General features: G+C 42.9%; 1 protein-coding gene across 1 annotated transcript; it reads right to left on the bottom strand.

The window, feature by feature from the left end:
* Positions 1-16,140: 16,140 nt before the first annotated feature.
* LOC138300148 (solute carrier family 12 member 3-like) lies at positions 16,141-65,133 on the bottom strand. The gene is made up of 27 exons (XM_069239099.1): positions 64,816-65,133; positions 60,275-61,518; positions 58,908-59,054; positions 57,182-57,257; positions 56,315-56,410; positions 52,777-52,916; positions 52,576-52,686; positions 52,238-52,349; positions 49,922-50,052; positions 49,279-49,363; positions 48,291-48,448; positions 45,229-45,336; positions 43,238-43,361; positions 39,647-39,748; positions 39,224-39,379; positions 36,969-37,068; positions 32,031-32,142; positions 30,249-30,371; positions 27,497-27,603; positions 26,717-26,799; positions 25,778-25,852; positions 25,044-25,157; positions 20,190-20,301; positions 19,756-19,842; positions 18,151-18,286; positions 17,540-17,607; positions 16,141-17,273 (listed from the first exon to the last, which is right to left on the bottom strand). Exons 2-27 carry the CDS (start codon positions 61,463-61,465, stop codon positions 17,132-17,134), a joined length of 3,996 nt encoding a protein of 1,331 aa, XP_069095200.1. The 5' UTR covers positions 61,466-61,518; positions 64,816-65,133; the 3' UTR covers positions 16,141-17,131.
* Positions 65,134-72,089: the final 6,956 nt, after the last annotated feature.

Below are 72,089 nucleotides of genomic sequence, written 5' to 3'. Positions count from 1 at the left end.
TGCGTCAGTTTTAGCAAGCTGTGCATCAAATGTTCGCCGCACAAGGAGTCCAGTAGCAAGAGTGAAGTCCTTTTGGTCCTGAGACTTCAGGGAACAGGTGGCAAGCTCTGTCCAAGCCCTTGGAGAGAAGTTCTTCACCACAGCCAGAGAGCAGCAAGGCAGCAGGTCAACAGCAAGGCAGCAGTCCTTCACAGAAAGCAGTCAGGTGAGTCCTTTGGGCAGCCAGGCAGTTTTTATTGACAGGATGCAGGTACTGGTTCCAGTTTTCTTCTCTAGGAAGTGTCTGAGTTGGAAGGGGCAGAGGCTCTGTTTATATACCCAAATGTGCTTTTAAAGTGGGGGAGACTTCAAAGAGTGGCTTAGAAGTGCACCAGGTCCCCTTTCATTTGAATCCTGTCTGCCAGGGTCCCAGTAGGGGGTGTGGCAGTCCTTTGTGTGAGAGCAGGCCCGCCACCCTCCTAGTCCAGGAAGACCCATTCAAAATGCAGATGTATGCAAGTGAGGCTGAGTATCCTGTGTCTGGGGTTTGTCTGAGTGAATGCACAAGGAGCTACCAGCTAAACCCAGCCAGACGTGGATTATAAGGCACAGAAGGCCTATATTTATACTTTTTGACGCAAAACTGCGCTAACGCAATTTTGCGCCAAAAAAATTAGCGCCGGCTTACGCCATTCTGAAGCGCCATGCGGGCGCAGTATTTATTCAATGACGTTAGCCGGCGTTAGCCGCCGGCGCTGTCTGGTGTGCCTAAAAAAAAAACGACGTACACCAGGCAGCGCCGGCGTAGGGGGAAAATGGCATATGGGCGTCCACAAATGGTGCAAGTCAGGCTGAGGCAAAAAAATTGCCACAACCCGATTTGCGCCATTTTTTTACGACGCCCATCCCCCATTGAAATGACTCCTGTCTTAGCAAAGACAGGAGTCATGCCCCTTTGCCCAATGGCCATGCCCAGGGGACTTATGTCCCCTGGGCATGGTCATTGGGCATAGTGGCATGTAGGGGGGCACAAATCAGGCCCCCCTATGCCATAAAAAAAAATAAACAAAAATACTTACCTGGACTTACCTTAATGTCCCTGGGGTGGGTCCCTCCATCCTTGGGTGTCCTCCTGGGGTGGGCAAGGGTGGCAGGGGGTGTCCCTGGGGGCAGGGGAGGGCACCTCTGGGCTCATTCTGAGCCCACATGTCCCTTAACGCCTGCCCTGACCCAGGCGCTAAAATCCGGCGCAAATGCAGGTTTTTTAGACCCGCCCACTCCCGGGCGTCATTTTTGCCAGGGAGTATAAATACGACGCGTATGCATTGCAGTCATTTTTTAAGACGGGAACGCCTACCTTGCATCTCATTAACGCAAGGAAGGTTTTCACGCAAAAAAATGACGCTAACTCCATGAACTTTGGTGCTAGACGCGTCTAACGCCAAAGTATAAATATAGAGTTAGTTTTGCGTCGAATTTGCGTCTAAAAAAATGACGCAAATTCGGCGCAAACGGAGTATAAATATGCCCCAGAAAGATTTAAGTGCAGAGAAATGCTCACTTTCTAAAAGTGGCATTTCTAAAATAGTGATATTAAGTCCAACTTCACCAGTCAGCATGATTTTATATCAGCATTCTGGCCATACTAAATATGACCATCCTACTCCTTTCAGATCAGCAGCTACCATTCAAACAATGTATGAGGGCCACCCCAAAGTTTGCCTATGAAGGGAGCAGGTCTCACAGCAGTGTAAAAACGAATTTGGGAGTCCTACACTACCAGGACATGTAAACTACATAGGTACATGTCCGGCATTTTGCCTACACAGCACCCTGCCCTCTTGGTTACCTAGGGCATACCTTAGGGGTGTCTATAATGTAGAAAAAGGGGACTTTTAGGCTTGGCAAGTACTTTTAAATGCCAAGTCAATTTTGCAGTGAAACTGCACACACAGGCCTTGCAATGGCAGGCCTGAGACAAGGTTAAGGGGCTACTTAAGTGGGTGGCACAATGAGTGCTGCAGGCCCACTAGTAGCATTTAATATATAGGCCCTGGCACATATAGGGGGTCATTCTGACCCTGGCGGTCATCGACCGCCAGGGTCGACGACCACGGAAGCACCGCCAACAGGCTGGCGGTGCTTCCAGGGCCATTCTGACCGCGGCAGTAAAGCCGCGGTCAGAAAAGGGGATCCGGCGGTTTCCCGCCAGATTTCCCCTGGCCCGGAGAATCCTCCATGGCGGCGCTGCTTGCAGCGCCGCCATGGGGATTCCGTCCCCCTTCCCGCCAGCCTGTTTCTGGCGGTTTACACCGCCAGAACCAGGATGGCGGGAACGGGTGTCGTGGGGCCCCTGGGGGCCCCTGCACTGCCCATGCCACTGGCATGGGCAGTGCATGGGCCCCCTAACAGGGCCCCATTAAGATTTTCACTGTCTGCTTTGCAGACAGTGAAAATCGCGACGGGTGCAACTGCACCCGTCGCACCACTGCAACTCCGCCAGCTCCATTCGGAGCCGGCTTCATTGTTGCAGGGCCTTTCCCGCTGGGCCAGCAGGCGATCTTTTGGCGGTCAAAGTAGAAATGACCCCCGCGGTCTTTTGACCGCGGAGCGGTCTTTCGCCGGGGTTACTTTGGCGGGCGGCCTCCGCCGCCCGCCAAAGTTAGAATGACCCCCATAATGTACTCTACTAGCGACTTATAAGTAGATTAAATAGTCCAATTGGGTATGATCCGATGTTACCATGTTTAAAGGGAGAGAGCATACGCACTTTAGCACTGGTTAGCAGTGGTAAAGTGTGCAGAGTCTAAAAACCAGCAAAAACAGTGTCCAAAAAGTGGAGGGAGGTAGGCAAAAAGTTAGGGGTGACCACCCTAAGGCTCTCAGGTCTAACAAGCATGATAGCACACACTTAGTAAGCATGGAGTCTGAGTCAGTTGAGAGTACTGTGAGCAATGTGTATGGTGCCAAATCTCCCTTTGCTAAACCGTTGTTTGGAAGGTATATTATGATTCACTGTGCACTTGAGATTGCCACACACACCACATGCTACATTGCTATTGGCTACATGATGTACTGCCATGAATGGAATTGATGGGAATGAAGTGTAATGTAGGACCTGTATGGTCAGCCTGTAGAGACCAGGGCCTGTCAAATGTATCTCCCAGTATGGGTCCTAGTCTAGGCTGGGGTGGAGTCACTGTGGCTATGCAACTGTGGCACTATGCCCACTCCCTGTACCCCAGCAGATCCTGTCATGTGGGTAATATGAAGCTCTGGTGTAAATTCCTGCCCTAAATTCCTTATTCCTTTCCTTAGATTAGGAATGTGCACATAGGTAAATTATTAATCTAGTCCATATTTGTACATTGTCAACATGTGTCTTTGACTCGTGACAGGGCCCTTACTCTCACAGCTCTGTTGTCACCTTCACAGAAGTCATATTTGTCCTGTTAGGCTTATTGCATAAATGACAGTCCCACAGTGCAGACTGTGTGTTGATCCGTGTGAGGCCATGATATGTGACTCAGTAGCTTGGTCACGTAGCAGAAACTATACAACGCATGCCTTTGTTTGTTGGATGCCATCTCTGTAGGATGGACACATATGACCAAAGTACTGTTCTGTGTTATAGGTACATACCGCGGAACTCCACTCCCTGAAATGGCTTGAGTCTGCATTTGTTAGTCCATACGTCCACACATGGACAGGGAAGACACTTTCTGCACTCACCATCCCAGTCCCTTCATTGTTACCCATGTGTAATCTTGGCGTTGTACTCTGGCTGTTGCCTGTAGGGACTGTATGCAGTGAGTCATTCTCACAGAGTGTGAATGTATTGATCCATTCATGCCTAACGGGTTTACTCTTGAGAAGCCACAGAGGTGTGATGTGTCTCATAATGGCTCAAATCTCCATCAGGTTGGTAAAGTATGACCTACACGATGTTATTAAGTTTGCTTAGTCATTGTTGGGCCTGTGCAGTGGTGTGGGTTAGTCTGCAGATGGAGAAATGTATGTCTGTAGTCATTTCCCTATACTTATTGGCTTGTAGGTGTCACACTTGGGGAGTATTGACAAATAGGAAAGTTCTAACTTGATGTCACTGATGTATTCATTTTAACCATTTGTGATGAGACTTGTGATCATGATCTCTTGATTTGGTTTTTGCATCCATGCAGGTCAACGGCCATCAAAAAAAGGGATTGTGGAGAGCCATCGCTAAGAAGGCGTGGGCCCTGGGGGTCCACAGCCAGCGGAGCACCCACTTCAGAAAGGGGTGGGAGGACCTGAGACGTTTGGCCCATAAGATTACAGCTGTTCAGCTAGAGATGTCCTCCCAATGAGGGCGTGATGCCTGTTGGACCATAACCCCCCTAATGACCCACATTCTGGCATTGGCCTACCCGGAGCTTGGTGGGTGTTTGAGGGCAGCACAGCAGCCACAGTGGGGTGAGTATAGGACATATTCCTGCCTGACCCATTGCAAAGTGAATGAGTTAGGCTCTGACAACTCCCCATGAAAATTAGGGATGACCCATGTGTCACACAGTAGACGAGGGATTGTTTGTGTAGACACGTCATGTGGTGCATACTGATGTGCCTTGCATATTGGACCATAGACCTAGGACACAACTGGGTGTAATACAAAATCCACTTGATCTGCAGGGTGAAATATGGCTGGGTACATTGATCAATCAAGTACTGTTTGTTGCTGTAGTATGTGTAACTTCTATGCAACAGAGCACTACTCCTAAATGTTCCAGGCCTCCAGACCAAAGGTAAGGAGGTGATAGATCACTGCCCTCTGCCATGTGTCTGGGTAAATGTGTATATAGGCATCTGCCACCCAGAAGCTAGTTGTCTTCAGCATATGATAAGTGTTTGTGCCTCACTGGAGTCTGTAATGTGAAGATGTCCAGCATAGATGTGACAAGGCTTACATCGTTCTCTGGATGTAGCTATAGGTCAATACTTTCCCTTGGCCAGTTGGGAATGTCCATTGACATGATATATGTGCCATCACTGTTGCCAACATTCCTTGTGCCTACATGTCAGCATGTGTCCCTTTCTCTTTTGAAAAACATTTGTGAGCTGCAGTTTCATTCATGGTCTACCTATGTTGATGGGATGATATCTGTATTCCCTCACCTATATGTGCAATGCAAACTGTTTGTGGAATAGTACATTTTCAATGGGCACACATTCCATGATGAGCCACAGACAGGAGTGTGTCACCATTTTTTATTGGCTCACACCTATTGGGTAAGTACTGCACTTTACAAATGCTTTGATTGATTGATTGATTGATTGACACATGTCCTTACCCGTCATAGCATGTCATTTGGCATGCACAACTGCATTAGCAATGAGGGACATGACAGGTAGGCCTAGAGTTTAGAGTCACATTGTGAATATGTATTCCCTTAATGTGGCTTCATGTGGAAAAGTGCACTACACGTGTAATGGGTAAGGTTTGTGCACTGACTGTTGGGCAGCATCATGGAGTGACTTGCAGTTATGTTGAAATCACATGTGTTTGGATACATCCATTAATCCACAGACATCTGTGTTTTTAGTACCAAAATGGAGACAGTTATATAGCTTCCCATTGGGCAACATGTTGAGAGCCTTTAACAAGTACTCGCAAATCTCAGGGTCTCTTCACCTACAAAGGATTAATGGCTTCTACTGATGCACTTGGAGTATGTCATTGTAAGGGGTGCCAGACATTAGTGGTGATTACCCTGGGCTTGCTGATACATTGTGTTGAGTATTTTGGGGACATCTCTCCCTGACATATTGCATATTTTGTCTACAGTGTCCATTTCCATGACACATATGTGACCTATTTCAGCTTCATTACTCAACTGGGACAAATATTACTTGATGGAGTGTGCATTGGTGATATGTTTCCAATGTGACATGGGTATTTCCATGCCAGCTACTGTAGGATATTGCAATTGTGTCATCAACATGGCATGATTTGGTAGTATTGTTTCTTAATGTTGGGTAATCGTGTATGTGACAAATAGATGTGTGCATGACCTTATGTGGGATCTGTAAAAATGCATTTGGTAGTGGCCTACTGTTGTATCCCAACAGGTGACTCAGGTATTTTCCATGGGGCGACTGTTTGAAGTTGATGGTGTCTCCTACTTGTTGAATGGGTAATTTGGTTGCACAACTTTAGCCATGTAATTGTAGTTGTCTGAGATCCACATTTTCCTTTGGGCAACTGTTGACAGCTCATATGGCATGCTTGCAAACAGTATGGCACATGTATCAGCCACTTAGGTGGAGTTTTTTGCTTGGGCCTACTTGACATACTGTATTGGTAATGTGTGCTAATCAGAGCTGTTGTTCAAGTGTGATAATAAACATGTTATGACCCATTTTCCCTCTATTTTCTTTCCTTTATGTGGGGCAATAAAGGTGCTTCATGCACTACAGTCAAGGCGGCATGCACTGAAGAAAGCAACAATATAATATGCAAGTATGTGCCCTGTGCAAGCTACCAAATTCAGTGGCACAGCAAAGGTATCATCGGCTTTAATTTAAACCAGAAATAATTTACCTCCCCTCACCTTTGGCTTGGCATTAAAAGAAATCCATTACAGGGTCGCAGTGAGCTCCTTGCACATCTGAGCAATGGTGATACTGAATCTTGCGACCTTAATCATTCTACCTACCATTCCTTTCACTTTGCTATTGTCATGAATCTCTTATCTCCTCCCCGCACCTTTTCATATCTCTATCCACTTCCAGTCTATCTCTCTCGCTTTTCCTTACCTCGTTCCTCTCTTTTTCTAACGTTTTTGTCTTGCCTCCTTGCACCTTACCTTCCCCACTTTTCTTTCTCCTATTCCATTCTCCTCTACTACTCCCTCATCGTGCCTCATATCTCTTCAATCTACATCCTACCATTCTCCCTTGCCCAAACTCTCTCTAATCTCCATGTCCTCCCTCTCCTTCTACCATTTCTCTATCAAATCAATATTTTGACTATGCTTCTCTTCTAATCATCTTGTTGCTTATCTCTGACCTCTTTGGTTGTCATCGTTGTCTGCCAATCTCCTTTTTTTGAAAATCTGTTTTACTCAAGTTTTCAATTTGTTACATTTGAAGAACAAAACACCCTCCCCCAGCCCGCCCAACGGATGACAGCTCAAATTAAGCAATCATGTGCTAAATCACTGAATTACTGTACTAATGATTTTTGTTACCTAGGAGATCAACCTATTGAACTAGTGTGCTGATGTCACCCTAATAGTCTTCTAACTGTCCCTTTCAATCCTTTTGCCTCCCCTCTGGTTACCGATCACCTTTTGTTTGTTCTTATTGTCCTTCCTCTTTTTTCTTTTTTTCTCTCTTTTTTATGTTTCACACCCCTCACTTTCTTTTCCTCAGCATTTCTTGCTTATTCACATCTTCCTTTTTACTATATTACTTCCATAGGTCATCCTCTCCATACATGCCCCCTTTTCTCTTTTCATTCAAATCCTTCTTTCCCTCATCCTCTCCTCCAAATCTCCATCTTTCTATTAATTCTGTCTTTCCTATTATTCTGCTTTTCTATCCTGCACATTTTTTTCCTTTCCAGTCCCTGTTCTTATTGTTTCTCCTTTTCTCTACTTTCCCATCTTTATCATGATTCTGGCTTCCCTACATGCTTTGTCTATTTCAAATGCTAGGGCTCTCCTGATTTTATTTTTTGTACTACATATCCCATTCTCACTGTACACTTCTGTGTCCCTTCTTATTTCCTTCCTCAATATCACTACTTCATAGTTGCCCACTCCTCCTCCAATCTTTTGCTTTTCTTCATTTCCATTGCCTTTTCATCTTATCTATCATCTTCCACCCTGTCCTCTTAACCTATTTGTTTTCTACCTCATGACAAGTTCCTCCACAAACTCGGTGAATGAATGTTTGGCCTGTGCACTCAGATGAGATCCCTCATCGCTGATGACCTCCTCCATTTTGAGTAGCCTTTGGCTCTTATGCAACATGACCCAAACTCTTGTACCTCCTGACCTCAGGTTGCAGGCTTCCAACCATTGTAGATATATGGGGCCAGGGTTGCAAGCCGTCTCCCGTTGGCCACAATGCATCTGGGGGTTCCCTCAGCCTGTGCCAGGCCTCAGAAGGCCCTTCTATCTAAGTAAAACTAACTGTGCACACATGCATGCCCTGCATTTCACCAGATGGAACATGCGAAGAGCAGTGTGTAGGAGTGCAATCTACCTTCAGGACCCATGTGCTGAGTCCCCCCTCTTCACAGAGCTCTAAATCTATCCATTTGCACTAAGGTTTCTACACTGAGCCCTCCAGAGCCCAGTGCTGATGTCCCCATTCACTCTGAGTTCTCCACACTACTGACATGCTTCCTCTCTGCGATCCTTGCAAGCCAGTCTACAAGTCCTTCAAACCTCTGCCCCTGTGCTGACATGCCCCTCTCTGATTCTCAGCCTTCCAAACTCTACCTGCAGTGCTAACTCCTGCCCTCTAGTGAAAGCAGACTGATTCTTGGAACTCTATTTCATATGGGTAAGGATTATTGTATGCCTGGCTACTCATTCTCATTTACACAGGAGCGTACAGCCAAATTTTATACCTTGAGGAACTGTTCTCCAAATCATTGGTGCTCCTTCTGTCGACCTCTTATGAAAGGATTGCCTTACATCCCAAGCCCAAAATTCTCCTTCATCCGGCTCACTATAGCAAGAACTGAGCCCTCCCCAACCTGCTCTCTGTGGGTCTGGTGCTGCCACAAGACACTGAAACTCTTCCCAAGGCAACACACATGTGCCGTCCTCTCCCTGCCCCCTCTATGATGCCCTTACGTATGATGGACTCTGAGGAGTGGAGGGAAGATAGTTCATGAGTGAGATGCTGCTGGCAGTGGGAGAAAAGAGGTAACAGGGTGAGGTGGGATGGCTGAGTTAAGGGCACCCTCAGGAGAGAGGCTGGGACCAAAGTCTCTGCAGTGGATTAGACATAACTGAAATGCTCTAAGCAGGGCCCAGCTTATCAAACCTACTCAGATACTACCTTGTGCCCTTAAATACTGCACAGCTGTCTTTATTTGAACTTCAGTTATATCAGCGCTAAAAGTAGGACTAGGGCAGGAGTCTGGAGTTTTAGGCTGACTTGGACTAGATTCCTGTTCTTCTGGGAGACTTGTTTCGGAAACATGATTCATTTTTCAGGCAAAACCCTAATTTTTTAGCATTGACTGATCACACCTCCCAGCCCCTTCACAAGAGGCACGCAGCACAAACAGATCTTGGAATTGTGCTCTTCCAGCTCTAGCTGTGGCTGTTGGCAAATGTGCAGAGCCTGGTCCAGATCAATGCCAAGAACAATGATAATTCTACATTAAGATAAAAGCCGTTTTTCAATTTTTAAATTAAAAACTTTATAGATTTTTTTTCAAAAATCATATATTCAAACTATGAATTCACACATCAATTGATGGGGCACTATTAATCCCTTTGTAAATTGTTTACATTTTGTTTACAAAAAAAAAGAATAAGTGCCAACTGACTTAATGCGAATGAGTTAAGTACAAATCTCTAAAATGCATCACTATCAAACAATGAGCTCATGGTATATATGGTAATTTCCACGATGATCAACACGTTATTTCTATAGCGCCTGTGACGCAACCCCCCCCAAAGACCTCCTTCTTCATGGAGTCACTCACTACCATTCTCCAACAGTATCCTTCATCTCTTGAATGCCCCTCTCTCACACACCTTCATTTGCTGTATAGCACTACTCACACCAGTGTAGAGTGTTAGAACACTTTACGTCACACAAACATTATACAGAGACAATGAATCATACATGTGTAAATCAGTCTCTAGAAAATATTACATAAGACAATGAGGATTAAAAGGTGTGGGAATCACATGTCATCCATACTAGTAGGCAGGCTATTTTAACTGTGTTTGGTCTGGAGAAGCACAGGCTCAGGATTTAAAACGTACCACAGTGGTGGGGATTGGCCCCAGTAGTTGGGGTTAGCTCTTTTAATAGGAGTCTATTTCCATTTAAACCCTTCTTAACAACATTAGGATAATGAAAAACTGGGAAAAAACTAAGTTTTAGCCTAGACCATGCAGTTTGCAAGTAACTTTGATAATTCATAGGTCACTGTGCTATATTTAGATTGTAACTTATGAATTGCAAGTAAAAAGAATCTCTGTAACAAAAGCAGTAACTCACTGAGCTATCCATATAAATACAGTTCTGTTTGCATGGTGCAGTTCTTTGCAACAGGCACATTAACCCACGGCGCTACATTAGAGGAGTCAAAATTAACAACAGACAAAACTCCATCTCTCTCCAACAGGTACATTAATCACCAGAGTTGACATTTTTACTGTTCCTGAAAATTGTTGAACACACAACTAACCCTAAAACTAGCCCTGCTTCATAGGCATCTTGACCTTACGTATTTGAAGGACCTCTGATATGATAATGAATTAAAAGGAGGCTCGGTAAAAAAAGTATTTGCCAAGGCTTTAAACAAAATAATCAAGTTCAAGGTGTTTGATAAACACTTCCCCGGATCGGCCTCCTGAATTGCTCCATTCTTGAATTAAAGGAAGGAGCAGCCTCTTTGTCTTTTGTTTGTGTCCTTGAACTCCTGCAGCGCAGCCTGCCACACACAAAAGAGGATGTTTCACACCAGCTGCACGTTGTCGAAATTTCTTTTCATTATTATACCGTTTGGTCCTGGAAGTGGCCAGGGCGCTCCCAGAGACAGTCTGGGTGCAGGGAAAGGCAAGGTTGAGCGCTCATGCACGCACTCAGCCTCAAGGGATCATAGGTTATGACCCTATTTCTCTTGATATTTGCAGCATCTGCACCAGCAGGCAAAGGAGACGGGGCACAGCCAAGTGAGGAAGCATCTGGCCATGTGACTTCAGGTCAAGACACCAGCGACACAGAGCGACCCATTGGCCTGGAAGGCAAGCGATGTGCCACAGGGGAGAAAGGGACATCATCATCATCAGATTCTCCCTCCAGTGGACACTCCCTAGTGGTATCGGACCCATCGGGGCATACCCCTGTATCATCCTTGTCTGCATCCTCTTTTCTATTGACGCCCTCCCTCTAGCTCCCCATCCAGTTGGCAATGCCTGCTCACCCAAGAGGGTGGGCATCTCCTTTGCTGCAGGCACCTCTGCCCTAGCCCCTGTTACTCCTGCTGCCCTCAGTGTAATTCAGTGTTCTTCATTTTTACAGTGAAAATATTGGTTGAACTTACTAGGCAAGTTCATATAGTGTTTGCAGGTATGCCACACAGTTTTTCAAACTGTCTTTAGATTAAGAATTATTTTGTTGTATATTGTGATTCATTTGAATGCAGTACTTTCTGCCTGATTATCCATTTTTTTGAGAAGTGAGTTTCATGTTAATTCTTGTTTCATGGATGAGTATGTATTGCCACGTTCGTGTAAACATTTGGGTCACTCTTGTGTTCTATGAAAGAAAGAAAGAGAAATATGGCATAATGGAAAGCTAGCAACGGTATTAGAGAGAAAAAGTAGAAGATATGAATGACAGAGAGGATGGGAGAAGAATGGAGAAAACATAAGATGATCAGAAATAATTGAACAAAGGAAATGGGAAACATTATGTAGGAAAGAGATGGGAAGGAAGGAGAAAGAGTAGTTGAGAGTGGAAATTTTAGTGTGCTGAGAGAAATGGAGTACATAAATAGGGAGGCCAAAGAGAAAATGGGATGGGAGAGGACAGAAAAGGAACACGAAAATATATTAGAATGATAAATTTGAAAAACATAAATTAAGAAAGGAAGAGGATGGGAAGCAAGTGGTAGAAATATGGTACGAAGAAATGGGGAGGGAAGATTTGAGTATAGAGTAAGTGTAGGCAGAAATGGAAAGGGCAAACAGAAAGAAGTGGAGCTAAAAGGGCAAACGTAAATACATGGACATAAGCTTTGGAGGTAAGGTAGAAAGGGGGATGAAAAAAAGCAGATAGAATATAATAATGAATGAGAGCGATGGTGGGGAGGAGAGAGAGTGGAGGCATTTAAGAAGGAGAGAAAGTAAAAGGAAGGAATTAAGATGTGGATTGCAGATAGAAACTGAGAAGCCGATAACCACAGAATTGCATTGGTTGCACGGGTGCTCAAAAAAATGAGAGGCTCACTTCCCAGATTATGGCTCTCGATAGTACAGACCTTGGCAAGACCTTTATGGAAATCCATAAGTTTTATTCAAAACATGTCGGTATCACTGAAATGTTTGTAGGGCTGGAGTTGAGTCAGTCAAGTCTAGTAGACCCTTCCTCACATAATATTCTGTCCCAGTCCTACAAGCATTTTAGAGATACCAAATCTGGTAGTGTCCATGAAGCCTACTGTAAAGTCACCTGTAGCACTACAAGACAGTGCAGAATACAAATGCAAACAACATCCATACTGCCAAACTTCAAGATACTCCAGACGTCTCAATCAGCTGACTTGTTATGATTCACACTCGATCTTCAATAACTTTAGGAGAGTGACCACAAGACTTCCTAACACTTTCTCCATCGTTACCCCAGGTCTACAGACAGCTGGTAATGCTAGACCCTGAAGACATTTTTAATCAGTGAAATGGTAACTTAACTGTCATTTGATAATTGAGATTAGGCAGGATAAATGAATAAATTGCTGTAAAGGCTACTATGTTGAATAGGTTTGAATACTATTACAAATATCACTATTAAATGTCCAAATGATAGCTTGAAATTCCATCGCAACCCGTATAATTGCATTTCATGAGCCTGTCCTCTAACCCTCTATTTATATATTCCTATTGAAGTTAGATAATAGCTGTGTGCTGCCAAAGGTGATATTTACTTAGAACACAATTGTTTACTTTCCTTTCACAATTTTAAATAATAAAATAAATAGCGTAGAAAAAACAAACAATAAAAAATGTAATAGATTAAATGATTCATTTTTCAAGGCATTAAAATTAGTGGTAGCAGGAAATACCTTCCTGAATCTTGTTACTGCCTGACATCACTGTGGAAAGAATTACAATTAGAGATAGTGATTGACAGCACTGGGTGATGAATAAATCTATTCAAAGTTATTCACAAAATTAATGACAAACCTGAGCAATATGAACTTTCCAAGTTCATATTAATCATATAATCCTAAAATGCATGATGGTACTTGGTAATGTAAAACCAATGCTAGTGGCACAACATTTTAATACTGGTGTAATTATTGCTCTCTACATCACAATCACAAGCTGACTGGTTTGTTCCTCTTGTTTCCTTGCCAAGCAGAAGGAGCTTGCCAGCTTTAGATCAGTCATAATTCATAATTAGGTCTCTTTAAGTCCTCCCTTTCCACTCAGTAATGAATGGGTATGTCCTCACGGTTGGCTGAACCTACCCCAGACAGGGGCTAGAATAGAAATCTACTTGTTTCTGAAAACCAAAATAAACACACAAAGGAAGTTATTTTCCTTGTAAGTAGCAGCCAATGTGGATTTTCCCTGTCTGGCATTGTAGATGCTGACGTGGATCAAGTTTAAGTAACCATCAACTGTGCTATCCAGTGTTACTGGTAAAGCTCGTAGTAGTAACTCCAAGATGTGGAAGTTCCAGAATTACCAGGTGCTACACCCTCAAACAAGGCCTTAAATTGAAAGGGGAACTGCCAGCATCATTGAATGGGAGCTCCACAAATGTATGGTAGACTAACCCGCTTAGCCAAAAATAATTGACATGCTTAATCTTCACCTTTTGGTGGCTAGATTTAATTTGCATCTGCACATCCCTTACAGACCTACTCCTCTTTTTAAGCAACAGTGAGGGGAACATACCCTCTGCCCCTGAAGTTCAAGGGGCTGAGGGTATGTTTCTTTGAATTTCAAGGGCACTTCTCTTATAGCCAATAGCTGTGTTCGGATATGTATGGCAAAAGTTCACTTTGAACTTCATGGATCTGTTTCAGGAGTGAGGGGCACATATTCTGTAGAGATTGGAGTTTATTGTAGATTGCGGGTGGCATTTGATTTTGTTCCTGAGATTGTTAGAAAGAGTTCTTATTAGGGAAAGTACTTAAGTCTGTTAATGGGCTAATTGAATGAACGTAACCCGTTAGTTAAGGAGAGTATGTACTTACCAATTCTAAGTGAGTTGTCCAAAGTAAATGATTACTTTGGAAATATTGAACGGTAGAGCATTTGGTGAGCACATAATTACCTGTTACGCCAATGAGGTGAATATATATTTACCTTTTGTGCTAATGAGGGAAAAGGCATAATGACCTAAGCTTATGTCTGTCTAGACTGACACGCCAAGACGGATTTAAATGGCGTTTTCAATGCGTGCTTGAAATTTAAAGGTGATACCAAGAGTAGCATGACAAGAAACTTGAGATAAAGGAATTAGTGTTCGAGCTAAAGGTCACATAAAGGCAAGAGGCCCAGATGAGTTTATAAAGGCGGGGGTTATTTATGCTCTGAGTACAGTTGTAAGGGGGTGTAATAAGCTTCCTCTAGAAGGGATATGGATCCTGTAAACAAACAGAATTACAGTTGAGGGGCACTGTTACGCCACAGGAATAGACTTCGGGAATCCTGGTTAATCGACAATAAAAAAAAGCCGCAAAAAAACGTCAGATAGAGGACCTGGAAATAGCCACCACATAGAAGGGCAGGGCACTGTTAGCCAGATTCACAGAGATAACTTAGACTTTTGAATAATTTACACTTTGAGTAAGTTTACTCCTTTTTGGCTGTTCAAAAAACATGAGTGTACATTTACTATAAAAGTGTAACTCATAATGACTCTAATCAATATGAAGGGTTTGGGGGCTATACACATTCGGAGAAAATGTACACCCAGATTTTGTGAACACCCAAAAAGCGGTAAACCTGCTCAAAAGTGTAAATTACTTAAAAGTGTATTGAGCCAGATTCCTTCTTTTGGTACTATTAAGAGATTGTGATCTGACAGCTTGTGCCCCAGATACTCTGATGACCCTACCGTCATGCGTATGGCTCTCAATGCAGTAATAAAGCCTGTGATCAGAAAATGTGTTTTAAGGATTGAAGGCATGTACGCATTTCATTGAAATACCTTTACCTTAATCACAACTCTCACTTAAAATTGCATACATGGCGATGCTGGCAGAGTGACAGTGATACCAAAACTCTATATGTACACAAAATAATTACTTCACTATCTTCTTTCTCTTTTTCCTTTTCATTAAACGAGTGGTTGACATGTTCTTGAAACCCTGGACAAAAGAAAATATCTAAAAGACCATCAGCATAATTTCAGGTTGATTTGTAATGGTAAATACTCTGAGATGTGATGGTAGCTAAAAACTCTCTGATGTAGCACTCTACACATGTGGAGATGTATACAGTGGAATTACCACATGCCATAGTGTCAGTAGGGTGGAAGTTATTTATTTTAAAATAAGGGTCCCTACAAGTCATTTCGGACACTGTTCAGAGAGTTGTAGTCTTGTCTTGTTTCTAAGGCTCTTTTTAAACTAACACACCAGAAATCAATAATTTGTACATGAAAAGCTTGAGATTGGAGACAGTGTCTAGTGTCATGGAGTGAGGTAGTCATCCTATTAAAAAGAGGGTAGCCCACAGGCAGAAAATATTTCAAAAGCGGATTTACCATTCCTTCCACATATCTGATGAATTTTCATTATACTCTAATTTTAGATCATCCAACAGGTTTGGTTCTTCCTTACAACCTGCCTGTCTGATTCTTTTTGCAGGGAAACAACTTTTTCCACTGGTCTTTGACGTTTTTTGATATCATGGGGTGGTCAAAAGGTGTCCCATGAGGTGAAAAGGCTCTCTGGCTCGTCATTCTTCTAATTAGTGAAAAATGGGTAAACAAAACTAATACTCACTAAGTCACATACCGATCTGTCCACCCAACCATCGCTCATTTTCTCTACTAAGCAGATGCCCATTTACAAGAGCCTGCTCATTGTTTCTGACCCGGTCTTTGTCGGACAAAGGTTGAGCTTATCCCAAGGACATATATAATGTAGTCACAGATGGAAATACAATGTTTCTGACTCACACTGATGGAAGAGACCTCTGATACAGGTGAGCTATTTTAAGAAAAGAAACGCAGTTTCACAAACCTTTTTAAAATGTTTATATATTTTGTAGCTTATATGAGCATTTTTGGGTACATGTCTTTACAAAGTAAAAATACACACATTTGAATAAAACGAGCTTTCTCTGTTTGTACTTCTGCTACTCACCTCTGAAGAACACTTAATTTTTAAGTTTGATTTCTTGTTTTGCAGGTGGGTAGGGAGGTACAAAAAACCATTTGTCATTCTAAGTCACACATCCACACTCACAATTGTTTTTGCCATTACCCAAGGAGGCATCTTATATACAGGGTCCATGATAGCAATTCTATACAGACAAGAACGTTTATAGTATGGTTGTGTAGGTTTTCCTCCAGTCAGTCTATAAAAATACCAAAGGCATGGGGTGCCTACAGATCACCAACATGCCTCAAGGCAGAGAAATCCATAATTCTCAGTTGATCCATAAGGTGGAAAAGTCAATTTTTCAGTAAGACTGTTGAATTTATGCATCCACTTATGGCCTTTCATGTGCAGCAAGTCAATGTATCTTCCAAACTCCGGTCAGATGAGAGAAGGCTATATTTTCTATGGTCTGTAAAATAGGTGGAACCAGCATTTCAGGTTTTAATGGGAATGTCTAGAATCCTTCCAAAATCTGATGAATAAACGTTTTCAGGTATCTGTTTCCTCAATGTAGGAAGGAATGATTCCAAGGATAGATATTTTTTTCAGTATCCTGGAAGCTGTGTATGTTTTTTAAAAGCTGTTTCAATTAGACCATAGATACAGGCAACACTTAGTACCTTAGAAATGTAGAAGCTGTTCTTTTGATGAATGTTCGCATATGACACAGACACCATGTTCAAATGTCACAAGTAAATCTGAATGAGGGTCTTTTCCTCTACTTGAATCTGCAAGGTCATTCAGCCCAAGGCTTTTGGCTAGTGCAGCGAAGCAGGACCACCCTTATTTGCCTGAATTAACCTGTATCAGACTCCTTGTGCTAGAGGGTTCAGCAAATCCAGGCACTTCTTATTGGCAGTAGACTGTGAGAGCATCTTGGTGGTTTCCACGAATAAATGCGATTGGTGGATCTAGATCATGTGACAGCATTTCTAGCCAGGACATGTATAGTGCACTGGGACAGGCTGCCTTCTTAGCCACCGGAAGACTCCTACAATAATAAAGGATTACGTCAATATTAAGCACATGCATAACCTGCTAAAAAGATGTCCCAAATACATGCACCGTAGAAAAATGTAAATCATTTTTACTTAATTGACAGTATATATGATTTGCATGTCAAAAAATGGCAGCAAATGAGAGCCTGAGGTCAAAGGAAAAGAGTGATAGCGGAAATCATTAAGAAGGCATGGAGTAAGTGTATATGTAAGAGAATATATTTGATGTTTGAGCATTTGGTATATAAGTGCAACTTACATGACAATTATGGAAGCATTGTGGGATTTTTCACGAAGGATCTCATTCAGTCTGACTTGGCGTTGTGTCTGCAAATAGAAAAAGAGAATCTTTACGAAGTAGAACTGCGGGTAATTAATTATTAAGGTGGCAAGATTATCGAAGTGGCACGTTTCATTCTGCAAGGCATTATAATTACTGGTAGCAGGAAATACCTTCCTGAATCCTGTTACTGCCTGACATTACTGTGGAAAGAATTACAATTAGAGGTAGCGAGGACATTCTGACCACAGCACAAGACAAGAGAATTCAAATAATTGTTACCTACATTTTTCATCTGAACCAAATTTGGAAGACATTGTGACATTTTTTATTTTGAGTTCTAGTACATATTACCACACCGTAGGATAATCATTTTTGCACTGATATTGATTTTCCTAGGATGGCTGCAGCACATGTGTTCATACTGGTAATGTAGAAATAGCCATGTATTAAAGTTACTTTCTCTAGGGTAAGACCACAGGAGGTAATCTGGAGAGAAGGAACTGTGTATGCAGTTCTGGTCACCGTGTCCCCATTGCTCTTGAGAGCATCTGGATGTTCTCATCACTCCGCAGGCACCAAGAACGTACCTTTATGCAATGTGTTTTGATATCCTGGTCTGAGATCCTCCAGGGGGCATCTGTCTTCATCGCCTCAATCTGCTCGCTGTCTCTCAGTCCATCATTCAGCCGATAAGGGGCCACTATGTCTTCAAAGATCTTGAGGCTGCCGTAGAAAAATGAATGTTAAATAAAGTACTAATTAAGGGTACAACCAAGTAATGGCTAGAATGAAGCAATCAAATCAAGGATGCGAAATGAGGTGAGGTAAAAGCATGAAGATGTCCACAGCTGTGTGATCAACAGCTGTGCATTTAGCACAAGTCAGAAGAAGGATGTATAGTGTGAGTGTTTGAAGAGTGTAGACAAGAAAGATTTTTGAATGTTTTATTGCTTGAAAGACAGCAACCTCACTACTCAATAGTTCAAGAGCCCATGGTGTCCATGTACCTCTCTATACCAAGCAGGGCCAATACAACATAAAACAAGAATTACTTTGTTTTATCAAGCCCTACCTACTGTTGCCGTTACATAGCACTGTTATGTGGACGGCTTTGCTTTTAATGCCTGTTATTATTTAAACTTACTTCTGATAACAAAGCCCCTCAAGCGGTAAATCCTGGATTAAATTGAACTTTGCATATAGAGTCTTATCAGGAGATGTCTTGTTCTGTACCTGCCTGATTCTGTGTATCACAGAAACACAATTGACCTGCTAAAGAGTGTTAATCAAGTGCTAAATAAAATACAAAGACATATGTTCATTACAGTGAGGTGGAGCCTACCCATTCTCCGAAAACAACTGATAGCCAATGAGTCACGCATTGATGTTATGTTTTATTAGGTTATGTAATGTTATGTTATGTTATGGTAGGCTATATGTTATGTGTTGTTATGTCATGCAGAACGGTATCACCAGTGGTCCCAAGGCACTGCTCCAGATGAGAACATGATCAATTCAGAACAACACTCCTTATAAATCAACAAAAGCTTGTTTAAACAGCCAGGGTTCCTGCTGTTGATGAAACTGCTGGATTCTGAAGCTCTGCGACACAGAGGAACCATGCAACTAGTATCTAGAGATTTGGAGTTCTTGAAATCAAAGGACTTACATTCCTAGAAAAGAAGGGATATGGTGATCACTAGTTCAGAGCTACCAAGCGACTGTATTATGTCACTTTGATGTTCATGAAAGGAGAAAAGGAGCAGCTCGGTAAGTAAAAGAGCACGCCCTCCTAGCTCTGATGGGCTCAGGAATAATGTAGATGTGGAATCTTGTGATAAATATTCCCAATATGTGGAGGTGCATATACAAACCATTCTTGCTCCTCTTAACATGGAGGCTTTCAAAGGCAGGTGGTCTCATGTGCAAACATGTGGGCTGTTATAATACAGAATATTCATATGGGAGCATCTCTAATGCAAGCGATCAACACATTGATTTTCTAGAATAAAGAGATGAACATTCTCAGTTTTGATTTTTGATGTGATCGGTGGCAATTTCCATGTGGTTGGATGCTTCTCTGATACCCAGCAGTGGACAAATATCAGAATATAAGAAAATGCACATTTGCTCTCCAGAACACATATGTCTGCAGCAGTTGTATTAATGGAGAAAGGTCTAGTGGTACTTACTTTTTGTCCTGCGGTTTTAGGTCGATATCAGGGAGAACAATGACTTCTTGAAACCCTAGGCGGAACTTGGACAGCAGAAGTTGCATTCTGCAAACAAACAGATAGATCTCAGGTTCTGTAATTCTTTAAAGACTGAACTGGTTAAAAAAGGTTATTTACATATTGTCACGGGGACACAGATACATATCGTTCATGGTGCGATTAATGGACACTACTTTCATTAAAGAGGTGACAGCATACCTTGCACCAGTACAGGGTAAAACACTTATTCAGTGAAGCAAACCTCTCACATGGAAACCCTACACACACGTAGGTTACTTAGCTATATTATTTATTGATCAAATAGATGTTCATAGTGCAGGCCCACTGTAAGTGGTAATTGGGTGCTTCACAGAGTAGAAGCTACAGATGCAGCGCAAGGAGATCCCACTTACTCTTTGCATTCTTCCTCCATCTTGTCCACCTGTCCACTGATGAAGACTCGCACTTTACATTTGCTCCACCTCTTCCTTCGTGTCAGCAGATAGGGTATCAGTAAGGTCAGCCCTACAGGAAGAGACAAGGAAGCATTGCACCCTTATTTAAAGCCAAGTTAATGCATGGATGATTCTTGGTATGCCCACTCCTCTCATGTGAAAACTGTGATTCACATGTGTGCGTGAATTGATACTCATTAAAAATAGTGCTTACATGATTCACAGAGGAACATCATGCTTAGCTCCATCCCACAAGTTCTCCCTTTTTCTTTCAAGTGTCCCTAAAGCATGTTTTTGATGTTTATTGTTCTCTTCAAGAACAATAATGATGGAGGACAGGATCCTTGGCATTTTATTAGGGGTGTCCAAAAGGGAAAGTCTCTTCTGTGCCATTGCTTATTAAGTGAAAACTCTACTGTCGCTAGTTTCGATGATGTCATAGAAACAGCCAACCACAGCTTAGTTTGTGAAAAGTAAGTGCAGTTGCCCACATTTTTCTAAGGAGCTATCACCCACTTGGAAAGCTATGTTTCGTCTCCATTGTCAGGATTCAATCTTATGACCCTCACATTAGGCAAATAGTGATGGCAAATGTTGACATCATGGCTCAGCTTGCCAGCCACAAGTAGTACCTTGCAAAGAACAGTAATAAACATCATTTTTGCCATTCATTAGGCTTTACATGATCCGTGATTCATAAACAGGCACACATGCACACACTCCTCCACAAAAGCACACACATACTCATGCTCATCCACATGTACACTCCTTCACACTCATCCAATGGCAATCCCTCACACACAAATCCACCATTCATAAGCACATATATACGAACACACCTATTCACAGAATGCATAAGCACATACACCTGAATTCATGCTTACACATCCGTACCCACACATTAAAAAAGTACTTATTACGCTTTAAAGGGGGCAACAGAGCCAATGGGTGACAGGAATGGAAGCAGAAAGCACTTGAAGGAGCTGGACACTTTGTGAAGATAAGTGAAAACTTGAAGATCTAGCCGCCTCCTCTCACTGGCTAACCTTGTAATGGGGCAATGAGAGGAGGACCTTCCTTACATCCTCACAGACTGGGATGTGGCCAGTGAGTGTTGCTCACCCAACCTTACTCTGTGACGAGGCATCATGATAGACAGTTACCCCTGGACACTTCAGGGCTTAAACCTGTATGGCCCAAGCCCTGACATGGTGAGTGTCTGCCAGGCTGACTTTTGCTTAGCCTCACAGACACACACATCATGCTTTGATAAAGGAAAGGTGGGGAGCTGGGCCCACCTGCCGTTAATAATGTGCCACTGTTGCCTGTGTATGAGAGGAGCTGCAACTTTCTGTGGTACATGTTGTTTGCTAGCAGTGACGTACACTGCGGCCAGCTGTGATTAATCTGTTGTGTATGGCGGAAGCTTGAACTTCTGTGTCCCATGACGTTTGTCTTGATAAGGCCTTTTCTGTTCTTTTTACATATTTTGTGGAAGCTTATTCCTTTCCTCTCTGCTCCTAATGTATGCCAGAGAAGATTGAACGGTTGCTGCTGTGGAGTTCAAATTATGCTTCCTGGGGCCCAGGCCCTGATATGGTGAGTGTCTGCCAGGCTGACTTTTGCTTAGCCTGACAGACACTCACATCATGCTTTGAAAAGGGAAAGGTGGGGAGCCCGGCCCACCTGCCTTTAATAATGTGCCACTGTTGCCTGTGCATGAGAGGAGCTGCAACTTTCTGTGGTACATATTGTTTGCTAGCAGTGACTTACACTGCGGCCAGCTATGATGAATCTGTTGTGTATAGCGGAAGCTTGAACTTCTGTATCTCATGACGTTTGTCTTGATAAGGCCTTTGCTGTACTTTTTACATAGGTTATGGAAGCTTATTCTTTTCCCAGAGAAGCTTGAACTGTTGCTGCTTTGTTGTACTTTTGTGCTGGAGAGGAGTTAAAATTATGCTACCTGTGCTTACTCGTCCTTTTTCAAGGACATTGTGTACAGCTGCTTGCAGAGTGCCGGCTTCCTGTGCCCGCTGTGCATGACGTCATTTAGAGGTCGCCACAAGTGTGCCAGGAGCACAATGGAAGTGTGTCCTTACGGACGTCAGTTGAGGCTCCTTTCTCGTTGTTTCCTCCCATTTTTTTACTACACTGATAGTAAATAATGTTTAATTATTATCTATTATTGTAATGAAAATACAATTAGATGGACTATGGCCCTCCCTGACTGCTGAGATAAGTAAAAAATGCCAATAAGTGAATGTTGCGTGTGTGCATGAGGGTGTGTTTGCATGGGAGATAGAGCAAGTAAGTGTGAATGTGTTTATGTGTAAGGATGTGTGTGTGTGAATGAAATTGAAGGTCAAAGAGTGTGTGATGTCACTTCTGTTACCCCTGGCATTTTGGTGAATTGACGTTCATGCCGCTGTGGTACAGTAAACTTACACTGTTATTTTTCATGCTGCCTGTTTGAAGCCCTGCCTTTGTGCACCGTGACGGTTATGCATCTGCATAAGGCTTGCACTATTGTGGTCTCGGAATTAGTCGACCAGGTAGCCCTATCCAATCTGCACTCTGGCCTGACCAAGATCCTCTGCTGTTGGCCCTTCACAAGTGCCTTGTTAAGATGTGGGAGGCAACGCTTTTTGCATTAATCCCTTATGTTGTTGAGAACAGGCCCACTGGATGTTGGAGGCTACTTGCCAGAGTAAAATCTTGTTTCTAATAAATATCAACATTAGAATAAGAATTGGAAGTTTGTACACCTCATGTGAATTAGCTATCAATTAGATGTTTGGAGCACATAACATGTTATCTTGCAGCCTCTTTGAAGGACAGTCTGCTCAGTTTGAATTTGTGTCCATTCTAGGAAGCCCAGACTCCAGCACCACTGACGTCTACCTACAGTGTGCATGTGTACATAGCTAGAAAGGAAATTGCACGAGAGCACATCCAGTGCAGTGAACACAGCTCTTGAGCTTGCTTATTTGGCTTATTTCACAGATTCATTGACAAAGTTGTGATCACCAGGGGCCTGACGAATGACAATGTCCTTTCATGTCGAGAGTACAAACAAAATCATCCTTTTTTAGGCTCTAGACCCTGTTGTAATATCTCTGTGGGCTTTTAACCATGCCCACTCTTGCTATTCATTCGTTGTTGTGCTCGTCTTAAATGCTTCATTTTTATTGGTGCATTTTGTGAAATGTTCCTCCTTTGTGTGCTGAGTCCCCTCCCCTGGAGTATTAACTAATTGAACATTCCTGAACATTTCTGTTGGCCATCAAACTACGTCACGCTTCATCCTGTTAAGGCGTGTGATGGTCCCTCCTCCGGTTTCGGTTTGTGTTTCATCCCAACCAGGATACTTTCTAGATATCCAGGCAGGGAGCTAATAACTCTCACGCTTGTGCTTTCAATAAGCTTGCTTCTTTCAACTGTTTTACACTTTAATTTTCAATTAATGTGGCAAGAAACGTCCAGTTAGGAATTTACAACGTCAACTGCTCTAACTCGGGCATTTGCGAGACCCGTTGCATTGCAAATGCTTGTTGTTATTTACCAGTAGTGTTGGTAAAATACTGGCAGCCAGTATGGTAATGCTCCCATGTTAGGGACCTAAAAGTGTTCTACCCCTTTAAATTACCGGCAACTACCAGCACAAGTTAAGTACTGAGCCCAGCCTAATGTTTAAACCCTGGATCTTCATGGCAAAAGTTCTTGCCTTTTATTACTTTCCTAGAACCACAATGTGAGCTGTAGCAAGTCTCTGCCTCTGTAAAGGCTTTGCTTCCATGCGAAAAAAAGCTGACCACCAAACATTGTGAAGCAGCCGGAATAGTGCTCTACTTACAGGAATCTTGACATGATATTATGTTAAATATGTCCTATTTCATGAAAAAGTAAGGCTTTAATCATCACTTTTACCTAAACATCACTGTTAAGTTTGCAGTTGCTGTATTATCTAAATCTCGATCCTTGTTAGGAAACTCACTTTAGAAATCCAGTAATATACCTCATTTTTTCCTCTTCTGTGATCCTACCAGTAAAGCACATGCCAAATCAGGCACAACTGCTTTCAGCAATCCAAGTGATCCAAGAGGCCCATTGACACCTGTGATTGTTTCATTTCTATATGATTTAACTTTTCAAATGTCACAGGGCTCAATCTGAAGTGCCATTCATATGCGCTTGATACGCAAACGTATTTTCAGGGTTCTCCTTTCCGTTGTATGCTTATGCCAACTAGTTTGGTGCCAGGATGGTTTTCAGGTCTTCGAGAAGAGCAGATGGTTGCCGATGAATGCAAACAACACTGATATTACTATATTCAGTATTTAAATCGAGACCTAGAGACCATATGATATTTTGCTTGATTAAACCTCCTTCTTTCAGTAAGCCAACCACTGTGCACGGGTAAGAGGGCAGTACTAAACATCAGATCTGCTTTTCAAAGCCAGTATTGTCTTGCTGTTCTAAATACTAGCTCACTTCCCATTGCCTGTCCCCAAACATTTGAGAAGATAATGCAGAAATTCAAGCAGTAGTTCAAACAAGAATGCATAGCAGATAAAAACTCATCATACCGAATTTCTCTAGGTGTGTCTGCACTGTGCCAAAATGCAGGCTTTATACTGTCCTTTGTCAACCATAATAAAGTGTGTCAACGCTTCTAAGTTATGATTAGCATCTACAGTTAGTTCTTTCTTCAGTGCTTTGGGGTATATTTTGGAACTGTGATTTGTAAATTAGTGAAGTATTGTATACAAAAACAAAGAGACTGGATTAAAAGATGACACGCTGTCTTACCACCATCGTCAACGAGCCAATAAATGTCAATGGTTTTCTTGCCCTGTTTCGACTGGAAGACAGTGTTTGCCTGTTCCTCAGCAGCTGTCCGGGCCTCATCGTCCAAAGATGCCTCTGAAATGAGAAGAGATGCAGTTTCCAGGCGGGGTTCATACTTGGTGAAATAGGAAACCATTTAGGGCCTAGCCTGGGAGAAGGGTCAGCTTGCTATAGGATATTCCTGAATGGACCAGATTATTATTTCTGTCCTCTAAAGGACACACTAAGATGAAGGTTGCAGGTAAATGTCTTTCGATTCATAAAATTTGTGGGAGAGAGGATGAATATGACAGAAAATGGAGGGCAGCGAGAGAGAAACAAAGGCACATTTCTTAGACTTTCAAAGAGTGTAAAATAGGCATAGTGCATACCACAGTGACCCCTGCATTATCACAAGATAGAGATTTTGAACTAGATAATTTGAGAGTGAGGCTACAAGGGAAAGAGGACAGATGAATGTAAACCAGTCTATGCTTGGTCAATGAAAAACATCACAAGTCTAACTATAGCGACTCATTAAAGAGTACATTCCCAATGTCAGAGTACATTCAGCAGAACTCAATGGTTGCCTGGGACGCCCAGTTTCACTGGTTAACCGCTGACAGAGGCCAATTAGAAGTGATCACACCTTGGGTTACCTCTAAATCACACGATGTATGACAGAGCCTTGAGTGCCACATTTTTGGCAGCCATACCTGTCTTAGCTGGATCCTTCTTCTCGTCCTCATCAGAAGTCATGTCATTGTCGGAGTCTTCGAATGCTGGGTTCACTGGAAATAATGACAGAGGGGAAGAAAATGAGGCTTGTGAAAGGCAGGAGGTCGATATGGTATCTACAGTTTTGTTGCTCAGCCATATGCCCTCATTCCTGACCATAAAAGGTATGGTAATTTAGCGGTTGCATGTGTAGATCAATAGCTTTTGGTATGCAATGCTGTGTAAGGTTCCTGCATACCCAGCATGCACATGACTAGTCTACTTCTTGAAGGCCTGCAGGGCTTCTCCGAGTGGTAAATGTGGCAGTGCGTACATTAAGGCACTTAAAGCGGCTAGGAAAATGGTATAATGTCGTTGAGGCGCTATAGAAACGAGGCTGTCTGCACCCAGTAATCATCCATGGAGACTGTCGTCCAGGTTATGTGTTTACGTGAGAGCATACTATACCGTGCTGCTAACTTTTGAGCTGCAGCATACCAAGAGCATCTCAGGATACTGGCAGCACATTCCAATATATGCACTATAGTCTAGGTCCGCACGTCCCTTGTTAGACTGAGCGAGGCTGGTTGCATAGGATGCCTTTTGTTTTTTACAAGAATGGATGTTGTGGTTTATTTTGAAGGTATTAGTGTAAGTGTTGACCCCAATTGTAAAATATCCTATACTATATATGCACCTGAGAATGCATTATTCTACGGAGCTGCCACGGTTCTTTAAATATCTTTGCAATTCGTTGTATAAACCCTTCAAATAAAATGATAAGCGATTTTATTATTATATATTTGTAAACTGCAAATAGTATCAGGTGTGCGACTATGTATGCATTTCATTGCTGCTGACTGCAAACTCACAGATTAATGCCTGTGAGACTGACCAGTGCACACGTACTCTCAATGTGCTTGTTTGATGCTACTCACCATGAGATTGAACTACTCTGGACATGTCCAAGCCATCCTTCATCTTCAGCAGACACACGCCGAAGTTAAAGTCAAAGGCATCACTGCAAAAGAAAACAGACACTTGAGGGGCAATGACGGCACAACAGCCTCTTCACGAAAGTAGACCCATGCCATCCTGGGGGTGCCTGCTGCCTTCATTAAAGGTGTTTCCCTCCACGTTGATATGGTCTCAGGTTTGGCCAAGAATGCCTTTTCGTTCACACACCTGGGTAGGGTCCTCAGTGTTAGCCCCAGCTCTAGTCATACAAACCTCCTGATTACACAGAAATCATGCTGCTTGTTGGCAAATAACGGGCGTTTTTGCATGGGTTGTGGATTGCAAGAATAAAGCAGACGCATCAAAGACCAAGTCATCATGCGGTGTTAGACATGACTAGGAATGTGTGGCCAATTGTAAAGCGGACCATGAAGGCCTCGCTTCACACTGCAGGGCTATGAACATTTAATATCTGTGCTCATTATAGCATTGCGAGATGGCTTCAGTCTATGACTGGCACGCAGGAAGAGCGCATGAATGTCTCAGCTTGGAATGTTCCATTACCTTCCTGGGCGACTTGTAAGGAATATCTTGGAACGCAGATGGGTCATATGAGGATGTTTCTGCACAAGGTGGTGTCAGGGTTATTCAGTGTCAGAGCTCATGAATAAAGCTCAGAGAATTCAGGAAGCACCTGCTGTTGAGAGTGTTGGAAGAGGGCTGCAGGGCAGGATTACGACGGCCTAAGAATGCACACTTACTTTATGATTCTGACGTATTCTTCGAAGCTCTGCGGAGTATCCTGCTGCCAGTTCCTCTTGTAGCCCATGATGAGAGTGTTGGGCTTCAGGCGTCCCAGTCCTGACACCTGGTGGAGAGTAATTGATTCAAAACAATCTGATTGTACACGTATCACCAGCATTATGTGAAGCTGCCTGGTACTTACCACCTGCTTCTTCATGTACCCTTAGGAATGTTCTCTGGACTCACTGAGTATAGCTAATATTGGTCTGTGTTAACTATAGGGCTTAAGTTGAATGAAGCAAATGTGTGTGTGTAAACTTCTGCACGATTCTTATGTAAAAAAAGTAAAACCATAATAGAGCATCAAAATATTTCTGATATAAATACATATGATGGCCTAGCAGATTAATGCAACTAATGGAGAACTACAAAACCAAAAGTAATGATGATAATGACCAATGCTTCATTTGTAATAGAATGAGTGCTGGTGCTCTGCTCAGTAATCTGCTGCCTAAGCATTTGAATATCAGTGCACTAATACCAAGGTTGGTTAATTTTGAATCAACCTTGTGGCTCTTTCATCCACTACCAGACATTCCCTGACCCTTTATCTCACTCATCCAGATTCCTGCTTTCTCACCTTTGCAACAGTTTTTCCAGTCGTGGCCAATCGTTAAGGGCAGAGCAGCCTTGCCACCTTTTCTCTAATTCAGAAGAGTGTCTGTCAGGCTGAGCAAAGGTCAGCCTGCCAGACACTCTTCATGGTCCGGCCAGGCAGCCAGGTACTCTAGTGGCACTAGGGCTCATATGTATGGAAGGTTAGAGTGGCCTTAACATAATTAATTCTGATGCTAAACCAGTGCTAACGTAACTCCATATTTATATTTTGATGCTAGACCCATCTAGCATCAAAATATTGGAGGTAGTGCCATTTCTAGGAAGCACCAACCCACCTTGTGTCAATGAGATGCAAAGTAGGCAATCCCTTCTTAAAAAAGACGCTAGGCCCCAGCGCCATATTTAACTCCCGATGCTGAAACAACGTGCAAGTAGGAGGTGGATCTAAATAATGGCCTTAAGCCTGCTTAGCACCATTATTTAATTCCTGGTCAGACCAGGCACTAGTGTGCAGGTAGGCCCATTTCCATGGGGAAACACCATGGAATTGGCACAAAGATGCCTACCCGAACCTCCAGAATTGCCACCACCCACACCACAGGAACACTACAGGAGGAGGGAGCCCATCCCAAGTAAGTTGCAGGCAAGTGTATGTGTATCTGTGTGGTGTGCCACTTGGGTCTCTTATATGGTGCCCTCTGACTGGCACTGGGTATGTTGGGGTTGCTCTGGGGACACTGGCCCCTTGTGGTGCTCATTAGGGGAGTGGTAATGACTCCTGTCTATACTTATACAGGAATCATTTTTTGGCTGCTGGGACATCAATAAATGATGTTAGGCTGATTATTGGAGGATATTTTGCCGCTAATCAGCCTAACATCATTTTTGACCGACTAGCGCCATTTCCCCTAATGTCATCTGTCACTAGTTAGTGTCTTTTTATGAGACGCTAGTCATTCTTTAGCACCATTTTGCGTCATTTTATAAATATGGCACACTGATGACGTTAGCTCACGTTAAAACAAATGACACACCTCTGTGCTAGTACAGTTGTGTGTCATTTTTCATAAATATGGGCGAAATTGGCAGGCGTCTGGCTACCTGAGTGAAATTTACCAAGCTGTAAATTTTACAGCCTGGTAGGTATGATCTCCTCAGTCCAGCAAATTCTTCTGTGAGCCTCCCCCTCATGAGGAGGGAGGGCATCACTGACAGACTTGGACCCTGGCGCTTCAGTTTTCAGCCCTGAAATGCCTAGGTTTGAGAGTCTATCAGTGATGCTTGTCAGAGAGTGGGGTAGGGGCCGGCACCTCTCACCGACCCCATCCCACACCGTGACAAGGATAGGTGGTCATCCTCTCATTAGCTGACCTTTGGCCTGGTTAGCCAATGAGAGGAGGTGACATGATCTTTCTTCCATCAGGAAACAGCACGGCCACTTGTGATCATGATTACAGCTCTGTAGATATTTTTTTTTTTTTTGTGGTTTGTGCAAGTGTTGCATGTGTGTATGTATGAAAGATTTTGCATTTGTGCATGTGTGCATACTATGAATGTGTGTGTGTGTAGGGGCTATGTGTGAGTATGTGTGTGTGTGAAAGAGAATGTGTGTGTGCGTGTGTGCCTGCCCACCCCTGTAGCACATTATGGGCCACCGCTGTTTTTTTCCATCTTTCTCCTTCTTTCCCCTGTGTATGTATTTTCCCTCTTGCTTGTGGTTAGTGTCTTTTGAATTAAAATAAGTGTCAATTCCAGAAAGGAGTACCAGTGGGCTCCACCAGCAACCACTCACTCAAATTAAGCAGTGGTTATGATATTATTATTATTAGCAATAGTCGTAGTATTGTTATTATTATTATTTTATGAGTATGTACAGAACAACAATAATAATAACCTTATGAGTATGCCTATAATATGTATTATTCTTAATATTATTATTTCAATAAAGATAAGTATATAAATACATATGGTGGCCTAGTACATGAATGCATCTGCTGGATAACTACAACAACAGTAATGATGATAAGGAAAATAATAAGTATAAGAAAAAGAGGAAGAAGAATAAGAATATTTTCCTGTTGTTGTGACTGACGTTATAATTATTACCTATCTGGGTATCTTGATAGAAATGACACTGTTAACACTGCTTACCTGCATGAGGTTCCTGGCCCCTGATCTCAGGTTTTCTGCGATGATGGAGGTGTAGAAGGCGCGCAACTTTCTTTTATTTAGCCACTTCAGGTGCCCCTCAGGGTCAGTGATGTTCTGGCCACCCTGTCAAACATAGATCCGTTCAGTACTACGACCAATCCATACAAAGTACATTTTGCTTTCTTTAGGGGATTGTGCTTGGTTAGGAAGACCTGGGTGGAACTTGTGGCGTTTCACTCAGCAAAATTCCACGGATTTATCTAAAAACTATACGCGATTCTGCGCGATTCTGTGGAATCCCGCGAGCAGTGAAATTTGGTACGTCACACTACTCACGCTGGTTTTTACTACTGTAAGTTAGTCCTGTGCTCTAAAATCATCATGAACAGCACCACAAGGTGCACACAGCACCACAAGGTGCACCAGAGGCTGCTGCTTCTTCCTGCCACTCGAGTAGGCTCCTCAACACAAGTAGTAGCTTTCTTAATGCGAGCTGCAACGACTGCCCATTCTAAGAAATTGCATCTGAAAAGCATGGTAGTGTATGCAAATTAACTCATTCGCTCACCAACTTAACATTTGTGAGTGGTGTACATGAAAAATCTCCGCCACGTGGCGGTTGGTGGTCTCTTGCCAGACCTCCACACTCCATGCACTCCACCGGCAGAGCAGAATTTTTGCCCACCCCTGGTACTGGGTGCTCTGGGTGAGAAATAGTTTCAAAGCACATTGGACTACTAATGAGGGTCAAATATTTCACACCTCTTCGCCATTTAAGTGGGTGCATAAAAAAATACTATGATGCCATTTAATAAATTATCATACAAAATGGCCAGACACTGATTGTCCAAATGCCTCCTTGTGCCCAGTCAAGCTTGACAGTGGTAACAACATAACCAAAGAGCAATATTTTTTACAGCTATGAAAAGTTAGATGTGCCCTAGCACAAGATAAGTGGACTTTTCTTGATGGGGATGGGCTCAGGCCTATGCAGCTGTCACTGGCTCCACTCAGTTTGCTTCCAGTCGCCTAAATAATAGGACCATTTCGGCTCCGGACAGCGTTCAATGACAGCCTTTGAGTTTTAAGAGCATTCCCACCCAACACCCTCCAATTTTCTCAGCCCTCACAATCCTCTGCAGCACCTCATATCGCCCATCCCTAGATACTGTCTACAGAACTGAGCTTCTGTCCATGAAAGCAACCACCACAGAATCCAGGTTAGTCTTTTCACCTGACACCTTGATTCGGAAAGAAGGGGAGTTTTATGACACATGCAGCACCTATGATCCTTCGGAGCTCCAGCAACACTGCATTTACATGATCATACACATTATCACAGCCCAATAGATTATCAGCACCTATGGAACCCCTTCTCACATAAGGTGTATTTGTCAAGTACACATTGAACCTGGAGGGCATCCTGAGACTGAAATACCAGATGTTTATAATTGCCTAATTAAATGGCACTCTTGTTATTGACCTCAGAAGCATGACAAGCTGAGAACACAAGCATGGATTCGAGTCTTGGATCATGTCTAATCCTCTCTGCTGTTAACTGAAGCTAAGGCCCACCCACTGTGCCTGCTGCACACTGCAGGGCACCCCGAATGCCGCAAACCTCTTTCAAAATGGGACCAACGCTATATCGCTACGAAAGCTGTTCCAAAAAGCAAAGTATTGGAAAGTGGCCAGGTCTCAAAGAATCTGCACACTGCGCATTCTGGGGTGCAGACTACAGCCTTTCATAAAATAATTAATGACAGGCTTCTCTGCGCTTACCATCACCACATTTCCACAGATCATCAAGCTGGTATTTTTGGTAACTGTACCAACAAAATCAACGAGTGCTGGTCGAAAATTGGGGGGTCCAGTGAGAACAAGGCATTGTGGTCTAGAAAAGAACAAGAACACACATCAGTGAAAGTCATCCCAGAAACTGTAGCTTAGAATGTGGCAGGTCAGGAGCACGGCACAAATCCTAAAAAGGGGGTGGGAGACTAAACAAGTTAGGCAGTATGCAAGTGACATCATGGTGCGTGACATCATGGTGCATTACATCACACATGGCATCATAGAAAACAACATCACATGAAACGGCATCACAGCCCATGGTATCACAAGAAGTGACATCAGATTTTAAGATCCCACATATACGTTTAGCAGGGCTATCATGAGTACACTTGAGCCCATTTTGAGATTTAACAAATAAAAGCTGACCCTTACTTAAGCCTATAACTTGAGTTCCCTTCTTAAGGGAATAAACAGGCCAAATTGAGATGAATTTTGGTGCCTGACAAACTACAGTAGACAAGTCACTAAGTGCTACAATCTAGGCATTCTGAACTAAGCACCAAGAACCAAGCATAGTTAATGTTTTGCATTAAAAATACTAGAGCTTCAATTGTGAATATCAAAATTATAACCTGTCTAACATACCACCTTTATATATACACTGACAAAGTTAGCACACCTTAACCATCATATAAAAATGCAAGTTGCTCATTGCATTTGGTATTCCGATTATGGAAAATTATATGCTCTATAAATGATACATTTATTACTGATATTTTGCACATATATTAATACATTCATTTTGAACCATGCTATATTGCCACAGACTGTTTAACCAAAAAAATGAATAATTATTGAGATATTTTGCATCAGTGAATCCCTAACATGTGGGTAACAAAATCACTTTAAAAAAGCCAGTGCATCTGGTTTCTTTTGTTGTGATGGGGAGTAGGATATATCTTGCTAAACTGAGTATCATACACATGGCGGCCAGCAGTCAGCCATCTCTTAACCTATGGCAATCAATTTCAGAGTGAAGGAGGAGGGCCATCTAGAACATTAGTGAAGAAAGACGTGCAACACCAAAGCAGTTTCGTAAGGGTGACCATTATCAATTTCATGGTGCTGAGACCTCTTTCATAGTCCCTTGAAGTTCATGGTAGTGTGCCTATCGCCCTCAAAATAGGTTGGAGTTGTCCTGTAATCTCATTCCCATCACTGTCGATGTAGACTTTAAAACCTACTAACATTCAATTATAATTAAGAGAGAACAACCTGCACAGGTGTACATGCTAACACAAATAACACACAGCTAGAATTGCTCTCTTGTGAATTTCTTTCAGGGACCTGCTAGCAGGGTTTTTCAACAGCCATTATGGTAGCCAGGGACCTTAAGTACATGGACAGTCAGCACTTGTTGAGCATGCATGAATTGTTTGCGCTCAACAACTTCAGCTTTTACCCGACACCTTAAAAAGTCCTAAAAATAAGTAGACAAAGAATACTGAAAGAAAATTTCTGAATCCAAGAATCAAGTGCTCAACATCAATAAATAAAAAATATTACATATTTAGGGATTTGTGTATCTCTAAAAGGCTCAAATATATGAAGTAAATCATTGAACAAAATAGTGAACTGACTGATCATTCAGCTGTTTGAGATCAACATTTACTACTGCGGAAACCTATGTGTAGCATGCTGCCTACAATTTTCCCCATTGTGGAAAACTAATGCAATTAGAACCACAGAGGTGAACTATGAACATTTAAATATATGAGATAGGTACATTGACTGGAGTAGGACCCTAGTAACTGTAGACAACAGTGCTCAAGCTCCAGACAGATCAGTGTCCAAGGCATGGGACATGGAGTTTGCACCATCCTTACCATGTTTGGAATCTACCCAGTATGCTTGCAGAGATTGTGAAGTGGATTATGAAGCTAAGGGACAAAAGGTATACACAGAAACACTCCTGACTTATTCAGGGGATTCAGACTTTTGTAAACTACACATACAACAATGCTGCTTTTGTCAGTGTAAAGCTTCTTTTACCCAGGGATTGAACAATCTAACTCCATGCCAGCATACTCCACCAGGCATACAATTCCATGAGCAGCACATTGTCATGTAGATGTGATTGCTATAGCTGCCTGTGCTCTCCAGAACTCAGAATGCACTCCTATGACAAGTATGCTTACTCAGTCCTACTGACCACTTAATGATTCTTTGGGACACCTGCGCTCATTTTGGGAGATTGGGGCTTCTTTTTTAAAAGATAGACCATGACCCAAAGAAAGAGAGAAAGACAGAAAGATGTAAAAAGAACTTGCATGATTAGTCACATTTAGGGTAGTTAAAGAAAAAACGTTATGGCAACCATGGTATTCAGCGATGGGACCCTAAGAAAAAGTTTGGTGTTCTGCTTTTATGTTTTTACAAATTCCACACTTCCCTATTACATTTAGCAACAGATATCTCTCATGTTCTCATTGGTGGCATAACTATATCTAAACCTCCCTCACATTCACCAACACAACTCAACAGCTCAACAGCTCACCCTGGGATCAGTACCACCTAAATACCTACACAAGGGATGGACCATACATTTCACAGTAATAGGTATCAGCTCCACATCAAGATAAGTGTAAGTTACCCAGTATCCAAGGATGAGAAGGAAACGGTATTACAGTTAACTCACAAGTAAAGGGCACATGCAATTCCAGTCGCAGCTAGTAGTTTCAAGAAAATATTGTCCTTCACTAGGAAACACTGCTAGTTCGCATAGAAAATCTACACATCTGGGGAGGTGTAGGAACAGAGAAAGACACCACAAACTATGTTGAGTAGTCATAACCTACACTAGACTATGGGGGTCATTACAACTCTGGCGGAAGGCGGAGAACCGGCGGTAAGACCGCCAACAGGCTGGCGGTCTTACCTTGTGGAATTATGACCATGACGGTTACCGCCATGGTCATCTGCCGGTTCTCCGTTCCGCCCACCAGGGCGGAGATGCCGCCGGAGGTATTTGGACCCGGCTTACCGCCGTGGATTTCCAGCGGTTGGAACCGCCATGAAATCCATGGCGGTAAGCACTATCAGTGCCAGGGAATTCTTTCCTGGCACTGATAGGGGTCTCAACACCCGACTCCCTCCTCTACACCCCCCACCACCCCTGCCACCCCCCGAAAAGTGGCAGGGCCCCCCTCCCCACCCGACCCCCAGCATCACAGAACTCACACACACACAACACGCATGCAGGCACCACCAACACACACACGCACACACACCGACATACATGCCTACATCCACACACACAGTCAGACATGCACACCCATATACAGACATAAACGCACACATCCATACAGACATACATACAGACATACACGCACTCATTCCCAAAACAAGCAACACACCTGCAAGCATACACGCACTCACACACCCCCTCTACATACACAGACGCACACCCTCATGCACCCATACAACACACAACACCCCCCTCCCCTAACGGACGATCGACCTACCTGTTCCGTCGATTCTCCGGGAGGAGACGGGAGCCATGGGGGCTGCTCCGCCAACACCACACCCCCAACAGAACACCGCTGCGCCGAATCACAGGACGTGATTCACTGGGCGGTGTTCTGTTGCCGTGGCGATGGAGGTGGAGCAACCTCCACTTCCCCACCGCCCACCAGTATGGCTGTTGGCGGCTCTCCATCCGAAAAAGGACGGAGAGCAGCCAACAGTCATAATACGCCGAGCGGCAAACCGCCACTACTGGCGGTCTTCCGCACGGCGGTCCCTCGGCGGTCTTGTAAAAAGACCGCCGAGGTTGTAATGACCCCCTATGTCCGCTAATAAGAACTTTCCACATGTGGATATGTTACATTTACAACATGGTGCTTGAATAAGGCATACTTGACCTTCTTGTGTACAGTAATAATGACCTGTGGGGTTGTCTATTCAGTGTAATTTCACCCTGAAGGAGTCAGCCCTATATAAGCACATATGATCTTTCATCTCATACATAATATAACTCTGTATTACATTAGTCTGCCAGGCCTAAGAGCATCATTAACAACAAAGCTATCCTGTGTAGTTGTGTACTGATACGGAACAGCACAAGCTTTGCAACATCGCTGAAGCAAGTAGGTGTTAAAAGGGCAAAGAAAAAGACCAGCCTTTCCCTGGCAGGATAATACCTTGCCAAACTTTAACACTTCAAATCCAGCACTTTCGAATTTCCAGGGCTACAGAAAAAGGACAGACCAAAACATTGGACATTCTAACAGTGTATGCATACCCCTTATATACCAGGACTAAACAAAGTCAAAAGCATGCCTCACTTAAGTTTCTGAGAAGTGATAGCAAGCTGTGTGCCGCTGATTTCTCTTCATTGTATTTGCCTTTTAGTATGAGGCTCCAGCTAGAATATCCAGACAAAAGGAAGCCTGATGGCCCGTTCAATTTGACCTTTGTTTAAGGCCCAGCACCAAGCCGAAATAGGAGAGGTCCCTAGCCGGTATGCTCCAAAGGAAAGCAGGCAACATGCAGGTGCTGCTAAGCATGTCCCAGTGTCTGAAGATTTCACAGGGACCAATTCAGCATACTTCAGTGGAGCCCATGTCCACCCTGAGAAACTAGGGTTTGGGCACCATCTACCTGCGTGTACCCCCAACTTATTCTCTGTTTGGAGTCAAGGTCCCATGAGGCCTTGCAAGACCATCAAGATGTAAAAGTCTGCACTTCAAGTTTGTAAGATTTCAGTAACTTGCAATTCATTACAGTATAATACATATAATGAATGCTCTGTTATACTTTCCTCTGGTATCTATCTCAACATTGGACTGTGTGAATACCCACATTCGTATACCATGCAGTTGAATACAGTGCTTCAGTGCCAGGTATGCCTCAGAGTGCTCTTACCGGAAGTTCTTGACATGCTCCTCCACGCCTGTGAGATTCACTGAGTAGGTGAGTGCCATGCTGTAGGTGCCTGCCTGCACAGAGGAGCCCCAGTTCACATCTGTGCAAAGAAAAAAGATACAGGGAATAAGGGGTCAGTAAAACTTTTGATGTTTTTCCACAGTGAAGATATATTAGAAGAGAGCGCCTAAGGTGAAATCAAGTGGGTAAACTGTGTTATGACCCGACCTTGTGATTTTTAAATGGAAGTGCGGGCAAACAGAGACCATTCTGCAAAGAAGGTTGAAATCAGTGATATGTCACAGTGGTCAGTATAAAACTGGGGGTCTTCAATGCACATCTAAGAAAAGGAGGAAGTGGTGAAATGTGCCTTTTTATAAGGCCCACACAGTTCATTGTGTCCTCTGCTTATATTCCTAAATATAGAGGTCCACCCTGGACTGGTTTGAAGTAATTGCATTACATTGTGAAAGTGTAGTGAAGACGCCGAACATCTCCATGCAGGGGTTAGAGAAGGGTTTGAGGAGATTGCAACCAAGAACATTTTATTTGTAAATGGAGCCAATTAATTAGTTCTAAATCACGATTTTCCAAATACATCGGCTACAAGTCACAGGGGACGATTCACAAAAGTATTTAGAGGTTTAGAAAGTAGTGTAGTAGTATACAGTACAGAGGTTATCTTTTAACTACTCTCATATGCCTTTGTGTCCCAGCCCCCAAACATAAACTGTAAACTTTGAACTTTTATAGCGCACTACTCTCCCGTTAGGGTCTCAAGGCACTGTACGCATACTGCTGTGGAACCCCTCCTGGCTTTTCCCTGTGAGGTGCCCACTCTTGGACAGCCCCAGGGTGAAGCCAAGCATCCAAGTGCTCTGAGGGCTGTTGTGGAGATTAAGCAAGCTATTGCCCAGAGTTACAGAGTGGGACCCATTAATTAAATTAGGCACCGAGGCAAGAATTATCTAGTCCAAGGGAATTGAGCCGAAGACCCACCGAGGTGGGAATTGAATCCTAGTCCCGGACCAGATCTCTGCATCTCCACGCACCACGGTCTGCCGCTCTAACCATTGTGCCACACTTCTCCACCTCACTATTAGTAAAAGTGGAAAGAATGCATAGACCCTTGTATTTGTACTAATTGTCTATGAATATTGTCTGAATATTCACATTTTGTTCCAATTTTAGATGCTTTACGTAAAAGTATACCAACTTGCATATTCTAAAATGCCTTTGTGATAAGGCCCCATAGATGTTAAGGTAATATTAAAGAGAACTTAAAAAATACTGCGGTACTTCAGGCTCTCTAAAACAAGTTTTAAAAGGAATGATGTTCCAAAGCAGAGAAAGATGCTTGTTGCAATGGAGCTTTTATCGTGTGTGTGAGATGACAATTTTAACCTTAAGCCCTTTCCATGCAAAAATGTGATACCAGGAGCAATTGTGGACACTAACAGGGGAGCGTCTGAGGAATGTAGGAGTTTCTTCGAGTATGATAATAAGGTCACTGCTGCCAGCTTCTAAACCTTAAGAGTGGAATAATAGCACTGAACGAAATGGAGGCAAGGCCCTACCCACACACCTTTTGCTCATCATTAGACCTTCTATAATACAAAGGCAAAGCTTCTGAGTTTTTATATAGATCCTGACCTAGGGAGTGAATTCTCAGAGCAGGCCTACAACAAAGGCTGCATTTCTTATAGAAAAAATGGTAAAACGCTTGTACGCTCTGGTATACAACCATGCCACCCAATGATTTTGATGTCTGTCTTCACACCTAGTTAGATATTTCCTAAGACACCACACAAATGTATACATTTTTATCAAGAGCAATGTCTCTAGATTGTCAAAATGTCGTGGGTTGAGTGCTTGATTTAAAATATCACACAGTGACACAGTGCTGAGTCACAGGAAGAGATTTGTTTCTCCTTAGGTAAGGCTATGGATACATACCTACCTGATTTCTGCTTCTGACAGTGAACACTCCCACTCTAGACTCAATCAATTGGAGGTACTGCAGGTCCATTATACTAACCCCTCATCTATGAAAATATCTCACATTGTCTTTCATGAACCTGCCTATCCGCTGGGTTTCGGTATCACTCTTACAGTGAATATCCTCTGTGAATGATGTTTTGATATGTTATCTTTGTTTATGTCTGTTGCATAGTTGCCTGCCAAATTGCATTTATGGGGAATTAAGCTTAAGGGCTTGTTTTATGAATGAAATAATATCCATTGATTTATCTTACTTGGCTTTTTGTAGGTGACATATCCCAGAAGGAAGACAATAATGCCCAGAGCGATGAGGGCTGCCCACCAGGTGAGAAGGAACATAATAACTATGGAGACTACTGCGCCGAACAGGGATGTCCATTTGTTGTAGTAGCGGAAGGATGGTCTCCAGCCTGAAAAGGAAAAAAGAAAAGTTTGAATGAGCTGGAGTGATATACATGCTCACCTGACTAGGTCAATGGGATGTATTTATGTATGTATGTATAGATGGATGGGTGGATGGATAGAAGGAAAGGCAAATGCATATTAGCATGATCTCTCAGATCAATAATCATGTACCCAGTCATTGCCATTCCCTGTTCCCGTCACATATAAAATAATACATGTCTAAAATACGCTGCTAAGGATATTGTTTGCTCAGTAATGGGAAAGTTACCCACCTGGTGAGTTGGTGATAGTTGCATGGAAGCAGCTGAAATTGATGAGTGCGTAAGAGCAGAGGAAAAAGTTGGAGATGATTGGAGCAATGGTATTCAGTTCAGCTGTAAACAAAAAATAAAGCATGTTAATATGTTACCAAACATTGAACAGCTATGAGTCCCCATTCTGTTTGTGAATATGCGCATTTCCCCTTATCCACTAGATGCAGCAAGAATTTAAAAAGCTCTGCTATTAGGTTCTTGTCTTGGTCTGAGCAAAGCACCTGTTTATTTCAGCTCACCAACTCGAATACCTTTGTTTCCGATTTGCTGTGTGGCATTACCACCAGGACAAGCGTAGGTGTTCTATATCATTCATCTGTCCAACTTTGCAAGGTATATTCTTAAGTGTGATATGCACAACTCACCATTATCCAATTATAATTCTTACTTGCTCTTTTCAAGTTTCCCTAATGCATACTGGTGGTGATTTCAGGGCTTGGTTGACCCATTCTATGCCACTGGCCCCACTGCCTCTGGCAGCAATCTCCTGCGCACTCACTATGGATACACACTACCTCCTCCCTGTCTCTCAACAAAAGATTCACTCTGAGGCAGACTGGGCCCATTAAAAGTGTGCTTGCGGGGGCTGATGGGCTCAGGTTCCCTTTCCACCTGCATGTCTAGGTGGAGGCTTTTTAATGAGTCTAAATGGTTTACTTTGTAAGTAGCTGTTTAACTCTGCTTGGTGATCAGGTCATAGAGACCCTATAAGGAGGCTACTAAACAATTATGGCCCGTTCACAAAGGTAAATAAATATGCATGTGTATATTTACTTATGTGCATATTTACTACTACACCTAGGTGCAGCTGGACACATTTTGCCTAGTCACCATTTCTGAGTATAGAGTTACTCCTTGAGGTAGACTTCCATGTCTCCACCTCTCAAATTGCAGTCAGAGCCTATTACAACAGGATTTATGGGTGCAACGTTAATTATTAGTTTTGCACGCATGGGTGGTGATTACCAAAACCAGGGCGGAGAACCCCATATGGGAAAGAATGACGATAAACATGTTATTCTTTAGAAAATATTTGACCAATATTTTAATATGTAAAATAATAGTAAATTAATTTAAAATGTGTATTTTTAACCTGGAACTGATAAAATAAAATGGAACAACATATTAACTTATCAAATCAAATGTAATGTGCATTAAATAATTAATTAATTTAAATGTTTTTTTTAAAAAATCTATACATATTATTTAAAACTTTTTTTTAAAAATCCTATCCATGTTACCATTTTTATTGGTTGAGTAACATGCTTAAAGGTCTTACAAGGCCACTTGTTCTAAAGTCATATTGGGGTCACAAGGTATAAAGTCTTAGTGATGGCTCTTGTTTGTTTAAAAGTCTAAAATGTTTTAAGCTAGCAGGTTTCACAGCAATCATATATTTGAAGATCCTAGAGAAGTCATGCTCAATGGTCTTAATAGAGTCACATGTTCAAATGTACAAGGAAAATCACATACAGGTGATAGTAATGTCACGTATTTGTAGGCTTCAGTAGAATTAAATAATCAAACGGCTCAGTAGACTCACATGAAAGTATTTGACCCTGGTTGGGAGCTTACCTGAGAAGTATGTGATAATTATTGCACCCAATAAAATTTTATTCTGCGAGGTTCAGAAATTATCACAGTTTGCAAATGGGTCAGAAAATCCCGACCACCTCATAATCAGGGCCTTAGGACAGCCACCTGGGTGAGAATGTTAAAGGAACCAGTTAATAGTTTCTAGTACATGAGAGATTACCATCTTGTCTTCCTGGATGCCCTTAGAATCCTCGACTACAATGCAATCTATGAGAGTGTCAACTATGCAATACCGCTGGAAAACCGGAACACTGAGGAGGCATCTCCAGGCCTCGGCTTCACTGTGTTCTATGCTTTCTCACAAACTATAGTCAACAAGTGAAAATTGATCTATGAAACCTTTCACATGGTCAGTGATCTTTGATGTTCCTCATGCCTTGTCCAATAGGTTCATTAATCCCCTATAATGCCAACTATTACTTCCACCACTACCAACAGAGATGTCATACTGCCTATTCATGAACTGTGCTTAGACAGAGTCTTGTCTTGTCAGTTCAAACCTCAGCACACCACCTTGTACCTCACCAGAAAAATATATTATAAATTTAGAAGATCTTTTTCATACGAACTTCATCTTTGCAGCCTTAGTCAATGCAGTAGTTAAATATGTTACTACATATCTCTGTCTTCCTAAGAATATCCTCACTTTTCTTCACATTTACTACAAAACAAAGCTGGCACGCGCTCTTGTCCTGGCATTCTTTAACAACTACAGCATCATCTGCTCTGATCTCCCTGAGGAGCTAACTACCGATTTTCGAATCAGGCAGCCAGAATGTGTCTTAACCTCCGTGATCATTATCATGTTAAATCTACCTTTAAAACACTCCACTGGCTTACAATGGATCCCAGGATTAAAAATGTGAGAAAGGTTCTGAATGCTTTCAGAAACTGTCATCTCACTACTTCCCAATTTCTATTTTTTCCCACTTAATCAGCCAACGACCCTTCAAGAGGAAGAAACAGAAGTAGATCAGTGTGGTTAATGGGCAGGGCCTCTGCAACTTCCTTTTCCCCCAGGAGAGCTGAACACAGCTACCTTAAGTTTAGGAAAGTTCTGAAAACTAAATATTCAAATGTACCTTTAAATAAAATCAACAAAGCATGAGAGCTGTCACTGAATAGTTTATAAAAGATATCCTGAACTAACTGGGCTCTAATAATCCTATCCAGGGCACTCTTGCTAGTGGCACCCTGTGGAACAGTCAATTTTAGCACCCCCACCCCACCTCATTACCACCTCCTCTGATTCCCTCACTACCATCCGGCAAATGTGCCCCTAATCTCTCCATAGCCTCTCTCCTACATGCATTTGATTTGTTTTAAAGTGCCTGTAAAGGCTGGCTTTATTAATCCACAGCTACCTATATGAAATATAGTTCTGTTCTTTGCAGCAGGCATATTAACCCTCTACGCTACTTTATGGCGAGTCAAAGCTGTCGCTAGACAAAACTCATCTCTCTCTCCCTAACAGGAGCATTAATCAAACGAGTTATCTTGATATTTTAATTGTTTTCTGAAGGCTGGACGCAAAAGAAACTTTTCAGCAGGTGCTTTTAAATCAAAAATTTCGTAAGTCATTGCTAAACAAATGCCCCACTTTGAGGTCAACACCCACCAATCCAGGCCAGCACCCGGCACGGCCGCACCGCTCGCACCGCCCTGACGCCGGCCCTGATCCCATCTAACTATAAAACTGCATTTCCTATTTCTGTCAGCACTTTGAAGTAACCAAAAAGAGCCATATATTGTTTTCCAAAATGTGAGGCTATCTATTTGAAATTGTTGTTGGAGTCAATAGACCATTGCTTATTTGGGCAGACACATTTGGATTTTAAGAGTGAATCGTTCGCCTTGCTTCCGAGCAAGAAGATCCACAGTGGTAGAAGATCTGATTAAAATCACCTGTACCTGATGCTCCACTTAATGACTCATGTCTTGATGCAAACTCACCAATGAGAATGAAGGCGATTGCGATGATGAAAGTCAGCACGTATCCTCTGATTGGTTCATTGTTCTTTCCGTAGCCTTTACCGAAGAAGCCAATCACCGGGTAGAGTTTATCTTTGCACAAACACTGAAAAGAGTAAACTAAGTTATTTTCAGACACACAGTGATTGACAGCTTTAAAAATGTCTACCCTCCGATAGGTCTTTTTCTAGAATTAAATCACAAGTGCTACGTTGATGAACGTCTCCCACTGACTCTTCTGCCTTCTTCACGTTCACTTGCTTCTGCCACATACCTAACTTCTGGTCTCCTTTCCTGTTCACAGAGTGAGAAGTGATCTGAATGTAACAGATGAGGTATACCCCAACAACAAGAAGCCTATTGATACCTAAGCTAAATGCTGAAAACTCTAAATCAGAGATCAATAACGTTACTGTGCCAAAATAGTTGCTGATATATGCCTTATTAGGTAACTGCTTTATAAACAATTAACACCTGCAAGAAATTAATACATTTACTTGTTTTGGATGTCACCACTATGTCACCTTGTGACAACTTGGTGAAACACTGGAGCTGACGCGCAGTACGTCAGTTTGAAGATTGTTGTCACATGCAATTCAACAAGAGGAGCTTTGTGCAGAGAAGGACAATCTCTGGTGCTGTGGGCAGTGTAGAGTGGGGGCAACCTGGTCAGACAACATTATGAGGTACATGTCTAATTGTTTTTTTCTTGAATCTTGTTTAAAACAAGGGGATAGGTCAGACCCACCGCTGAGAACCAAAGTGTTCCAGTAGGACAATCACTCTAATGCTTAATCTCTGTGCTTAGTCTGCCTGAATTTCACATGCAAAGTGACCAGAAATTACTGGAGCCGGAGTACAGCTGGAGCTTAGTATCAGCCAACTTCCAAGCTCTTTCTCATGTAGACCTAGTAGACAGTGCTTAAAGGCAAAGATATTAGGGCTATTTTACTATCTTCATCAGTCTTGCTGCATGATTCTAAAATCCTTGGGAGATGTTTATTTAACTTTTTAGGGTGCCAGTGTACACCTATATTGTAATATTCAGAGAAGCATATTAATAGAGTTCTTGTGAGTTCAACCATGTAGATGGTGTGCAGAACAAAACGACCCTTTTAATATCACAAATTGAAGTGAGTACTTCGCCAAAGCAGATATCGTTTGATTGAATGGGAAATCTGAGTCCGAATATATACATAGCTTCTTTACTTTTAGCATAGCTAATGATGCTGCATCTAGGACTAGTAGTCAATTTGTTGGCTAGTGTCCTTCGAATTATCATCATCACTTGTGTTTGTTCACTCTAAAACACAGGTAGTTCTAAGACTTCCAGAATTAGAAATGCCTGAAGAATATGGTGATCTTATTCTGCTGCTAACCTACGTTTCAAAATTGGAAATTGATCTATATATTGTTGCAACATATATAAAACTGTTTTTTTTCTATTTGAAAATATGTTTCTAGTTACTTCTGTGGAAGACACTTTCCAGCCGCCTAATATATCTTCAGTGTCTTAACTCATATCTAAAGATTTGACAGCCTTCTGTCCTGCTTATTCAGTTCGTCTTGTGGCATACAAAATATTAAAGATGAGGCTCCCTGCTGATATGTAGTGTGAAAACACAACCTCCCTTTCCACCATTATCTTTATATTAATGTTTCCGCACTGCTTAGACTCTTTTTTACACCCACTGCCTTCCATTTTTCTTGACTATCAACAGACTTTTTCCTAGCTTCGCTTTCCTGCTAACTCACCCATTAACAACCAGAGGCTTAGGCATCTGCACACCCAAGTGGCAGGCCTTTGCTATTCTTATCTGAGCTCCACTCCCCTTTGACTGCCACGTAATGTACCATAATGTATATGAGAACAAGGACTGGCTGAGTCAACTATAGACATGGCTTCAACCTTATCTTGGCTCACTTCATCTGTGAGTAGAAGCTGTATTCACCTCTATTGATTGTTGACTTACCTGGAATACTTTGGGTGCAGATACGAGGCATGCCAAAGCAGAAGACAGGGTGGCTGCAAAAATGCCGGCAGTGATGAGTGGGCTAAAGGCAGATACCATGCTCATGGCCTGTGAAGAGAGGGTAAAGAACCTTAGGGAAAACATTCAACATACGGGCATAGGAACACATGCAGAATGAGTTTCACATGTCTATATTGTTCACTTCGGAAACAGGGCAGCACTTCTCCCTCAAATTTACCACGTCACAAATTGCAAGAACTGATTAATGGTCTGAATTAACCTCCAAGTTCAGTCAACACTCACCATTTACAATGATAATCAGTCACTTGGAAGAACCCAACTGCAAAGAAGAAACATCCACGCACCACATTCAAACATGTTTTGCAAATGGAATAGAAGTTAACAATCCATAAACTGGATTATAAAATCCAAATGATAGCGTTGTATGTACATAACAAGAAACCGTGAGCCAAGGCATCAAGGGGTATTCTCTGGGATGTACACAGTTGCCCATGCAGATGCCTTGCTACACCCCAAATGGGTCCTGGTCTTACAGAGTTTGGGCCTGGTAAATGTAGTTATAATGATCATTGGCAAGGAATGAAAGTGTTAGGGAGTTTTGCTCGGAAGGGATTGGCCACATTTTAATTTCTACCCACCAGAAGGTAGATATGTGCTCTAGAGAGGACATGTTCGAGGTATTTGGTTCAGTTGCCATTCATAGTTTACTTCCATGTACCACAGAATATAGCATGGGGCCGTAAGTAAGCCCACTTCATCTATTGGCTCACCTGCACTATGTGTGACGGCATCTGCTAAAAAGAAGCACACAAGTGCCGGAGTTGGTTGGCCATTACTGTCTCACAGCTTTTTACACTCCATTCTTTATCCTTTTTTAATTTAGTGTATTGTGTGTTTAAACTATGCCTTCAGGTTACAGTAAATTAAAGACAATAGTACCTTTTGTTTTCGCCAATAAGTCTCTGCAATGTAGATTAAAGCTAAAAAATGGTTTTATATATGCTCAAAGTACACAGGCCTGTTACTAAACACCTGTATTGATCTATTACATTATATGTTATTTTTTCAAATTTTAAATGTTATTGCATCCTTTTGGCTACGACATTTAATCACCACTTTTTTCTTTTTTTCTTTTTGCGGCAAGTATATGTGATTAAAAAAACAACTAACTAGCTTGCCAAGGCAAGACGTATTGACTTTGCCAATGTTTGTTGTAATGTAGTAATTTGATGGGTGGAAAATCCATGTAAAAAGAAATGACTGCCCCAATCTGAAGCTTTATTTCATGATTAATTTGAGTAGTGCAAAGATGTTTCATATTTTTAATTCAAGTGCTCTTTCAGTGGCATTCCATATTTAGCGAGTTCACTGGCTATCCTTGTATGTTTTAGTCAAAATGTAATTCGCACAATCTCAATTCCCATGGAAAAAGGCATTACTGCCCCTTTGATCCTGTGGCACAAGCTTCAAGATGAGGATCCCTCCTACGTGGTAGCCAGCAGCGCATAGTCCTACTGGAATTCCAGCGTCTGTGAAGTGGCATCTAATGATTTTAGCTTAATGGCACTGAATACCCCCACCATAAATGAATGACTGTTCCTCTGAAGCTCAGACCCTGAATACCAGCAGGACAGGTAATTCTGACTATTGCACGAACTTGGGTCAGCATTATGAGTTGTGCGGACTTGATTTCAGCTGGTAATTACTAGCGGTGAAACAGACCACACCTCCGTTAAATTGCTCCCTTAAACTTGCAGGAATTTAACAGGTGTAAAAAGCCCAATAACTACCTACACATGAGGACTGTGTTACATAAAGCACCAACGTTTGCATGTTTTGCCCCATTTTTGTGCATTGAAAGTGTAACAAGCAATAATGTAATATCTGATAAATACCGAACACCAGGGCAGCAGATAGCGTGTAATACTTATCACTCACCCCTCTATGGCTCCCACTACCAGATTTTTATTTGACTGGTGTTTTTTAGGTCGAGCATAGCCGTGCGCAAGCGCTGCTTTCCCGACTTGTTGATATGTATCTGGGCTTTTAACCACACCCACCGCATGCCCATCACTGTCACTCGCTCATGGGCTTGCATTTCAAAAATCCTTTGTTTTCATTGGTAAATGCTTTACATTTATGCCTCTTTGGGACGGTTTTGTTACTGCCTTGGCCATCGACCCTGTTACATGGGTAATTACACTTTTGCTGATAACTTTGAATGCGAGCAAACTTCTTTTTCCTTTTGTGTCTCTCTCGCTCATGGCGATGGCGGAGCTTTGAATCGGCTCACTTATGCAAACTGTTTTACTTTTTATTTTCCATTTGTGTGGCAAGAAAAGTCCAGTTAGGAGTTTACAATGCTAATAGCTCTAACTTGTGAAAACATAAGACCCATTGCATTGCAAATGCTTGGTGTGACTTGCAATCACAGAGCCCACGCCCTTGTTAATTTTTGACAAGGACATTTAATTGACAGTGTCCTTACCATGTAGTATTGAGGAATCTGTGAATTGTGCTTCTGCCTGCTAGAGAGTAGCAAGCCAATGTTTACACTGTCGTCAATGCACCCGTAAAGTTACACCTTGTGATTTTAATGAGGCCTGGGGGAAATTTAATTATGCCAAACTAACTGGAGTCATTTCAGTAATTATTCATTAATTTTTTAATGCAAAATAGCTAGAATTATGAGATTACTCCATCTTGAGTAATTAAGAATAACTTGGGGCAAAAATCTTAACATAAGATCTATTTTCTTAGTACAATATGCATCCTTGGGGCCATTTTGGACACATGAGTGAATTTTGCACTAAGAAATTAGGGCCAAATGCTGGATTACTCTTCTCACACAATTGTTCACAATTACAAGTAATTTTGTGCTAATGACAAGCATGCTAGAGAGGATTACCTAAATTACACCCACTTCTACTTTTGATGTAACAACACTCTTCTTGCACCTGTTAATGGGCAAGAAACCCATGCATTGCAGACTTACTGTCCCTGAGTCTCTGATTCATGCTTTCATCTAGAGGACCCATTACCTGGTAGTGGTTCGCGAGCCCATACTGGCAGGTCTCACTTTCACGGCACTCAGTAAAATTCCAGCCATAGTAACAACTTATCCCCACACAGTCTTCGGTCTCATTAAGAGAGATGGTGTCGTTGATGTTACCAGAGGCATCGCGCACCACACAGGATCCTGGAAACACAAAGGAAGTGAATGGATCAGACAACTGAATTAGCAGTTTGCATGAACCTGGATAGTGTACATTTTCAGAAAGAATCCTTGTAGGTGGGACTGAGAAGAGTGTAGCTTGGAGTTCTTTGGGAATCCTTTGAATACAGTCTGAACAGCTGAGCACCAGTGTCCCAGTGGAGAGAGAGCGAAAGCGGATGATGAAAAAGATCAAACAGATACACAAAACGAAACCCAATGCTTGCTGTTAGATGCCCACATGTGAGTGAAGTTGAATGTAATGCTCTACAGTTAATAAGCGTGTTGGTTCATGGAAGATTAATTGATGCGTATAGTGGTGCTCTCTGATTTAATTCACCCCACATTATGCTTGGATTGTGAAGCACTTACATTCTATCACTGTACTGACATCGTACTCGAGCAGCTAAACTATTGACAAGAAATCTCCGGGAGTGTTGAGAGAAGAAGGTAAGTAAAGGAAGAGAGCAATAGACAAAGCGAGGCGACCTGGAAGTATTCGTCGATAAATAATGTAGGTGCCACAAACTAACAATAATGATCTTTTTTTACGGCGTACCTCACAAAGTTACTAATCACTCGCTGAATAGCCTGTATTTCACTTGCTAGTGGCCAAGATGATATAGGACCTAAGTACATACATGTGGTTGAACTCACTTTATAAACATTGTCTTCCTGCGTTGCTTAGTGTGGTATTAACGAAAGTTAGCTCAGAGAACCTGCCTTGTGATTCTGCTTTCAACTCACAAACTAATCTGAAAAGTACAGATGGAGCCATCGTTAATATGATTCCTGTGGTAGGAGATAGATCTTACCTATGGTTGCTGAGATGATCAGGTAGGATATGGTGGTCCAGAAGATGGACAACAGTGTCCCTTTTGGAATGGCTACTGCAGGGTCCTGTAATGGAATGACAGAGATCAGAAATAAACATGAGATAAATGTTTTGTGGTTGCCTTCCAGTGCTAAGGAGGGTACAGAGGATGTTTTTGAGGAGGACATGGCACTCATGACACTGGCACACACAGGTCATGGTAAGAAAGAACAGACAGTCTTTCTCGTGCAGGCTCTGCTGTCTCTTCTAATACTGTTAAGTTTGGAACATCTACCATAAAGGTCAGCACAAGTCCTATACTGTACTTAGTTACCGGGATAAAAAACAAGAAAGAATGTGTCTATGCATGCATGCAAACAAGCAAACCTCAGTGCCTCCTGCAGAGTAATTATCAGGCTGGAAAATGCGTTTACAAGTGCTGAGGAAAGTAGCACATTTTGCCACCGATGAAGTATAGGCAACACTGGCAAAGCAGTTATTAGGCTGGGCTAAAAGTTAAGGGTTTAAAAAGAAGCAACACAACAAATAGCATTACAGCAAGACCTAAACTTGCGTTGCGTTCACCCGTAGACCCCTCAGTGATGGCAGATTTAGAAGAAATGAAGAAATTAACCTCTGCTTACCTTTAAGTCTCCAGAAATGTTGGCACCTGCCAATATCCCAGTGGCTGATGGGAAGAAAATGGAGAACATACCAAAGAAACTTCCTGTCTCGCCTCTCCAATTAGGAACAATATTCTCCAAAAAGATGGACCCTGTGGTGAAAAGAACAGACTGATGTGTTAATGATACCCATGAGCGTAAGGCAACAGCTGAGATGCAGTATGCAAAACTAAACAAGCCTCCAAAGGAGATAACATATGCAAGAGACAATGCAGGAACTATGGGAACCATAATCTAGAATATGCATGCGTGTAACAAAAAATACAGACATAGAGTGAGCGATGGTTCTGGCTCTAATGCAGAAAAACACTGGAATTCGCCAGGCATCAAAGCACTTAACACATGCCATAATTAGGGCTGCCTACAATGTTGCTCTTTTCATATCCGCTTTTTCTGTATGTTTGTGCTATTTCGAAACTGGGGCTATCAGTATGATGGGTGACACAAGTTATGGCACGTGTTGAGAGGGTTTATAGATTTGAGCAAGAACCATATCTCAATTTTCAACTGTGTTTTTTAAATTTCTTTGGGTTTTTTATTTGTTTTTTTATTTCGATCCCTTTCTGGGCACAGCGTTTGACAGTGTGCAGTGTTGGTTGTTGAGTGCACATCACACACTGCATAAAGATTTTGGCTATGTGCAGCTGGAGTTGCCTGCAGCCTCCACTGTGTATGGCCATTGGCCATACTCTGGGAGGTTGGGTGAAGGTCTTGGCCTGTGGTAAGGTGCAGTTGTAATGTGCGGTGCCAACTGACTGTGGGTGCCTATCCCAGCTATGCACAACCGTTGCTGAGGTGATTAAACACAGGGTCTGGCCTGCAGCAAGGCATTGTGACCAACCTGCCTGCTGCACAAAGCCTTCACCTGTATTCAGTGGGGGTGGGCACACAGTCCCTGCTGCATACAACCTTCAAAAATTTGCAGTGGAAGTTAAACTCACAGTCTGGCCTGCAGTATGTGCTCTGTCCTATCTGCTGTGCATGCCAAAGCCCTGAGCTGAGAGCAGGGCCTGACTTGTGGCCAGGCCCTGCATCCAACCTGCAGCACGGGATAAGCAGCGGGGCTTGAGGTAATGGGACTGACCAGCAGCCAGGCCCTGCACCCTGCCTCCTGCCATTCAAGTAAAGTTAAACACTTATTGTATTGTTAGGCTATATTTCTGCTTGTCTTACACTGCCTGAAATTCAGAAGAAACTTGCAAGTCAAACACAACATGCCAATCGATTCTAGCCCCTGGAATGGTCGCTAGTGTGCTCAGAAGTTTCCTGTGACTCGCAAGTCATGCACTGTTTTTGGTGCTGTTTTTATTTTTGTGCATTATTTTTTGCATGTAACTGATTAGCTCCACCTCTGACCACTGCCCTTGGGTCAATCATCTTTGGTATTGGCCTTACATCGCCGTGGAATTTTGTTTTCCATTGTGCAAGACTCACAGATCGCAGTTGTCTCACAATTTTCAAAATGGCAGAAAACAAAATGGCAGCTGGGAGCCAACCAATGGCATTTTGTTGAAAAAATCAAAATGTGATCGACAGGATTCGCAAGTCTTGACTCATAAATTAAAACAGCACAGATATACAAAGTGTTAACTCTTTAAGTCCTGATCTGCACCTTTTTAATTGGTAAAATCTCAAACAAAACTACTGAACGCATTTACAACAAACCAACAAAAGCAAGCTTTTGATGTCTTGTTATGTCATGTTAATGTTATTTATGCAGCAAAGTCTTCCATGCCTGCTGGATACCGTGGCATTCACCTGCAAAGGTCTATTTTTATGCCAAGTTTGATGTCAGCATGTGAGCAAAATTTCCTATGGGAGAGAAAATGGGAAAATACTTTTTTTTTCACCCCTCTTTAAAATTTCCCCTCATGCGAATCTTTACAAAACTTATTGTTCCAAAAAAAAAGCTGACTTAATAGATTGCCATACGTCATCAATGTAAAGGTCAAACGTTGTAGGGAAATGAAACCTTTTCAATGAAAACATTGTCTGAATCTCATAATTGCACAGTGCTGACCAGCAGTGTGCAATATAAATGTGTGTGTGTGCATGTATTTATACACACACACACTGAAGGCAGGATAGGAAACATGGGATCTATCTAATGTGCATATTTTCCTTGTCAAATGCAACAAAATTGACTCTACTTAGCCTAATGCTCAGTCTTTGAACTCATCAAATTATCCATGGACCACGAAGGAAAAGGAAGGATAGGTTCGAAGTCAGGGTGATCAAGTTGAACTAAGGTCAGATGGCTGATGCACAATCACTCACCTTGATAACTGAAGAATCCCCTGGACTGTTTCTCCTCGGTGGGAGGCATCACAGTTCCCACCACGTAGCTCGCAAAAGACACCATGATGACAAAGAAGAACACCACCTGAGCCTAGAGATGAATGGGAACAAATGCATCAAGACCAGGTATTCGAAACAGATATGGTAAGGTGTTCTCAAAGCAAAGACTGTTTTTTAACATCTAAGCAGTTGTCACCATTCTTTGATAGTGACATTTTGTTATCAAAGTGCAAATTCACTAGTAACTACTGCGGGCAAAACTTCTAGTATTTCTTTAAATGTCATTCATGATGCGGAGCACAGGTAACCTAACCTACCTTTGCTTCCCACTCCATGCCTGCCAGTGAGATGCCCAGAAGCACTGTGACTGTGATGACACCAATGATCCGGATGTCATTGGTTGGGTCCGTTATGACAGCATTGTACTCCTGCAAGAAGGGAGAATTAGCTTTTAGTAAAATTAGAAACAGGACTGGTGGGTTACAACTGAGAGTGATGAGGGAATGAGTAAGTCTTACGATGAGCATGTCCCCCACTGTCTCAGCAAAGCCGACTGTATGCATGGCCACAGCCACAGCATTGGCAAAGGCGAAGATGAGACCGATGGAACCACCCAGCTCTGGGCCAAGACTGCGAGAGATGAGAAAGTATGTCCCTCCTGAAACATAAAGAGAGAGAGAGATATGGTATGAAGGTAGCAGTATACAGAGCCGGCTTTAGGACTGGTGACGCCCTGTGCAACAGTTTATTTCCCACCCCATGACCTCCTCCTCGGTTTCACTCATTACCACCCGCCAAATGTGCTCCTCATCTCTCCATCGCTCCCTTTCAGATACATTCATGTGTTTTAAAGCACTTGTAAAGGCTGGCTTTACTAATCCACTCAGCTATACACATAAAATATAGGGGCATACGTAGGAGCACCTAGCACCATTCTAACACCACATTAGCATTATTATTTTACGCTAATGTGCTGTGAGAAGGCCAAAAATGCTGTGCCATATTCACAAAGTGGTGCAATGTATGCAGTGTGCCACTTTGTAACCCTTTGCGCCAGGCATAATGTATGAAAAGGTGGCATTCCCCCGTTAGGGGAGCCAAAAAAATGCGGCAAATAAATCTGATAGCTTTCTTTGCGTCATTCTTTTCCATCACTTTTAAGGCCTGCTCAGAGCAGGCATTAAAAGGAGGATTCCGTTGGTTACAATCGGCCTCTGGGTGCTTTGCAGGATTAGCATCAAAATATTTTATGCTATCCTGCAAAGCGCCTGAGTAGCATCAAAAATTCTGATGCTAGTCCTCTAACTACCGCCATACTGTGCCATATTTCAAATACAGGCCACACATGGTGGCGTTAGGGGGCGCTAAGGGGAACAAGAAACGTTGTGCAGCACTGTCTGCACCGCCACTTTTTTCAAATATGCCCGATATGGGCATATTTAAGAGCCCCTAGTTCCATTCTAACGCCACACTAGTGACATTTTTGTTCATGCTAATGTGGTGTTAGAAGGTCAAAAACGCTACGCCATATTTACAAAGTGGTGCAATGCATGCATTGAGCCACTTTGTAACCCTTTGCACTACATTATGCCTGCGCCAGGCATAATGTATGCAAAGGGGGCATCACCTCATTAGGGGGGCCGAAAAAATTGCGCAAAGAAATCTGACAGATTTCTTTGTGTCATTTTTTACCGGCACTTTTAACTCCTGCGCACAGCAGGCATTAAAAGGAGGCTTCCATTGGTTACAATGGGCCTCTTGGTGCTTTGCAGGATTAGCGTCAACATTTTTGATGATAATCCTGCAAAGTGCCGGACTAGCATAAAAAATTCTAACGCTAGTTCCTTAACTACAGCCATGGTGCACCGTATTTTAAATATGACACACACATGGTGGCATTGGGGGGCTCTAAGGAGTGCAAGAAAAGTGGGGCTGCGACTTTTCCTAAGCATGCCCCATAGTTCTGTTTTTTGCAGCAGGTATATTAACACTCTATGCTACTTTATGTTGAGTCAAAGCTGCTGCTAGGCAAAACTCCCATCTCTCTCCCTCGCAGGAACATTAATCACAAGAGGTATCTTAACATTTAAATTGATTCCTGAAGGCTGGACGCACAAGGAACTTTTCAGCAGGTACTTTTAAATCGCAAGTTTCTGAAGTTATTTCTAAACACAGCGCCCCCCTGGGGTCGGTGCCCTGGGGTCGCTGCACCGCTTGAATCTTCCAAAAGCCGGCCCTGGCAGTATATACATATTCCAATAAAGCATTTCTTAATAAAGTCACTATGAAGTTATGCAACTGTTCATTCTCGTTACCTTGATGATGATCAAGTGCATCACTTCAACTGCTGTATGGATAGCTATGGCTGTCTACCCAGAAAATCCCTACTACATCACTGAGTAAGTGTGTTGGCTCTTTGGAAACGACTGAATGCTTGCTATCTGTCTGTGTGCACCTGCTTTCTGACTGCCCATGTGTGATTGATATGAGAATGACTACTCTGTGACATAGATATGGGGCCACCATTTCTTTCTTATAAGTGATCACTATCTACCTAAAAGTATATATTTTTTTAATTCCTGAAAGAAAGGGTTTCATATTTGGCTTCCAAATGCTCCCTAGTGTAGAAGTTCAGCTTTACTCCATGTTTGCATTGTATGGTGCATGGTTGCTCTCTGCCTGAATGTACAGAAATTTTACTTTTTGTCAACTGATTACTGTTTTTTTCTGTAAGCCTGACTACAGAGTTTGTACCATTTCTGAGTAATTGGCTCATACACTAACCTGCCCAAACAGCCCATTGGGCATTGTCTGATTTCCATAGCTCTCTGTCTGCTCTCTTGACCTGCTGTGCCTGCATGTGTAACAATTTTACTCCCTGTGACTAATCGTTTGGTCTATGTGACTGCTCTGTGCTTTCCTGTACAAAAGTTCTGCTTTTCCTATCTCTTTGCGCACCATGATTGTGAAAAATGGAGAGGGATGTCTATCAGAGATTATTAATACTTTTCAAAATGGCAGGACATTTGTTATGTGTCAGCTCCAAACTGGCTGAAGTGTTGTGAAACTGCTTCAGGTTTTTATGGGAGGCAGATGGGAAATGGAGGCGACAGGCTATTGCCATAATACAGAATGGGTGTCCCTATTTCGGAAGTTACTATTGATTTATCACAAGCAGAAAAAATGACAAGACTTTTTGCAGTGCTGAGATATGGAAACAAGCTAGAGCTGCCAATAGCATTTATCTGAGAAGCCAGCGGCAAAACTGAGTCTAGTTTTGGGAACACATTTTATACATATTTAGCCGAAACTGAACAGACACTTCTGGTCAAGGGTCGAAGTGAGGCGTCCAAACGTCAACCAGGCCCACTACCCACAGACATGTCTTTTTACAGCACTGAGCTTTAACCACTTGGATGGCTTATCCACCAAAGCCTTAGTCTTATCCGCCTAGGCATAGTAAACAAAGCCCTGAAAGTCAGCCAGCAATAAGCACTGAGAGCTACCAAAGTAAACAAAAAGACACGACACACGCCAAAGGACACAGTGTGCCTAGTATATGACTGCATTATTGGAATATCTGTGCAAGACAACTTCTGCCAAGATAACATTAAGACACATAAAAAAATTACACGTCTAAGTGTGCCATTCGCTGATACCTGATTATATGCACTTACTTAGAGCAGGGTTGTTCAATGTTAGTAAATCACGGTGAACCTATGCCACATTTTACCAAAACAAATATAACATGTTTCCTGCTTTTAGTTATTAAAAATCCCATGTGGATTTCTGGGAGGCAAGTGTACATCTGCCACTCGTGGACTGACTTTGAGTGCTTGGGTCTTCCCTGAAGACCTTTGTCACACTCCTATACACACATTCTGCTCAACAGTTTGCAGTCCACTTCGTATGTCTTCATCCTCACCTTTTGCTCAGCCCTTTGATGTTGTGAAAAATGGGGAGAGGCGGTCTCTTTATCAAAACCCTTAACGGCCTTCCTCTTTTAGTATAAACCTCATGCCAATTTGGGTGACATGGCCCATGTTCTCTACTCACCAGCCTTGACTTTGCCATTGGTGGAGATAGCAGAGATAGATAGCCCAGTGATGGACGTCACAACCACAGACATGAGGATAATCACCCAGGTGAGACCTGTGAGTTGGGAGAAGAAAGGAAAATGGAAGTAACTGGAGGTCAGTGGAAAACTCTTGTTCTGAAAAGTCACAAAAGTGCACATTAGGCAACGTTCTGTTGACTTTTTTGATGGACTTTGGTTCCAGAAGAAAATGCCTTGCTGAGAACCATTTCCAGTCTTGTCAGTATCACATGACTTTTTTTTACACAAGGTATGCCCTTGTGTAACATTTTGACAGGTGAAATCAGAAAATCCTATTCACTCTAATTCAGTAATTTCATGTGATTTCATGTGACATTTCATGAAAAATTATGTAGCTTCATACACTTTAAAGAGTGCTCCCATGATTGTTGTTGTCAATATTCCATGAAGAATGGTATCATTGGTTTTAACAATAGCATCTTTTTAAAGCACATCACTCACATATTAACACTGTTGCTGTAAACTATGTCATTAGACACAACTGGTTTCCTGTTGTGTGGAGCATTGTTTACGATATTTATGGACCTTTCACCTTCTCTCACATATTAGTACCACAGTCCACACGTTGGACAAGAGTGCTGGAGACAATCCAGCAATGCAAAAGACAGCCCACACACCTGAAATCAATAAAGTGAGCACTAACAACCGAAGCAGCAATGGCAAGAGACAAACACAAGCAGCAATCCTCCTGCGCATGACAAGATGTGCACAGATTCAACCCCAGTGTGAGCCATCGAAGCTCCTGCGACCTGAGCATGTCTTTCTGAAGAATCCGTTCAGATGTCTAAAACTCCTCACTAACATACCTATGCCAGCTTGTGCAGTGATCCAGGGCAGCCGGAGGTAGAGGATCACTCCCCAGATGTTCAGCATGCAGCGAATCTGTGGAGAGAAAGTATGCAGGTATCATCAGCATCTCAGCAACAGCCTTAGACCATTTCAAGAACTCATGCTCTCCATGTGGCCTCACATTCACGTTCAGTCAGATAATTACTGTACAATGCGACTTCACAATCTGCTTACATTGGGTATACTGTGAAGAATGCCTTCTGAAGGTCTGCCTTTCGACATAACCCAAAGCCCAGAGTACAATGGAGGATGAGCTACGCTATATGAGCAGGTTCTGGCAGTACCATTCATCAGGATCCGCTGCTGCCAAAAATGTATTATGCACTTCCCCCTTACATAGCAGACCTCAGCACTATCAAAAAACGCTGAGGCTTGCTCATGAGGATGTAAAGAACTGAAAGAGAGCTGTAGGAGAGCGTTAAGCTGGCACACCCACAGACCTGTAAATGGCTGCATCCCAGCACACAGCTTTGTGAGGATCCAGCCTATCAGCACATAATATAAGCAAAGGAGGCACAAGACATTTTAAAGTTAATTTTCACCATTGCCACAATTGACATGGTCATCACTTGTACACAGTCATTTCAGCCCAGGAAACGTAGGCCCTCTTCGCTCAGACAACAGTAAAATACCTATGTAGATTTAACTCCTTCAGGAGAATCTTGTCTCTCACTTGTAGGTGATAGGGTTGATTCATGTATGGACAGTCTCATCCATGCATACACCACAGGCTGACAAAGGATGTACCAATGAGCTGGATGATAACAACATCTAATGTCGACTGGTGTTCAAAGCAAATACATCTTTGTACACAGTATGTATGTCTGAGCCAATAACCCCTGCAACCGTAATCTCCAGGTCACTAGGCAACCTCCATAAGTAGCTTTGAGATTTAAGTTTTTATAATTACTGGGACCACTACCCACCCATCTCCCCACCCTCCGCATGAGAATTCGCTCTCTCCGTAGAAATGCCACAGAGTACTGGGGCCTAATGATGTGCATCATCCCTGACGGAGATGCCTTTGCTGCAACATTAAAAAAATAGCAAACAAAGAGATAACAAAAAATGCATAACTAAGTAACGAATCAAATAAATAAGTAATCATTAAAAAACGTAGACTGTGGGTTTGTGGTTTATCGTCTCTACCAGTTTCATTAGCTCAGTGATAGATTTGTGTTGATCACAAGAAATCACTGATATTGGGTGGGGCAGGACACTGCAATCAATATGAGAAGGATACTAACATCTGACTATACATTAGAAGTTCCACCAGTCACTATTTTCAAATGGTCTGAAGAGTGAAAAGCATGTGGTTGGCCAACTAGAATTTACCTTTGCCCTGTATGTGGACGCCTTTGTGGGAGCGTTTGTCAGACTCAGGTGATGCATTTTTAATGCAAAGTACTCTATAAGGTGGAGAAGGATTCCTACGAATGTAAAGCTGGTGTCCCTTTGTTTTAATGTGGAACATACATATAGTCCAAATTATGTTCAATAAAACTATGTTCAAATGTATTGTGAATTACATGTTTGTATACTCTTTTTTTAGAATGGCTCAATTTAATCGCAATGACAACGGCTATTCTGTTGTGCAATGGCAGACACTTAACAATTTATACTCTGCAACTTGTCTCTCTTTAGGTGAGAGAAGCCAAAAGGAGATTTCCAGAAGTTTCCTACCATAACCCCTTTGACCCAGCCAAAGCGGACTGGCTCTCCCGGTGGCTTCACGCTCTCCAGGTCAGCCTCGGACTTCGCAGGGGTCTCTTCCGTCTCGCTGGACTCCATCTTGGGCTCAAGGTCGACTTGTTCCAGTTGCTGCTCATCCTGCAAAGTAGAAGCACATCGGTTTTTTAAAGTAGTGGGTGAAGCGAGGATGCTCCAAAGCAGCCATGTCTCTTTATTGCAGTGCGAGCCTATGTGGAAGCTCTAGGAATAGACTGAACAAGATCAGCAAAATGACGCAAATAGCAAAACCTTTGCTGTTGACTTTTGGATGTTGGGTTCTTCTACATTCCTTCCTAATCCTGCATCTGGTGGTCGTAACACTGTAAAACGGGGTGGGACAGTGACGAATGAAGGAAACGTCCACAAGCCTAATTTTTTACCTTAGCCTTGTGATTTGTATAATATCTATGTGGTAGGTATGTTGTTTGCAAGTGGCACTGTACACTTTTACGACAACATAGAAAATCTTTTCAAAACACATTGCAGCCGAGGCTCAAGGCAAACCGAGCAGCAAGGAAGTGAAAGTCAAGAAAAATTCAGCCAATATATCTGAAACCTTTGAAGCGCTTTGAGTGGCGGAAATGGAGTAGGTAAGATGCAAGACCTAGAATCAAGAAGAGGAGAGGTCATGGAAAGACCAGACACACTTAGGGTAGTAAAAGTGAGAAATATGGGGTGCTGCCAGAGGGCAGGAAGGGTTGCTGGTGGGGGCTACAACGGTAGAGATTTCTGCTATTAAGGAGAGATGAACAGTCAGCACAAAGAGCAAGGACTTGCATGTAGAAGTGGGAGACAACACAAAGATATCGAGGCACTGAATGAAAAATATAAAGCTTTGGGATAGGACTGTGGCAGGCATGAGTCTCAAATCTAAAAAAAGGAAGGCTGTGCTGTTGACAGCTAGTACAATCACCGGACACACTTCTCTGGGCCTACCTTATTTGCATAATCATGGATTCTCACCTTTGAGATGTTCAGCTGGGTCACTGACAGGCCTTAGTAGAATCCAGACACCAGGATATTGTGCCATTTCCTCACCACAAAAATGAGGGGTGAGGTGGTGAACAAACACACAGATTGATAAATAGAGAAGAGTATAATACCATATATTGCACAAAGAAAATAGGCCAGGCACAGAGTGGCAAGTAAAAGGTAACAGACAGAAGAAAATTAATGCACGGAGAAGATGAGGAGCGAATGAGAGCACAGCAATAGAGGGAAAAGATGGTTGAGAAGCAACAGAAACACATTGAGGAGGGGTTGATAGTGGCAAGAAAGAAAGAAAGAAAGAACAATCACAAATATGGAACTAGACTCACCAGAATAGCATTGCGCAAGATGTCCAGGGATGGCCGACTCCGCTTCAATCTGCCGGGGGCTGCTGATTGAGCATAGAACTCATACCGTGGAGTGGCATCAAGGGTGTTGTACTTCATAATTGCTTTAGGAATGTCAGTATGGTTTGAGGTAACAATGTGGGGCTTTGGGGATAGCTTGCTGTTTAGGAATTTATCAAATTTTCTGAAGTCGCCATTAGCATTCTCATTTATCAGTTCAAATGATCCAGTGGTGACAAGATCCATCTCATGAATTACACTTGTTGTTTCTGCATCTCTCATCGTTAGTCCATCACTGAAAGCATCTATAGACTGATTGAGGTGTGCAAGGGCCTCCTCCACTTGTTCAGTGGCAACCTGTCCTCCCTGACCATGTGCCATAGAGCCACCAGCTCCAGATGAAACATCACTAGGAGTTGTATCGTCTGAAGAGGCACTGTCTGATGCATAAGCTGTACTCAGGTCATCGCTGTTAGCTGAACTGCCTGAACGAAAGCTTTTCTCACCATCTGATGCGCAAGCTGAGGATTGAGCTCCACTATCGTAAGGATAGGCAGACACAAGATCTATAAAATCAGCAGGAATGTTGTCTGGCCCACCGATGTTGCAAATCAAAATGTTGCCATTGCTGTCGGGTGTGTATCCCAAACTTTGATCATTACAGTTGGATATGTAGGTCAAGGCCTCTTCGCTGACAGGTACGAATGGCAAAGACTGCCCATCAATAGTGGGCATGTCGGCTGAAACCTGGTCATTAGAATTGTATGTCAAAATTAAGTCATCCCTCTTAGGTGTGTCCGGTGCTAAGTTTTCAGTGCACCTAGAAGTGTAATATGGAATGGAAGGATCCTGCTTGAAGTGGATACGTTCCAGCGTCATGTGAGCTTCCACAACATAGGAGCTTTTAACTTGGGGAATGGCTTGCTCATGCGGGATGGAGTCAGCAGTTACATTACCTTCAGAATGACTCAATCCTGGGGTGTCTAGGCCATCTCTACTATCCTTGTCAAACATTTTGTCATATTTGGGACTTAGTCCATAGAATTCTAACCTTTTTCCTGGCCCATCCATTACCGGGACAGTAACAAAGTCATCCTCAAAGCTATCACCAGCTTCAATGTTTTGTACTTTAAACTGTCCAACTGAGAGCATAGGACTGATGGGTGAATCCATGGAGGCTGGCTTGTACTTAGCAGTAGTCAGTAGTAGGGGGTCTCTTCTTCGCCCTAAGGAAAGACAAGACAAAAGTTGCGAGGTCAGTCGAGGAACTTGCTTTGGGAATAGTTTATATTCTTTAGTAAACCAACTGTTGCATTCACCAGTCATATAATGTAGCCCGGGTTGTTTTGATTGTTTTAATCAAGATACAAATTATATCTCCAACAAAACTTGCTTGAAAATCCTTATAGAAATGATACTTTCTTCAGCTTACCTGCTCATACTGCTGCCATGTTAAAACAGTTTAAAGCTTAGTCAAGTTGACCAGATCCTGAAGAAGGTTGTCTCAAGTTTGTTGTGGGAATTGTTTATTATTGTGGAGCAATCCTGTTAAAATATTCTAAAATCGTTCTCCTGGTTGGAGAAGAATGAATAATCAGAAAGCATAATTGTGGAAGAAATACCCCAGGATCAGATTACGTGTTTTAACGTCTAATCGCATTCTACACATTTCCTAGGAATGTCACAATTTTGGGGAAGTCAGTGACACTTTACAGATGGGAAATAGTTCAGACTGGGATATCAGATCCTTCCTAGGAAGAGATGGTCAGATACCTTGATGCTTAGTGCTGGGCTACCAGAATAGACAGCCCTTTACCACTAGTATTGGACAATCAGTGGTTGCCCTGAATTACTAGTTTGCAGATGATTGCAGATTTGTTTATCTTCTGGAGTAAATGCCTTTAAAGATGTAGTGCAAGTTACCAACTACTTAAATTCTAGGGACCAATGCTAATGATTTAACATGGAAAGACTTAGCCTTTGGTCTCTGTGAATAAAAGGTTAAGCACAGGATTAGATTACTTTTCACATTTACCTCTTTATGGCCTAAGTCTGTGCCAGAGGGTTGTGGGTCTTTTCCTTATAGGTCTGAAAGCCTTCACTATTTTCTCTGACCTAAGGGGTCTTTCACATCAGAGGACAGATGACTAGATGGTTTGAAACATTAAAGGAGACTTTCACTTCTTTGACTGTATGAATCAACGGTCGGCTAGAAAATTAGAGAAAATTCACATATAAGCTTAATGTGTCAGCTACTTAGGCAGGATTAGGCATCTTTCCAGCTCCAAGCTGGATGGCCAAATGAAGTGGATTGTGTTGAGGGTGCCTCTTTCTCTTTAGGTCTTGACATGTGAATGGTGATTATAGGTTAAGTGAAAGCCATTCAACTTTATCATAGGATTGTGTGAATGCTAACATAACCATTAAAGATCCTTTGAGTTCACAAAAAGAAGGAAGATGTTGTACAAGGGTTTAATGCTTTTGCCATCTATTTAAATTAATGTTTAAGTGGTTAAAAAGAGTCGTGTAACTTTTGACCTCAAACATTAGCGGATACAATGTTTTTGGCTCAAGTGCATAGAGGCTTATCTCTTGAACCGGAAGGCCCAATGATAAGAGATTTCACCTTTATATCAAGATGCCTCAGAGCTAGGCACAGGGTTACAGGGTTAATCATATATATATGCCAGAATGATGAATCATTTACATATGAGTAATGTGACTATCATGAACAGGGATCTCTGGACGATGGGTTGCACGCATTTACAGACTCTTTCATCATTCTCACTGAATCATTTATTCAGGGTTAGAGGGGCACTCTCCCCTAGGGTAGCTTAGCTGAAAGTCTCCAGAGGATTGCGTAGCCTTTAACTGGTTGCTAGTGCTTTGGCACAGGGCTGAAGAGTCTCTTACATCTGGACCAGTAGGTGAAGGATACACCCATAGTTACATGCCTTCACACATCTAGTGTTGGCTAATCAATACTTTGATTAGTGTTACAGAGTTTTTCACTCCTAGGACTGAATTGAGGATCCAATATTTACATACTCTGAGAGTTTTTGGTCGCCATTGCTGTGTGACCAATACATTTGAACATGTTTAGTAATTATTTTCCCTCTTGCGAACAACAGCGTTCAACAACAACTAGCCCAAAGAACTTGCTTGATGACATGAACCTGGACAGATTTTAAGGCCAGTTTTCAAGCTATACCAAATCACTCACATTTACTCTGACATGGATCTCACCCTCAGGAAAACCTCTGAAAGAAAACCAAGACAGTTGATACCAGCAGTAAGGTTATCTTTCTTTCAGGTGATGTGGTATTATAGTGGCAGTGGTTAATTTGTAAATAAAAACGTGCCGTGCTCAGAGTTTTCCTCTGAAACACGTGGCTGCTGCATGTAAATGTGCGAGCACAGAACACTAAAGCAGTGTAATCCTAAAGCAATCTTGGGTCTCTTTAATCCAGTTACAACCACCCCCTGCCCCCTCAGCTCATTCGTGCAGCTTTCTACTTTCTCCCTTTGTGACGCTTCCAGTCTTTCTCTTCCTCCACATATCTCCCATTAATGTATTGTCCTCACAGTAAATGCCTTATGCAGAAAAATAAGGGCTGCCCACCACACCCCCCCCCCCAAAAAAAAAAAAAGTGCTGCTGCCCCCACCGGCAACCACCGGTTCAAATTAAGCACTGTCTACTGGGAAGACTGGCAATGATCCTAATTCATCAGTCAATCCGGCCGGGCTAAAACCTATTCCAGGCCAACCTGCGTTCCAGCCTAAAACTAGAGACCGACCCACATTTTACGCAGACCCAATTCATATCCCACTTCAACTTAGAAGACTGAAAAAAACATCAACTCGGATGCAACCCCAACCCACAGCCCGCCCTTGCATAGAATTCAGACAAGAGCCCGGGCTCGTGACTGCGCGTCTTGAAGGCCGTAGGGCCGGTATTTTCAGGAGCAGAATTTGGCAGTAATCTGTGTATTAACGGGAATAGAGCCCAAATGTGTATTTCTTTACACGGTTTCCGTTTCAAAAGAAAGAACCAATACGATGCCTACTATGCATCCGTTTTCATGCCTCTTGTGAATCGGCAGGATTTGCAAGGACGCTAGTGTTATGTGCTGTTGCGTTCAGTATACAAACTATAGCCTCATTATGCGTGGTCGTGCTCAAATTAATTCAGATCACAATTCTATATAAATGTGTTTTGATGTATAATATACTGACTGCTACCTGGGACCAGTCCTGACTAACAGTACATGAATACCTATGGTTCCTATCAAGAATGCTTTTCCAGATGCGCGCGTTGGGCGATTTTTTATTTTTTATTTCAAGAAGTCATTGGTAGATGGTAGAGACTAGAAGGAGCCAGTAGACATCTCAGGGCCCAAGACTGGGTGAGCGGGAAACGTGAATATCGAGGCCTGCTCAACAGTAAAGAGAGAGAGGGCCACCCCAGGCCCCGCTCATGCAGTCAAGAGAGCGGTATTTCCCATTAACATGTTCCACGTACCTGACGAAGTCCCGGAGTTCCTGTCAGTTTCTTCCCGATGGCAGGTCTTGAAGAGCCCCTTATCGGCGCTGGAGGGATGGGCAGTCTACTTCATTCTAAACCAGCCTCAAAGGTCTCCCCTGGCCTCAAAGCAGAGGGGCTGCCTCTGAGGCGACTTCTCCTTCGTCCTCACGGTACAGCCAGCGACGGAGGGGTAACTGTACCCTCGGCCACCCCTCCTGAGCTTTTTCCAGTTACTGTTGGGCAGATGCAGGTGTAAAGATGCAAGCAACAATGTCCTGCCCTCGACAGTTAGCTGCTTTTATCCAGCGCGCGGGAAGAGAAGACAATACACACCCACCCACTCACACCACACCTATTCCTCCTGCCCCAATCACCTCGCACTTAGCAGGCCTTGTTAGACCCCTTAATGCCATCAAGAATGGGGTGAGCGATAACGACTGCGAACCTATGAGCCAGCTATCTCCTGAGGGCTGTAATCCACTTAGACAAACCGTGTCAATCAACACTTGAAAATCACACAAATCTGGGTGTATTCTTGTTCTTGCCTCAGACACAATCATAGATCACCTGGAAGCTTCCAGGGGGTGGGCGGTGCTGGTAGATGAGGTAAAGTGAGGCCTTTGGGGCAAGAAGTGCGAATTGCTTTTCGGTAAACAGGCCATGGCCTTGGGAGGCCTATCTGATAGCTCGGCCGCTCTGTTTGCGGCCCATATCTCTACAACGTGTGTCAGCGCGAAGCGGCTGGCCCTGCCATTGAAAAGAGGGCAGAGGGACAAGGCACAACACAACGAAACAACAAGTGCACGTCGCCCCCTGCGTTGCCTGTGATCACTCTGTGTGTGTTTGTGTGTCGGGAGGAGGGGTTACAATGACTTTGGAAACTTCTGACATGGAGTTTTAAGTCTTATTGTTCCAAAAAGTATTCATGTGCACAAAACGCCAATAACTGTGACCTGAGTGAGGGAAGCTTCAATTGCCCCGTAGGAACTCGCAGCCGTGGTTACACTGGAGCAGTGGAGAAATGTCACTTGTAAAGCGCGATGCCCATGGCGAGTTTGTACATGATGTTTTATTTGGCTCACACTGACGCCAGAGAGTGTCATTTAGTGGGTGACAAGAATGAAGACATGTAGTCTCGAGGTTAACGTATAGGCTCGGCGTTCAGAAGAGCCGAGTTAAAATCTCGAAGTCTGGTGTCCTCCAGTTTTTCAAATTGTGCTATCCTGGGCAAATCACATTATTTGACATGTGGACCCTCCAATCAGTTATTTACAAGGCCCCTTTGCAGAGTCGGCGATGTCAAGGCGAAATAGAGTTTTCGGTGGGTTTATCTGATCGGGGTGGTGGGAGTGTTAGGGGTTGTCTTCTTGGGAGATGCCCTGGAGCACAGAGTTCGGGGAACGGCTTTTCTAGTTATTGCGGCAATGGACGCACAGCAGTTTCATTCAGTAAAAGCTGTGATGCCGAGAATGACTACCGTGTGGGGCAAACAGAACAGCTGTTTAAAGCAACATACAACATTTGAGCTTCTAGGGCGTCACCGACACGATGCTAATTTATGTGCTGGGGTTCAAGGAGATTCGAGCGAACTTTTCACTAAGCCTGCATAAATTAACGCAATATCCAGCAACCCACGTGATGTTGTGTGAAATTCCTGAAATTAATCCATTAAACAACATTGCATATTTTCATGTCAGTGCGTATTGTGGGATCACAGGAGCGACATGAACCAACAGAACGCGAGTGGCACTTGTGTTTTCATATTTTTTTTTTCTAGTACAAAATGCCTCTTGTGTTCAAAATGGAGATGAAGTCGCATTTCACACTAACAAAAATAGCACTAAGGGCCAGATGTAGGTAAGTAGAAAATTGCGACTTGCAATTTGCGAGTCCGTTCGACTCGCAAATTGCAAGTCGCAATTTGGTATGCAGAAAGGTGTCTCAGACACCTTCTGCAACTCGCAATGGGGTCGCAAATATTAATGAGGTGGGTCGCAGTTTGCGACCCCATTGCAAGTATGGGCACTCACGGGGATGGTGGCCTGCTGGAGACAGCAGACCACCATGTCCGTGACTGCTTTTTAATAAAGCAGTTTTTTTTTTCTACCTGCAGCCCGTTTTCCTTAAAGGAAAACGAGCTGCACTTAGAAAAAAAAACGAAACCTTTTTTTTTTTTTTTTCAGGGCAGGTAATGGTCCATTGGAATACTGCGTGCTCTGAAAAAATATTTTTTTGTCCAGACACAAAGGGGAAGGGGTCCCTTGGGGACCCCTTCCCGTTTGCGACTGGGTTACCATCCACTTCAGGTGGATGGTAACTGCGATTTCATTTGAAATTGAATAGCATTGCAAGTCGTAAATAGGAAGGGAACACCCCTTCCTATTTGCGAGTCGGAATTGCATTTTGCGAGTCAGATCCGACTCGCAAAATGCATTTCTGCATAGCAAAGAGGCTTTTGCGCCTCGCAAACTGCGTTTTTCGCTGTTTGCGAGGTGCAAACCCTTTGCTACATCTGGCCCTAAATGTCGAGTTTGCATTTAAAGTAATTTTGCATGATTTTCAGAAATGCCCATAATTACAAAACATGAAATTAAACAGATTTTGCACACCCCTGCTTTCAAGGACTGAGGCTGCCTAGGTGTCCTCACAGGCACTTATATGCAGTGGAAGGGAGAAGATGACAGTGGGGAAGCACATGGACGGGATGCGCAAGGACTTGGATAATGAATGGTAGTGACATGTATGTGAAAGACGACCAGCGCCCTGAAGCTGAAATGCAGGACGTTGTTCTATGTCACGTGTGAACAATTATTGTTGTGAGTCCATGGACACATAGTACTTAATCCAGCTACTAATCAGTTGTGAGGGCAGATGAGGACCTACGATACCCCACCTGCCCTCACCCCCGAGTGTGGGATGATTTCAAGAATAATCATTGAGTGTAAGGCATGTTTTGGTTAAATCACTTTGTGAAGGACACTTATGCACAACTGTCACGAAAATAGCATTGCAAGAAGAAGAGTGCCAACCTGTGCACCTGCCCAGTATCTGGCCTATATGACAAGCATTTGAAAGCTCATAAACAAGCCCCTGGCCAATGGACCGTAAACGAAATTAGCCCTGGACATGTTGTTTTTTAGGGCCATTTCTTGGAAACTAGTACATCACTATTGTTGTGCTCACAGATTTTCAAAACAGGAGGAATGTTGTTCTGTTCAATATTTACAAATTTACAAAGTATCCTTTCTTTTACTACAGTGGTATCAAGAGATATTCTATAGTATGTACAGAGTGAAATTTAGGCTTGCCTGAAATTTCAGTTATGCAGGTGAAATTCACAACATTCCCAGATTATATAATACATGGAATTTACAATTTTTCTTGACATTTTGTTTAGCACAATTTGACATACATTATTATCATGAAGGACTTAGTTTATGAAGAGGTATTTTCTGCTACAACCAGTCTCCTGCCATTATCTCACAAGACTTTTAGACAAGGCATTCTCTTGCAGCAAAAAGTTACACAAGATACTGAAAAACTGCACTTTGCACTGATAGGATAGATTCACTTACTTTTGCGAAATTGTCATGATATTTTGAGAAATTTCACAGAACAAAATGTTCACATCGGCATATCCTTAGTATTAGTAACATTTTAGTTAAATTCACTTTGGCGTAAATTATGAGTTTTGGCTCATTCTGATGTTTAACATAATTGCATATCACGTTTATAGGCGAGGAAACGTGAATCTGCGAGCCACTGGCTGTTTGATGTCTGTTCTTTATTGTTTGATAGCTATCTTATGCAACTCTCCCAATTGTACCAACCACAGAAGAAATGCTGAAAAAAAACTTAGGGCTGACACTGCTACCAGGAAATTGGTAGGATGTATTCCATGTGATTTCTCAAAGGAGATTATGCAGGTGTAGAATACATCATCCAGCTGCTAGGAAAATGTAAACAGCACAAAAGCTGTAAATAAATGTAATACTAAGGTGGGTGAAAAGTAATTTGCCATAGTCCAGGGGAGTGAAGCCATTTTGTTTGAAGAGTTACCTGTCACTAAAGCGGTTAGGGTCTTGAACATGTGACTCTGGTGTCAGAAGAAACATGGTAGAATGTTGGTGGGGTAGGTACATTTGATGTCAAAGGAGTGTAAGAAGAGGTCTTGGGTGATAATATACATGTGAGTAAATTGGACCCTAGTGGTGTGTTGCCTGCTGTGGGCCTGTCAGTAGCTGATGAAGGAATGAGATGCAGGAAAGGACATGAGGCAGGCTATTACGTGATAAACTATCAAAGATTTAGATGCTCTGTAGCCTGGTACTAATCGGGTGCAGAGATCGATTAGAACTAAGGGCCAGATGTAGCAAAGGGTTTGCGCCTCGATTCAGAAATGCATATTGCGAGTCGGGACCGACTCGCAATATGCATTTCTGAATCGCAAATAGGAAGGGGTGTTCCCTTCCTATTTGCGATTCGGAGTGGAATGCAATTCCATTTGCGACCGCATATGCAATCGCAAATGGAGTCGCAGTTACCATCCACTTGAAGTGGATGGTAACCCACTCGCAAATTGGAAGGGGTCCCCATGGGACCCCTTCTACTTTGTGAATGGACCCACAAATATTTTTTCAGGGCAGGCCTGCCCTGAAAAAATACCGAAACTAAAGGTTTCGTTTTTTTTTTTAAGTGCAGCTCGTTTTCCTTTAAGGAAAACGGGCTACACTTAAAAAAAAAAAAACTGCTTTATTTAAAGCAGTCACGAACATGGAGGTCTGCTGACGACAGCAGGCCTCCATGTTTGCGAGTGCCTAGACTCGCTATGGGGTCTCAATTAGCGACCCACCTCATGAATATTAATGAGGTGGGTCATTGCGACCCCATAGCGAGTCGCAGTCGGTGTCTGAGACACCGTACTTCATACCAATTTGCGAGTTTTGCAAATTGCGAGTCGCAGGGACTCGCAATTTGCAAGTCGCAAATTGGCATTTTGCTACATCTGGCCCTAAATCTTGGTCTGAAGAAGGTTACTCCAAGGATGGAAAGGGCAACCACACCAGTGCTGGGTTTGCCTGTGCATCTGCTAGATTATGCAATATGTAGTTTTTGATGGCATTATTTTCTAGGGATTGATTGTGTGTGAATCAGTGTTCCTGTGCCACTTACCGAGGGTGCCCTCCTTGCATAATCTAGCCTACACCAGTTCAGGGACCCCCAGTCCCTGCTCTGGTGCGAAACTGGACAAAGGAAAGGGGAGTGACTACTCCCCTGTCCATCACCACCCCAGGGGTGGTGTCCAGAGCTCCTCCAGAGTGTCCATGGGTTTTGCTATCTTGGATTCCAGGTAGTGGGGCACTCTGGGAGCATCTGTGTGGCCAGTGCCAGCAGGTGACGTCAGAGCCCTCCCCTTATTGGTGCTTACCTGTGTAGCTAGCCAATCCATTTTTCAGGGCTATTTAGGGTCTCTCTCCAGGGTGTTTCCTCACATTCAGATTGCAAGCCTCCAGCAGGAATCTCCTGCATCCTTTACTTCACCTTCTACCTACGGAACTGCAGCTGGACCCTCCAGGAACTCTACATACTGCAATAAAGAAGCAAAGACGACATACAACATTGTATCTTCTGCCCCTGCCAGCAACTGCAACTGTTTCCAGGTCGTGCATGCTCTGGGGATTGCCTGTCTTCAGCTTGCACCAGAAGAACTGAAGGAATCGCTATTGAAGTGAAGGAGTCACTTCTCTGCTTCAGCAGGCACCCCTCTGCAGCGACGACTGGTACCGTGGGTCCACTCTTCTGATGAAGTGCATGGATCCAGCAACGCGGGTGGTAGACTGGAGTTGTCCCGACGGTTCTAAGGTCCAGCTGTCCTACTTTAGTGGAGGTAAGAGCTTGCCTCCCCCCATGTACCACATAATTTGCAGTTGCCAAGGCTTGTGTGCGACCTTCCATGAAGTTCTTTGTGCACAGCACAGTTCCGGTCCTCAGCACTCCTTCCTGTGACTCACAGCTTCCTGAGTGCTTCTTTGGCGGTGTGGGATCCCTTTGCGTTGTGCTGCATGGGCCTCGATTTGCAACTTATTTGTCCCTGTGCTGTGGAATTTCTGTGTATGCTGCCTGGTCTTCTGAGGGCTCTCTGAGTTGTTGAGAGCCCTCTCTGTCTCTCCCTCCTGAGTAGAGGCCACCAGGTCCCTCCTGGTTCCAGGCAGCGCCATTTTCCGCTAACTGTGAGCTTTGCGTGTGTCAAGGCTTGTTGGCAGAATCCAGTGACGCAAATCAGACTGCAATCATCCATCTGGCGTGAGACATCTTCTGCACCAACCAGGAACCTGCATCGGTCTTCTTGGGTGCATAACTGACTTTGTCTTCTTACCGGTGGTTCTTCTTTTGCACCTTCATCCAGGTTAGCTGGGGCTCCTGTTCTCCCTGGACTCTTCAGTGCTTCTTGGACTTGGTCCCCTTCTACCACAGGTCTTCAGTTCCAGGAATTCATTGTTGGTGTCTTGCAGTTTCTTCTGGTTCTTGCATAATCTTCTATCATGACTTCTTTTGTGTTCTAGGAAACATACTGTTATGTACTCCTATTTTCCTTGGTTCTGGGGTGGGTTCTATTATTTACCTTTGGTGTTTTCTTACACTCCCAGTGCCTCTCTACACACTACACTAGCCTAGGTTTTAAACCGACTTTCACATTCCACTATTTCAGTACATGGTTTGTGTCCCCCCTAGGCCCATTGCAACCTATTGTGATTTTCACTATTCGATCTGTTTTTTAACTGTTTTTACAGCTATTTCTGCATTCTAGTCTATATACTCTGTATATTACTTACCTCCCAAGGAAGTATAGGGCCAGATGTAGCAAACACTTTGCGACTCACAAATGGCGAAAATCGCCATTTGCAAATCGCAAATGCATGTTTGCTATGTAGAAATGCATTTTGCGAGTCGGAACCGACTCGCAAAATGCATTTCTGAGTCGCAAATAGGAAGGGGTGTTCCCTTCCTATTTGCGAGTCGCAGTAATATTTTTTCAGAGCAGGCAGTGGTCCAATGGACCACTACCTGCCCTGAAAAATACCGAAACAAAAGGTTTCAGTTGATTTTTCAAAGTGCAGCTCGTTTTCCTTTAAGGAAAACGGGTTGCACTTTGAAAAAAAAAACTGCTTTATTTAAAAGCAGTCACGGACATGGAGGTCTGCTGTTCCCAGCAGGCCTCCATCCCCGTGAGTGCCCTGAGTCGCTATGGGGTCGCAAATTGCGACCCACCT

This window comes from Pleurodeles waltl, chromosome 6 (assembly GCF_031143425.1).
Source record: "Pleurodeles waltl isolate 20211129_DDA chromosome 6, aPleWal1.hap1.20221129, whole genome shotgun sequence".
In the NCBI taxonomy this organism is placed as follows: domain Eukaryota; kingdom Metazoa; phylum Chordata; class Amphibia; order Caudata; family Salamandridae; genus Pleurodeles; species Pleurodeles waltl.
Note: the sequence above shows the minus strand (reverse complement) of the source record. Positions and strands in the feature narration are given on the sequence as shown.

What these genes read in the sequence shown, in the direction of transcription:
- LOC138300148 (XM_069239099.1), bottom strand. Translation starts at nt 61,465, where the DNA reads ATGGATTCACCCATCAGTCCTATGCTCTCAGTTGGACAGTTTAAAGTA. An exon ending in CAGTGGGGGACATGCTCATC is followed by an intron (nt 52,687 to 52,776) that starts GTAAGACTTACT and finishes CCCTTCTTGCAG; the next exon opens with GAGTACAATGCTGTCATAAC. An exon ending in AATGCTTCCATAATTGTCAT is followed by an intron (nt 17,274 to 17,539) that starts GTAAGTTGCACT and finishes TTATTATTGTAG; the next exon opens with GAGTCTTCCGGTGGCTAAGA.